The following is a 67,463-nucleotide window of genomic DNA, read 5'->3' on the forward strand; positions in this document are numbered from 1 at the left end:
GGTTGCAGCAGCGCACGGCCGTGAGCATCGGGCTGAGCACAGCTGCAGGATGCGATCTGCAGGCACCTGCTGAGCAAGCGCTGCACCAGGGCCTCGTCCCTGCCCTTGGCCGCCAGGCGCCGCGTGGGGGCGGGGCGGGGCGGGGCGGGGGGGAGTGGCAGAGGGTGCTTGGAGATGGCAATGAGCTCCTGTCGGGACATAGGTGCTGGCGGCCACACTGCCACCCTGCGGGCCAGGGAGGTGTCTGGAGGCCCCGCAGGCGCCAACTGCCGGAGAGGCGGGTGGCTCCCGTGTCCCCAGGGTGCTGCCGGGGAAGTTGCCCCACCCGGGCACCGCAGGGCACCTGCGGCATCGCAGCCAAGGGCCCATGGTGCCTCCCCGCATCATCAGTCTCATTACAGCTCGGCATCAGCACATCGAGGCCCCTTGCGCGTGGTGGGCAGCAGCCGCAGTGCCCCGCACCCGGTGGCCCTGGCTGCTTGGGGCAGGAGCTCAATAAAGCTGTGTCCCCGTGGGGACGGCACCAGCCGTGTGGGGCGCTGTCAGGGTCTGGCGGCGGCCCTGGCCCTGCCGCCCCCCCGATGTGTCTCCAGTGCAGCGCAGTGCTGCCTGGGCCCCGGGGGAGCGGAGACAGCGGCCTGAGGCGGGAGGCAATAGTGGCCTGGGGCACTGGGTGCGGCTGGGGATGCGGCTCAGGGCCCTCGGGAGCTCACGCACTGCCCCAGGAGACCAGCGGACTCTGCGCAAATGTGCCCCACGGCAGAGCCCAAAGCTCCCCTGCGCAATGGCCCCAGCTCTGGGCACTCACCAGCCGGGTCGGCAGCAGCTCCCGCTTGCGGCAGAGCTCGAACCTGGGGCCGGTGCCTGCAGCCTGCATGGCAAAGCTGGTCTCAGGGACGCTCTGCCCCAGGGAGAGCTTCAGCTGCGCATCCTGATCCCAGGGGAGAAAAACACACTTGGAGCTCTTCCAAGGCCCCAGAGCTGGGGTAGAGCAGCTGGGCGTGGGGGGCAATCTGCCTCCAAGCACAGCACAGGGACAACACTGTGCCCTGCAGGAGCCCCGCGGAACCCAGCTCAGCACCTGCGCCCCACCAAGGAAACCTCTCCCCCCGTCCTGGGAAGGAGCCTCCCACGGGGAGGGCAGCAGCTGCCCAGCTGCCAGCTGGAAAGACCCTGCAGACCCTGGCCCATGGCAGCAGGGCGAGCAGCACTGGTGCCGGCCGTGATGGGAGAGGTGCGCGTGGCAAGGCCCAGGAGAGGCCGGAGCTCTCCCGTCACAGGCGTGTCGGTGCTGCAGGCCCTGCTGCTGTGGAGCGGGCTCCGCAGGGCCTTTCCAGCTGGCAGCTGGGGCAGCTGCTCCCCTCCCCGTGGGAGGCTCCTTCCCAGGACGGGGGGGAGAGGTGTCCTTGGTGGGGCGCAGGTGCTGAGCTGGGTTCCGCGGGCCTCCTGGACGGCGCAGTGTCATCCCTACGCTGTGCTTGGAGAGGGGATTGCCCCAAGCCCAGCTGCTCTTAGCGCCCTCGGGCCTTGGAAGAGCTCCAAGCAGGCTTTTCTCCCGTGAGAGCAGGACACACAGCTGAAGCTGCCCCTGCTGCAGAGCATCACTGAGATTAGCCTTGCCATGCAGGCTGCAGGCACCGGCCCCAGGTTTGAGCTCTGCTCCGCCTTGGAGCTGGCGAGGTGCCTGGACAATCGGTGGCTGCGGCTGCTCCGGGAGCAGGGAGTGTGGGCGTCCCTGGCAGAGCCCCGGGCTCACAGCGCCGGCGTGTGTCTCCTGGTGAGGTGAGAGCCCGGGATGCGCCCTGCCCTGTGCTCGGGGAAAGGGCTGCTGAGAGCTTCCTGCGCACCTGGGAGCTCTGCTGAGCTGCAGCGCGGCGTCTGCCTGGGGGGCGGGAGAAGGTGGAAGTCACGGCCCCTGGCTCTCCCGCGGGACTGCGTGTCTTGAGCCTGCTCGTGCTCTGTGCGCAGCATGCAGCTCCGCGCAGAGCTCGTCCCGCAGCGCCTGCTGCAGAGCCTCTTCTGCTGCTCAGACTCACAGTCTGCACACCTGTGGCTCACGGCCACGGCTTGCTTTGCTGAGGTGAGGCAGCAGAGCGGTGGCTCGGAGGGGTTCCTGCGTCTCGCCCGGCGTGACTCGCGGCCAATGCTAGCGGCCACGTGGCTTGATTGCAGCTGATGAAGGACAAGCTAGTGGAGGCGAGGAAGCTGCTCCTAGAGTCCTTGGAGGAGAGATCAAACTACCCCGTCAGTACCGTGCTGAGAGAGGAGCAGAGGCAGGTGTGGGGCTGTGGTGAGGCCGCCCTCCTCGGTATGGCGTAATCAGGGTGGCAACGGGTGCATGGGGCACCGGCCAGGCCTCCTGGCGCGGGGCGCGGTCTGCTCTGGACTTGCTCCAGCAAGCCCCACCCTTGGGACCTGGGCCGAGAGCGGCAGTGAGAGGCTGGAGCATAGAGCAGCTCCTGCGCCCATTGCTTTGCAGCTGCGGAGGCATGGTGCGGCCACGGTGGCAGCGCTGCTCAGAGCTCTGGAGGACGTGGCTGGCATGGAGGTGTCTGCTGAGAGCCTGCTGGCGCTGGCGAAGATGTTGGGGCTGTGGGCCCTGACTTTGAGGCAATCTCCAGGCCCAGCCAGTCATTGTGGGGCACGGGGTGTGGAGCTGCTTGCTCTGCTGTCAGCAGGCGGGAGCCATGGTGGGCCGCTGTCCCTGTGGGGGTGGTGTCACTGCTGGGGCTGAATGGCCTGTGCGTGGTGCCCTCGCTCGCAGTCTCTGCCCGACGGCCTTCTTCGTCGCAGAAGGAAGAGGTTCTGCGCTTCTTGGCCTGTGTCAGCTGTGGCACCCTGGTCTCCTCCACCTCGGGGAGGAAGTCACTTTTCAGCAGAGAGGTGGAGGCGGCATTTCCCAGCCTGATGCTGCACCTCGAGGACCCAGCCCCAGCCGTCTGCAACGTAAGAGCCCTGCAGCATCCTGTGGCGATTCAGGATGCCACACGGCACGGGCAGAGCCGTGGTGCCGCCCTGGCCTGCGCAGGTTTCCGCTGCGTCCACAAGCCCTAGCTAGCACTGCCGTAGTGGTGAGCTTCTTCTTCGGCAGTAGCTCCAGCGGAGAGCGTTCCCCGTGACCAGGCACGGTGCTCTTTCCAGGCTTGCAAGGTCTCTGTGCACCCCGTTTCTGGGCTCCAAGAGGTTGCAGCAGCGCACGGCCGTGAGCATCGGGCTGAGCACAGCTGCAGGATGCGATCTGCAGGCACCTGCTGAGCAAGCGCTGCACCAGGGCCTCGTCCCTGCCCTTGGCCGCCAGGCGCCGCGTGGGGGCGGGGCGGGGCGGGGCGGGGCGGGGGGCAGTGGCAGAGGGTGCTTGGAGATGGCAACGAGCTCCTGTCGGGACATAGGTGCTGGCGGCCACACTGCCACCCTGCGGGCCAGGGAGGTGTCTGGAGGCCCCGCAGGCGCCAACTGCCGGAGAGGCGGGTGGCTCCCGTGTCCCCAGGGTGCTGCCGGGGAAGTTGCCCCACCCGGGCACCGCAGGGCACCTGCGGCATCGCAGCCAAAGGCCCATGGTGCCTCCCCGCATCATCAGTCTCATTACAGCTCGGCATCAGCACATCGAGGCCCCTTGCGCGTGGTGGGCAGCAGCCGCAGTGCCCCGCACCCGGTGGCCCTGGCTGCTTGGGGCAGGAGCTCAATAAAGCTGTGTCCCCGTGGGGACGGCACCAGCCGTGTGGGACGCTGTCAGGGTCTGGCGGCGGCCCTGGCCCTGCCGCCCCCCCGATGTGTCTCCAGTGCAGCGCAGTGCTGCCTGGGCCCCGGGGGAGCGGAGACAGCGGCCTGAGGCGGGAGGCAATAGTGGCCTGGGGCACTGGGTGCGGCTGGGGATGCGGCTCAGGGCCCTCGGGAGCTCGCGCACTGCCTCAGGAGACCAGCGGACTCTGCGCAAATGTGCCCCACGGCAGAGCCCAAAGCTCCCCTGCGCAATGGCCCCAGCTCTGGGCACTCACCAGCCGGGTCGGCAGCAGCTCCCGCTTGCGGCAGAGCTCGAACCTGGGGCCGGCGCCTGCAGCCTGCATGGCAAAGCTGGTCTCAGGGACGCTCTGCCCCAGGGAGAGCTTCAGCTGCGCATCCTGATCCCAGGGGAGAAAAACACACTTGGAGCTCTTCCAAGGCCCCAGAGCTGGGGTAGAGCAGCTGGGCGTGGGGGGCAATCTGCCTCCAAGCACAGCACAGGGACAACACTGTGCCCTGCAGGAGCCCCGCGGAACCCAGCTCAGCACCTGCGCCCCACCAAGGAAACCTCTCCCCCCGTCCTGGGAAGGAGCCTCCCACGGGGAGGGCAGCAGCTGCCCAGCTGCCAGCTGGAAAGACCCTGCAGACCCTGGCCCATGGCAGCAGGGCGAGCAGCACTGGTGCCGGCCGTGACGGGAGAGGTGCGCGTGGCAAGGCCCAGGAGAGGCCGGAGCTCTCCCGTCACAGGCGTGTGGGTGCTGCAGGCCCTGCTGCTGTGGAGCGGGCTCCGCAGGGCCTTTCCAGCTGGCAGCTGGGGCAGCTGCTCCCCTCCCCGTGGGAGGCTCCTTCCCAGGACGGGGGGGAGAGGTGTCCTTGGTGGGGCGCAGGTGCTGAGCTGGGTTCCGCGGGCCTCCTGGACGGCGCAGTGTCATCCCTACGCTGTGCTTGGAGAGGGGATTGCCCCAAGCCCAGCTGCTCTTAGCGCCCTCGGGCCTTGGAAGAGCTCCAAGCAGGCTTTTCTCCCGTGAGAGCAGGACACACAGCTGAAGCTGCCCCTGCTGCAGAGCATCACTGAGATTAGCCTTGCCATGCAGGCTGCAGGCACCGGCCCCAGGTTTGAGCTCTGCTCCGCCTTGGAGCTGGCGAGGTGCCTGGACAATCGGTGGCTGCGGCTGCTCCGGGAGCAGGGAGTGTGGGCGTCCCTGGCAGAGCCCCGGGCTCACAGCGCCGGCGTGTGTCTCCTGGTGAGGTGAGAGCCCGGGATGCGCCCTGCCCTGTGCTCGGGGAAAGGGCTGCTGAGAGCTTCCTGCGCACCTGGGAGCTCTGCTGAGCTGCAGCGCGGCGTCTGCCTGTGGCGCGGGAGAAGGTGGAAGTCACGGCCCCTGGCTCTCCCGCGGGACTGCGTGTCTTGAGCCTGCTTGTGCTCTGTGCGCAGCATGCAGCTCCGCGCAGAGCTCGTCCCGCAGCGCCTGCTGCAGAGCCTCTTCTGCTGCTCAGACTCACAGTCTGCACACCTGTGGCTCACGGCCACGGCTTGCTTTGCTGAGGTGAGGCAGCAGAGCTGTGGCTCGGAGGGGTTCCTGCGTCTCGCCCGGCGTGACTCGCGGCCAATGCTAGCGGCCACGTGGCTTGATTGCAGCTGATGAAGGACAAGCTAGTGGAGGCGAGGAAGCTGCTCCTAGAGTCCTTGGAGGAGAGATCAAACTACCCCGTCAGTACCGTGCTGAGAGAGGAGCAGAGGCAGGTGTGGGGCTGTGGTGAGGCCGCCCTCCTCGGTATGGCGTAATCAGGGTGGCAACGGGTGCATGGGGCACCGGCCAGGCCTCCTGGCGCGGGGCGCGGTCTGCTCTGGACTTGCTCCAGCAAGCCCCACCCTTGGGACCTGGGCCGAGAGCGGCAGTGAGAGGCTGGAGCATAGAGCAGCTCCTGCGCCCATTGCTTTGCAGCTGCGGAGGCATGGTGCGGCCACGGTGGCAGCGCTGCTCAGAGCTCTGGAGGACGTGGCTGGCATGGAGGTGTCTGCTGAGAGCCTGCTGGCGCTGGCGAAGATGTTGGGGCTGTGGGCCCTGACTTTGAGGCAATCTCCAGGCCCAGCCAGTCATTGTGGGGCACGGGGTGTGGAGCTGCTTGCTCTGCTGTCAGCAGGCGGGAGCCATGGTGGGCCGCTGTCCCTGTGGGGGTGGTGTCACTGCTGGGGCTGAATGGCCTGTGCGTGGTGCCCTCGCTCGCAGTCTCTGCCCGACGGCCTTCTTCGTCGCAGAAGGAAGAGGTTCTGCGCTTCTTGGCCTGTGTCAGCTGTGGCACCCTGGTCTCCTCCACCTCGGGGAGGAAGTCACTTTTCAGCAGAGAGGTGGAGGCGGCATTTCCCAGCCTGATGCTGCACCTCGAGGACCCAGCCCCAGCCGTCTGCAACGTAAGAGCCCTGCAGCATCCTGTGGCGATTCAGGATGCCACACGGCACGGGCAGAGCCGTGGTGCCGCCCTGGCCTGCGCAGGTTTCCGCTGCGTCCACAAGCCCTAGCTAGCACTGCCGTAGTGGTGAGCTTCTTCTTCGGCAGTAGCTCCAGCGGAGAGCATTCCCCGTGACCAGGCACGGTGCTCTTTCCAGGCTTGCAAGGTCTCTGTGCACCCCGTTTCTGGGCTCCAAGAGGTTGCAGCAGCGCACGGCCGTGAGCATCGGGCTGAGCACAGCTGCAGGATGCGATCTGCAGGCACCTGCTGAGCAAGCGCTGCACCAGGGCCTCGTCCCTGCCCTTGGCCGCCAGGCGCCGCGTGGGGGCGGGGCGGGGCGGGGCGGGGCGGGGGGCAGTGGCAGAGGGTGCTTGGAGATGGCAACGAGCTCCTGTCGGGACATAGGTGCTGGCGGCCACACTGCCACCCTGCGGGCCAGGGAGGTGTCTGGAGGCCCCGCAGGCGCCAACTGCCGGAGAGGCGGGTGGCTCCCGTGTCCCCAGGGTGCTGCCGGGGAAGTTGCCCCACCCGGGCACCGCAGGTCACCTGCGGCATCGCAGCCAAAGGCCCATGGTGCCTCCCCGCATCATCAGTCTCATTACAGCTCGGCATCAGCACATCGAGGCCCCTTGCGCGTGGTGGGCAGCAGCCGCAGTGCCCCGCACCCGGTGGCCCTGGCTGCTTGGGGCAGGAGCTCAATAAAGCTGTGTCCCCGTGGGGACGGCACCAGCCGTGTGGGACGCTGTCAGGGTCTGGCGGCGGCCCTGGCCCTGCCGCCCCCCCGATGTGTCTCCAGTGCAGCGCAGTGCTGCCTGGGCCCCGGGGGAGCGGAGACAGCGGCCTGAGGCGGGAGGCAATAGTGGCCTGGGGCACTGGGTGCGGCTGGGGATGCGGCTCAGGGCCCTCGGGAGCTCGCGCACTGCCTCAGGAGACCAGCGGACTCTGCGCAAATGTGCCCCACGGCAGAGCCCAAAGCTCCCCTGCGCAATGGCCCCAGCTCTGGGCACTCACCAGCCGGGTCGGCAGCAGCTCCCGCTTGCGGCAGAGCTCGAACCTGGGGCCGGCGCCTGCAGCCTGCATGGCAAAGCTGGTCTCAGGGACGCTCTGCCCCAGGGAGAGCTTCAGCTGCGCATCCTGATCCCAGGGGAGAAAAACACACTTGGAGCTCTTCCAAGGCCCCAGAGCTGGGGTAGAGCAGCTGGGCGTGGGGGGCAATCTGCCTCCAAGCACAGCACAGGGACAACACTGTGCCCTGCAGGAGCCCCGCGGAACCCAGCTCAGCACCTGCGCCCCACCAAGGAAACCTCTCCCCCCGTCCTGGGAAGGAGCCTCCCACGGGGAGGGCAGCAGCTGCCCAGCTGCCAGCTGGAAAGACCCTGCAGACCCTGGCCCATGGCAGCAGGGCGGGCAGCACTGGTGCCGGCCGTGACGGGAGAGGTGCGCGTGGCAAGGCCCAGGAGAGGCCGGAGCTCTCCCGTCACAGGCGTGTGGGTGCTGCAGGCCCTGCTGCTGTGGAGCGGGCTCCGCAGGGCCTTTCCAGCTGGCAGCTGGGGCAGCTGCTCCCCTCCCCGTGGGAGGCTCCTTCCCAGGACGGGGGGGAGAGGTGTCCTTGGTGGGGCGCAGGTGCTGAGCTGGGTTCCGCGGGCCTCCTGGACGGCGCAGTGTCATCCCTACGCTGTGCTTGGAGAGGGGATTGCCCCAAGCCCAGCTGCTCTTAGCGCCCTCGGGCCTTGGAAGAGCTCCAAGCAGGCTTTTCTCCCGTGAGAGCAGGACACACAGCTGAAGCTGCCCCTGCTGCAGAGCATCACTGAGATTAGCCTTGCCATGCAGGCTGCAGGCACCGGCCCCAGGTTTGAGCTCTGCTCCGCCTTGGAGCTGGCGAGGTGCCTGGACAATCGGTGGCTGCGGCTGCTCCGGGAGCAGGGAGTGTGGGCGTCCCTGGCAGAGCCCCGGGCTCACAGCGCCGGCGTGTGTCTCCTGGTGAGGTGAGAGCCCGGGATGCGCCCTGCCCTGTGCTCGGGGAAAGGGCTGCTGAGAGCTTCCTGCGCACCTGGGAGCTCTGCTGAGCTGCAGCGCGGCGTCTGCCTGGGGCGCGGGAGAAGGTGGAAGTCACGGCCCCTGGCTCTCCCGCGGGACTGCGTGTCTTGAGCCTGCTTGTGCTCTGTGCGCAGCATGCAGCTCCGCGCAGAGCTCGTCCCGCAGCGCCTGCTGCAGAGCCTCTTCTGCTGCTCAGACTCACAGTCTGCACACCTGTGGCTCACGGCCACGGCTTGCTTTGCTGAGGTGAGGCAGCAGAGCGGTGGCTCGGAGGGGTTCCTGCGTCTCGCCCGGCGTGACTCGCGGCCAATGCTAGCGGCCACGTGGCTTGATTGCAGCTGATGAAGGACAAGCTAGTGGAGGCGAGGAAGCTGCTCCTAGAGTCCTTGGAGGAGAGATCAAACTACCCCGTCAGTACCGTGCTGAGAGAGGAGCAGAGGCAGGTGTGGGGCTGTGGTGAGGCCGCCCTCCTCGGTATGGCGTAATCAGGGTGGCAACGGGTGCATGGGGCACCGGCCAGGCCTCCTGGCGCGGGGCGCGGTCTGCTCTGGACTTGCTCCAGCAAGCCCCATCCTTGGGACCTGGGCCGAGAGCGGCAGTGAGAGGCTGGAGCATAGAGCAGCTCCTGCGCCCATTGCTTTGCAGCTGCGGAGGCATGGTGCGGCCACGGTGGCAGCGCTGCTCAGAGCTCTGGAGGACGTGGCTGGCATGGAGGTGTCTGCTGAGAGCCTGCTGGCGCTGGCGAAGATGTTGGGGCTGTGGGCCCTGACTTTGAGGCAATCTCCAGGCCCAGCCAGTCATTGTGGGGCACGGGGTGTGGAGCTGCTTGCTCTGCTGTCAGCAGGCGGGAGCCATGGTGGGCCGCTGTCCCTGTGGGGGTGGTGTCACTGCTGGGGCTGAATGGCCTGTGCGTGGTGCCCTCGCTCGCAGTCTCTGCCCGACGGCCTTCTTCGTCGCAGAAGGAAGAGGTTCTGCGCTTCTTGGCCTGTGTCAGCTGTGGCACCCTGGTCTCCTCCACCTCGGGGAGGAAGTCACTTTTCAGCAGAGAGGTGGAGGCGGCATTTCCCAGCTTGATGCTGCACCTCGAGGACCCAGCCCCAGCCGTCTGCAACGTAAGAGCCCTGCAGCATCCTGTGGCGATTCAGGATGCCACACGGCACGGGCAGAGCCGTGGTGCCGCCCTGGCCTGCGCAGGTTTCCGCTGCGTCCACAAGCCCTAGCTAGCACTGCCGTAGTGGTGAGCTTCTTCTTCGGCAGTAGCTCCAGCGGAGAGCGTTCCCCGTGGCCAGGCACGGTGCTCTTTCCAGGCTTGCAAGGTCTCTGTGCACCCCGTTTCTGGGCTCCAAGAGGTTGCAGCAGCGCACGGCCGTGAGCATCGGGCTGAGCACAGCTGCAGGATGCGATCTGCAGGCACCTGCTGAGCAAGCGCTGCACCAGGGCCTCGTCCCTGCCCTTGGCCGCCAGGCGCCGCGTGGGGGCGGGGCGGGGCGGGGCGGGGGGGAGTGGCAGAGGGTGCTTGGAGATGGCAACGAGCTCCTGTCGGGACATAGGTGCTGGCGGCCACACTGCCACCCTGCGGGCCAGGGAGGTGTCTGGAGGCCCCGCAGGCGCCAACTGCCGGAGAGGCGGGTGGCTCCCGTGTCCCCAGGGTGCTGCCGGGGAAGTTGCCCCACCCGGGCACCGCAGGGCACCTGCGGCATCGCAGCCAAGGGCCCATGGTGCCTCCCCGCGTCATCAGTCTCATTACAGCTCGGCATCAGCACATCGAGGCCCCTTGCGCGTGGTGGGCAGCAGCCGCAGTGCCCCGCACCCGGTGGCCCTGGCTGCTTGGGGCAGGAGCTCAATAAAGCTGTGTCCCCGTGGGGACGGCACCAGCCGTGTGGGGCGCTGTCAGGGTCTGGCGGCGGCCCTGGCCCTGCCGCCCCCCCGATGTGTCTCCAGTGCAGCGCAGTGCTGCCTGGGCCCTGGGGGAGCGGAGACAGCGGCCTGAGGCGGGAGGCAATAGTGGCCTGGGGCACTGGGTGCGGCTGGGGATGCGGCTCAGGGCCCTCGGGAGCTCGCGCACTGCCCCAGGAGACCAGCGGACTCTGCGCAAATGTGCCCCACGGCAGAGCCCAAAGCTCCCCTGCGCAACGGCCCCAGCTCTGGGCACTCACCAGCCGGGTCGGCAGCAGCTCCCGCTTGCGGCAGAGCTCGAACCTGGGGCCGGCGCCTGCAGCCTGCATGGCAAAGCTGGTCTCAGTGACGCTCTGCCCCAGGGAGAGCTTCAGCTGCGCATCCTGATCCCAGGGGAGAAAAACACACTTGGAGCTCTTCCAAGGCCCCAGAGCTGGGGTAGAGCAGCTGGGCGTGGGGGGCAATCTGCCTCCAAGCACAGCACAGGGACAACACTGTGCCCTGCAGGAGCCCCGCGGAACCCAGCTCAGCACCTGCGCCCCACCAAGGAAACCTCTCCCCCCGTCCTGGGAAGGAGCCTCCCACGGGGAGGGCAGCAGCTGCCCAGCTGCCAGCTGGAAAGACCCTGCAGACCCTGGCCCATGGCAGCAGGGCGAGCAGCACTGGTGCCGGCCGTGACGGGAGAGGTGCGCGTGGCAAGGCCCAGGAGAGGCCGGAGCTCTCCCGTCACAGGCGTGTGGGTGCTGCAGGCCCTGCTGCTGTGGAGCGGGCTCCGCAGGGCCTTTCCAGCTGGCAGCTGGGGCAGCTGCTCCCCTCCCCGTGGGAGGCTCCTTCCCAGGACGGGGGGGAGAGGTGTCCTTGGTGGGGCGCAGGTGCTGAGCTGGGTTCCGCGGGCCTCCTGGACGGCGCAGTGTCATCCCTATGCTGTGCTTGGAGAGGGGCTTGCCCCAAGCCCAGCTGCTCTTAGCGCCCTCGGGCCTTGGAAGAGCTCCAAGCAGGCTTTTCTCCCGTGAGAGCAGGACACACAGCTGAAGCTGCCCCTGCTGCAGAGCATCACTGAGATTAGCCTTGCCATGCAGGCTGCAGGCACCGGCCCCAGGTTTGAGCTCTGCTCCGCCTTGGAGCTGGCGAGGTGCCTGGACAATCGGTGGCTGCGGCTGCTCCGGGAGCAGGGAGTGTGGGCGTCCCTGGCAGAGCCCCGGGCTCACAGCGCCGGCGTGTGTCTCCTGGTGAGGTGAGAGCCCGGGATGCGCCCTGCCCTGTGCTCGGGGAAAGGGCTGCTGAGAGCTTCCTGCGCACCTGGGAGCTCTGCTGAGCTGCAGCGCGGCGTCTGCCTGGGGCGCGGGAGAAGGTGGAAGTCACGGCCCCTGGCTCTCCCGCGGGACTGCGTGTCTTGAGCCTGCTCGTGCTCTGTGCGCAGCATGCAGCTCCGCGCAGAGCTCGTCCCGCAGCGCCTGCTGCAGAGCCTCTTCTGCTGCTCAGACTCACAGTCTGCACACCTGTGGCTCACGGCCACGGCTTGCTTTGCTGAGGTGAGGCAGCAGAGCGGTGGCTCGGAGGGGTTCCTGCGTCTCGCCCGGCGTGACTCGCGGCCAATGCTAGCGGCCACGTGGCTTGATTGCAGCTGATGAAGGACAAGCTAGTGGAGGCGAGGAAGCTGCTCCTAGAGTCCTTGGAGGAGAGATCAAACTACCCCGTCAGTACCGTGCTGAGAGAGGAGCAGAGGCAGGTGTGGGGCTGTGGTGAGGCCGCCCTCCTCGGTATGGCGTAATCAGGGTGGCAACGGGTGCATGGGGCACCGGCCAGGCCTCCTGGCGCGGGGCGCGGTCTGCTCTGGACTTGCTCCAGCAAGCCCCATCCTTGGGACCTGGGCCGAGAGCGGCAGTGAGAGGCTGGAGCATAGAGCAGCTCCTGCGCCCATTGCTTTGCAGCTGCGGAGGCATGGTGCGGCCACGGTGGCAGCGCTGCTCAGAGCTCTGGAGGACGTGGCTGGCGTGGAGGTGTCTGCTGAGAGCCTGCTGGCGCTGGCGAAGATGTTGGGGCTGTGGGCCCTGACTTTGAGGCGATCTCCAGGCCCAGCCAGTCATTGTGGGGCACGGGGTGTGGAGCTGCTTGCTCTGCTGTCAGCAGGCGGGAGCCATGGTGGGCCGCTGTCCCTGTGGGGGTGGTGTCACTGCTGGGGCTGAATGGCCTGTGCGTGGTGCCCTCGCTCGCAGTCTCTGCCCGACGGCCTTCTTCGTCGCAGAAGGAAGAGGTTCTGCGCTTCTTGGCCTGTGTCAGCTGTGGCACCCTGGTCTCCTCCACCTCGGGGAGGAAGTCACTTTTCAGCAGAGAGGTGGAGGCGGCATTTCCCAGCCTGATGCTGCACCTCGAGGACCCAGCCCCAGCCGTCTGCAACGTAAGAGCCCTGCAGCATCCTGTGGCGATTCAGGATGCCACACGGCACGGGCAGAGCCGTGGTGCCGCCCTGGCCTGCGCAGGTTTCCGCTGCGTCCACAAGCCCTAGCTAGCACTGCCGTAGTGGTGAGCTGCTTCTTCGGCAGTAGCTCCAGCGGAGAGCGTTCCCCGTGACCAGGCACGGTGCTCTTTCCAGGCTTGCAAGGTCTCTGTGCACCCCGTTTCTGGGCTCCAAGAGGTTGCAGCAGCGCACGGCCGTGAGCATCGGGCTGAGCACAGCTGCAGGATGCGATCTGCAGGCACCTGCTGAGCAAGCGCTGCACCAGGGCCTCGTCCCTGCCCTTGGCCGCCAGGCGCCACATGGGGGCGGGGCGGGGCGGGGCGGGGCGGGGGGGAGTGGCAGAGGGTGCTTGGAGATGGCAACGAGCTCCTGTCGGGACATAGGTGCTGGCGGCCACACTGCCACCCTGCGGGCCAGGGAGGTGTCTGGAGGCCCCGCAGGCGCCAACTGCCGGAGAGGCGGGTGGCTCCCGTGTCCCCAGGGTGCTGCCGGGGAAGTTGCCCCACCCGGGCACCGCAGGGCACCTGCGGCATCGCAGCCAAAGGCCCATGGTGCCTCCCCGCGTCATCAGTCTCATTACAGCTCGGCATCAGCACATCGAGGCCCCTTGCGCGTGGTGGGCAGCAGCCGCAGTGCCCCGCACCCGGTGGCCCTGGCTGCTTGGGGCAGGAGCTCAATAAAGCTGTGTCCCCGTGGGGACGGCACCAGCCGTGTGGGGCGCTGTCAGGGTCTGGCGGCGGCCCTGGCCCTGCCGCCCCCCCGATGTGTCTCCAGTGCAGCGCAGTGCTGCCTGGGCCCCGGGGGAGCGGAGACAGCGGCCTGAGGCGGGAGGCAATAGTGGCCTGGGGCACTGGGTGCGGCTGGGGATGCGGCTCAGGGCCCTCGGGAGCTCGCGCACTGCCCCAGGAGACCAGCGGACTCTGCGCAAATGTGCCCCACGGCAGAGCCCAAAGCTCCCCTGCGCAACGGCCCCAGCTCTGGGCACTCACCAGCCGGGTCGGCAGCAGCTCCCGCTTGCGGCAGAGCTCGAACCTGGGGCCGGCGCCTGCAGCCTGCATGGCAAAGCTGGTCTCAGGGACGCTCTGCCCCAGGGAGAGCTTCAGCTGCGCATCCTGATCCCAGGGGAGAAAAACACACTTGGAGCTCTTCCAAGGCCCCAGAGCTGGGGTAGAGCAGCTGGGCGTGGGGGGCAATCTGCCTCCAAGCACAGCACAGGGACAACACTGTGCCCTGCAGGAGCCCCGCGGAACCCAGCTCAGCACCTGCGCCCCACCAAGGAAACCTCTCCCCCCGTCCTGGGAAGGAGCCTCCCACGGGGAGGGCAGCAGCTGCCCAGCTGCCAGCTGGAAAGACCCTGCAGACCCTGGCCCATGGCAGCAGGGCGAGCAGCACTGGTGCCGGCCGTGACGGGAGAGGTGCGCGTGGCAAGGCCCAGGAGAGGCCGGAGCTCTCCCGTCACAGGCGTGTGGGTGCTGCAGGCCCTGCTGCTGTGGAGCGGGCTCCGCAGGGCCTTTCCAGCTGGCAGCTGGGGCAGCTGCTCCCCTCCCCGTGGGAGGCTCCTTCCCAGGACGGGGGGGAGAGGTGTCCTTGGTGGGGCGCAGGTGCTGAGCTGGGTTCCGCGGGCCTCCTGGACGGCGCAGTGTCATCCCTACGCTGTGCTTGGAGAGGGGATTGCCCCAAGCCCAACTGCTCTTAGCGCCCTCGGGCCTTGGAAGAGCTCCAAGCAGGCTTTTCTCCCGTGAGAGCAGGACACACAGCTGAAGCTGCCCCTGCTGCAGAGCATCACTGAGATTAGCCTTGCCATGCAGGCTGCAGGCACCGGCCCCAGGTTTGAGCTCTGCTCCGCCTTGGAGCTGGCGAGGTGCCTGGACAATCGGTGGCTGCGGCTGCTCCGGGAGCAGGGAGTGTGGGCGTCCCTGGCAGAGCCCCGGGCTCACAGCGCCGGCGTGTGTCTCCTGGTGAGGTGAGAGCCCGGGATGCGCCCTGCCCTGTGCTCGGGGAAAGGGCTGCTGAGAGCTTCCTGCGCACCTGGGAGCTCTGCTGAGCTGCAGCGCGGCGTCTGCCTGGGGCGCGGGAGAAGGTGGAAGTCACGGCCCCTGGCTCTCCCGCGGGACTGCGTGTCTTGAGCCTGCTCGTGCTCTGTGCGCAGCATGCAGCTCCGCGCAGAGCTCGTCCCGCAGCGCCTGCTGCAGAGCCTCTTCTGCTGCTCAGACTCACAGTCTGCACACCTGTGGCTCACGGCCACGGCTTGCTTTGCTGAGGTGAGGCAGCAGAGCGGTGGCTCGGAGGGGTTCCTGCGTCTCGCCCGGCGTGACTCGCGGCCAATGCTAGCGGCCACGTGGCTTGATTGCAGCTGATGAAGGACAAGCTAGTGGAGGCGAGGAAGCTGCTCCTAGAGTCCTTGGAGGAGAGATCAAACTACCCCGTCAGTACCGTGCTGAGAGAGGAGCAGAGGCAGGTGTGGGGCTGTGGTGAGGCCGCCCTCCTCGGTATGGCGTAATCAGGGTGGCAACGGGTGCATGGGGCACCGGCCAGGCCTCCTGGCGCGGGGCGCGGTCTGCTCTGGACTTGCTCCAGCAAGCCCCATCCTTGGGACCTGGGCCGAGAGCGGCAGTGAGAGGCTGGAGCATAGAGCAGCTCCTGCGCCCATTGCTTTGCAGCTGCGGAGGCATGGTGCGGCCACGGTGGCAGCGCTGCTCAGAGCTCTGGAGGACGTGGCTGGCATGGAGGTGTCTGCTGAGAGCCTGCTGGCGCTGGCGAAGATGTTGGGGCTGTGGGCCCTGACTTTGAGGCGATCTCCAGGCCCAGCCAGTCATTGTGGGGCACGGGGTGTGGAGCTGCTTGCTCTGCTGTCAGCAGGCGGGAGCCATGGTGGGCCGCTGTCCCTGTGGGGGTGGTGTCACTGCTGGGGCTGAATGGCCTGTGCGTGGTGCCCTCGCTCGCAGTCTCTGCCCGACGGCCTTCTTCGTCGCAGAAGGAAGAGGTTCTGCGCTTCTTGGCCTGTGTCAGCTGTGGCACCCTGGTCTCCTCCACCTCGGGGAGGAAGTCACTTTTCAGCAGAGAGGTGGAGGCGGCATTTCCCAGCCTGATGCTGCACCTCGAGGACCCAGCCCCAGCCGTCTGCAACGTAAGAGCCCTGCAGCATCCTGTGGCGATTCAGGATGCCACACGGCACGGGCAGAGCCGTGGTGCCGCCCTGGCCTGCGCAGGTTTCCGCTGCGTCCACAAGCCCTAGCTAGCACTGCCGTAGTGGTGAGCTGCTTCTTCGGCAGTAGCTCCAGCGGAGAGCGTTCCCCGTGACCAGGCACGGTGCTCTTTCCAGGCTTGCAAGGTCTCTGTGCACCCCGTTTCTGGGCTCCAAGAGGTTGCAGCAGCGCACGGCCGTGAGCATCGGGCTGAGCACAGCTGCAGGATGCGATCTGCAGGCACCTGCTGAGCAAGCGCTGCACCAGGGCCTCGTCCCTGCCCTTGGCCGCCAGGCGCCGCGTGGGGGCGGGGCGGGGCGTGGCGGGGGGGAGTGGCAGAGGGTGCTTGGAGATGGCAACGAGCTCCTGTCGGGACATAGGTGCTGGCGGCCACACTGCCACCCTGCGGGCCAGGGAGGTGTCTGGAGGCCCCGCAGGCGCCAACTGCCGGAGAGGCGGGTGGCTCCCGTGTCCCCAGGGTGCTGCCGGGGAAGTTGCCCCACCCGGGCACCGCAGGGCACCTGCGGCATCGCAGCCAAAGGCCCATGGTGCCTCCCCGCGTCATCAGTCTCATTACAGCTCGGCATCAGCACATCGAGGCCCCTTGCGCGTGGTGGGCAGCAGCCGCAGTGCCCCGCACCCGGTGGCCCTGGCTGCTTGGGGCAGGAGCTCAATAAAGCTGTGTCCCCGTGGGGACGGCACCAGCCGTGTGGGGCGCTGTCAGGGTCTGGCGGCGGCCCTGGCCCTGCCGCCCCCCCGATGTGTCTCCAGTGCAGCGCAGTGCTGCCTGGGCCCCGGGGGAGCGGAGACAGCGGCCTGAGGCGGGAGGCGATAGTGGCCTGGGGCACTGGGTGCGGCTGGGGATGCGGCTCAGGGCCCTTGGGAGCTCGCGCACTGCCCCAGGAGACCAGCGGACTCTGCGCAAATGTGCCCCACGGCAGAGCCCAAAGCTCCCCTGCGCAACGGCCCCAGCTCTGGGCACTCACCAGCCGGGTCGGCAGCAGCTCCCGCTTGCGGCAGAGCTCGAACCTGGGGCCGGCGCCTGCAGCCTGCATGGCAAAGCTGGTCTCAGGGACGCTCTGCCCCAGGGAGAGCTTCAGCTGCGCATCCTGATCCCAGGGGAGAAAAACACACTTGGAGCTCTTCCAAGGCCCCAGAGCTGGGGTAGAGCAGCTGGGCGTGGGGGGCAATCTGCCTCCAAGCACAGCACAGGGACAACACTGTGCCCTGCAGGAGCCCCGCGGAACCCAGCTCAGCACCTGCGCCCCACCAAGGAAACCTCTCCCCCCGTCCTGGGAAGGAGCCTCCCACGGGGAGGGCAGCAGCTGCCCAGCTGCCAGCTGGAAAGACCCTGCAGACCCTGGCCCATGGCAGCAGGGCGAGCAGCACTGGTGCCGGCCGTGACGGGAGAGGTGCGCGTGGCAAGGCCCAGGAGAGGCCGGAGCTCTCCCGTCACAGGCGTGTGGGTGCTGCAGGCCCTGCTGCTGTGGAGCGGGCTCCGCAGGGCCTTTCCAGCTGGCAGCTGGGGCAGCTGCTCCCCTCCCCGTGGGAGGCTCCTTCCCAGGACGGGGGGGAGAGGTGTCCTTGGTGGGGCGCAGGTGCTGAGCTGGGTTCCGCGGGCCTCCTGGACGGCGCAGTGTCATCCCTACGCTGTGCTTGGAGAGGGGATTGCCCCAAGCCCAGCTGCTCTTAGCGCCCTCGGGCCTTGGAAGAGCTCCAAGCAGGCTTTTCTCCCGTGAGAGCAGGACACACAGCTGAAGCTGCCCCTGCTGCAGAGCATCACTGAGATTAGCCTTGCCATGCAGGCTGCAGGCACCGGCCCCAGGTTTGAGCTCTGCTCCGCCTTGGAGCTGGCGAGGTGCCTGGACAATCGGTGGCTGCAGCTGCTCCGGGAGCAGGGAGTGTTGGCGTCCCTGGCAGAGCCCCGGGCTCACAGCGCCGGCGTGTGTCTCCTGGTGAGGTGAGAGCCCGGGATGCGCCCTGCCCTGTGCTCGGGGAAAGGGCTGCTGAGAGCTTCCTGCGCACCTGGGAGCTCTGCTGAGCTGCAGCGCGGCGTCTGCCTGGGGCGCGGGAGAAGGTGGAAGTCACGGCCCCTGGCTCTCCCGCGGGACTGCGTGTCTTGAGCCTGCTCGTGCTCTGTGCGCAGCATGCAGCTCCGCGCAGAGCTCGTCCCGCAGCGCCTGCTGCAGAGCCTCTTCTGCTGCTCAGACTCACAGTCTGCACACCTGTGGCTCACGGCCACGGCTTGCTTTGCTGAGGTGAGGCAGCAGAGCTGTGGCTCGGAGGGGTTCCTGCGTCTCGCCCGGCGTGACTCGCGGCCAATGCTAGCGGCCACGTGGCTTGATTGCAGCTGATGAAGGACAAGCTAGTGGAGGCGAGGAAGCTGCTCCTAGAGTCCTTGGAGGAGAGATCAAACTACCCCGTCAGTACCGTGCTGAGAGAGGAGCAGAGGCAGGTGTGGGGCTGTGGTGAGGCCGCCCTCCTCGGTATGGCGTAATCAGGGTGGCAACGGGTGCATGGGGCACCGGCCAGGCCTCCTGGCGCGGGGCGCGGTCTGCTCTGGACTTGCTCCAGCAAGCCCCATCCTTGGGACCTGGGCCGAGAGCGGCAGTGAGAGGCTGGAGCATAGAGCAGCTCCTGCGCCCATTGCTTTGCAGCTGCGGAGGCATGGTGCGGCCACGGTGGCAGCGCTGCTCAGAGCTCTGGAGGACGTGGCTGGCATGGAGGTGTCTGCTGAGAGCCTGCTGGCGCTGGCGAAGATGTTGGGGCTGTGGGCCCTGACTTTGAGGCGATCTCCAGGCCCAGCCAGTCATTGTGGGGCACGGGGTGTGGAGCTGCTTGCTCTGCTGTCAGCAGGCGGGAGCCATGGTGGGCCGCTGTCCCTGTGGGGGTGGTGTCACTGCTGGGGCTGAATGGCCTGTGCGTGGTGCCCTCGCTCGCAGTCTCTGCCCGACGGCCTTCTTCGTCGCAGAAGGAAGAGGTTCTGCGCTTCTTGGCCTGTGTCAGCTGTGGCACCCTGGTCTCCTCCACCTCGGGGAGGAAGTCACTTTTCAGCAGAGAGGTGGAGGCGGCATTTCCCAGCCTGATGCTGCACCTCGAGGACCCAGCCCCAGCCGTCTGCAACGTAAGAGCCCTGCAGCATCCTGTGGCGAGTCAGGATGCCACACGGCACGGGCAGAGCCGTGGTGCCGCCCTGGCCTGCGCAGGTTTCCGCTGCGTCCACAAGCCCTAGCTAGCACTGCCGTAGTGGTGAGCTGCTTCTTCGGCAGTAGCTCCAGCGGAGAGCGTTCCCCGTGACCAGGCACGGTGCTCTTTCCAGGCTTGCAAGGTCTCTGTGCACCCCGTTTCTGGGCTCCAAGAGGTTGCAGCAGCGCACGGCCGTGAGCATCGGGCTGAGCACAGCTGCAGGATGCGATCTGCAGGCACCTGCTGAGCAAGCGCTGCACCAGGGCCTCGTCCCTGCCCTTGGCCGCCAGGCGCCTCGTGGGGGCGGGGCGGGGCGGGGCGGGGGGGAGTGGCAGAGGGTGCTTGGAGATGGCAACGAGCTCCTGTCGGGACATAGGTGCTGGCGGCCACACTGCCACCCTGCGGGCCAGGGAGGTGTCTGGAGGCCCCGCAGGCGCCAACTGCCGGAGAGGCGGGTGGCTCCCGTGTCCCCAGGGTGCTGCCGGGGAAGTTGCCCCACCCGGGCACCGCAGGGCACCTGCGGCATCGCAGCCAAAGGCCCATGGTGCCTCCCCGCGTCATCAGTCTCATTACAGCTCGGCATCAGCACATCGAGGCCCCTTGCGCGTGGTGGGCAGCAGCCGCAGTGCCCCGCACCCGGTGGCCCTGGCTGCTTGGGGCAGGAGCTCAATAAAGCTGTGTCCCCGTGGGGACGGCACCAGCCGTGTGGGGCGCTGTCAGGGTCTGGCGGCGGCCCTGGCCCTGCCGCCCCCCCGATGTGTCTCCAGTGCAGCGCAGTGCTGCCTGGGCCCCGGGGGAGCGGAGACAGCGGCCTGAGGCGGGAGGCAATAGTGGCCTGGGGCACTGGGTGCGGCTGGGGATGCGGCTCAGGGCCCTCGGGAGCTCGCGCACTGCCCCAGGAGACCAGCGAACTCTGCGCAAATGTGCCCCACGGCAGAGCCCAAAGCTCCCCTGCGCAACGGCCCCAGCTCTGGGCACTCACCAGCCGGGTCGGCAGCAGCTCCCGCTTGCGGCAGAGCTCGAACCTGGGGCCGGCGCCTGCAGCCTGCATGGCAAAGCTGGTCTCAGGGACGCTCTGCCCCAGGGAGAGCTTCAGCTGCGCATCCTGATCCCAGGGGAGAAAAACACACTTGGAGCTCTTCCAAGGCCCCAGAGCTGGGGTAGAGCAGCTGGGCGTGGGGGGCAATCTGCCTCCAAGCACAGCACAGGGACAACACTGTGCCCTGCAGGAGCCCCGCGGAACCCAGCTCAGCACCTGCGCCCCACCAAGGAAACCTCTCCCCCCGTCCTGGGAAGGAGCCTCCCACGGGGAGGGCAGCAGCTGCCCAGCTGCCAGCTGGAAAGACCCTGCAGACCCTGGCCCATGGCAGCAGGGCGAGCAGCACTGGTGCCGGCCGTGACGGGAGAGGTGTGCGTGGCAAGGCCCAGGAGAGGCCGGAGCTCTCCCGTCACAGGCGTGTGGGTGCTGCAGGCCCTGCTGCTGTGGAGCGGGCTCCGCAGGGCCTTTCCAGCTGGCAGCTGGGGCAGCTGCTCCCCTCCCCGTGGGAGGCTCCTTCCCAGGACGGGGGGGAGAGGTGTCCTTGGTGGGGCGCAGGTGCTGAGCTGGGTTCCGCGGGCCTCCTGGACGGCACAGTGTCATCCCTATGCTGTGCTTGGAGAGGGGCTTGCCCCAAGCCCAGCTGCTCTTAGCGCCCTCGGGCCTTGGAAGAGCTCCAAGCAGGCTTTTCTCCCGTGAGAGCAGGACACACAGCTGAAGCTGCCCCTGCTGCAGAGCATCACTGAGATTAGCCTTGCCATGCAGGCTGCAGGCACCGGCCCCAGGTTTGAGCTCTGCTCCGCCTTGGAGCTGGCGAGGTGCCTGGACAATCGGTGGCGCGGCTGCTCCGGGAGCAGGGAGTGTGGGCGTCCCTGGCAGAGCCCCGGGCTCACAGCGCCGGCGTGTGTCTCCTGGTGAGGTGAGAGCCCGGGATGCGCCCTGCCCTGTGCTCGGGGAAAGGGCTGCTGAGAGCTTCCTGCGCACCTGGGAGCTCTGCTGAGCTGCAGCGCGGCGTCTGCCTGGGGCGCGGGAGAAGGTGGAAGTCACGGCCCCTGGCTCTCCCGCGGGACTGCGTGTCTTGAGCCTGCTCGTGCTCTGTGCGCAGCATGCAGCTCCGCGCAGAGCTCGTCCCGCAGCACCTGCTGCAGGGCCTCTTCTGCTGCTCAGACTCACAGTCTGCACACCTGTGGCTCACGGCCACGGCTTGCTTTGCTGAGGTGAGGCAGCAGAGCGGTGGCTCGGAGGGGTTCCTGCGTCTCGCCCGGCGTGACTCGCGGCCAATGCTAGCGGCCACGTGGCTTGATTGCAGCTGATGAAGGACAAGCTAGTGGAGGCGAGGAAGCTGCTCCTAGAGTCCTTGGAGGAGAGATCAAACTACCCCGTCAGTACCGTGCTGAGAGAGGAGCAGAGGCAGGTGTGGGGCTGTGGTGAGGCCGCCCTCCTCGGTATGGCATAATCAGGGTGGCAACGGGTGCATGGGGCACCGGCCAGGCCTCCTGGCGCGGGGCGCGGTCTGCTCTGGACTTGCTCCAGCAAGCCCCATCCTTGGGACCTGGGCCGAGAGCGGCAGTGAGAGGCTGGAGCATAGAGCAGCTCCTGCGCCCATTGCTTTGCAGCTGCGGAGGCATGGTGCGGCCACGGTGGCAGCGCTGCTCAGAGCTCTGGAGGACGTGGCTGGCATGGAGGTGTCTGCTGAGAGCCTGCTGGCGCTGGCGAAGATGTTGGGGCTGTGGGCCCTGACTTTGAGGCGATCTCCAGGCCCAGCCAGTCATTGTGGGGCACGGGGTGTGGAGCTGCTTGCTCTGCTGTCAGCAGGCGGGAGCCATGGTGGGCCGCTGTCCCTGTGGGGGTGGTGTCACTGCTGGGGCTGAATGGCCTGTGCGTGGTGCCCTCGCTCGCAGTCTCTGCCCGACGGCCTTCTTCGTCGCAGAAGGAAGAGGTTCTGCGCTTCTTGGCCTGTGTCAGCTGTGGCACCCTGGTCTCCTCCACCTCGGGGAGGAAGTCACTTTTCAGCAGAGAGGTGGAGGCGGCATTTCCCAGCCTGATGCTGCACCTCGAGGACCCAGCCCCAGCCGTCTGCAACGTAAGAGCCCTGCAGCATCCTGTGGCGATTCAGGATGCCACACGGCACGGGCAGAGCCGTGGTGCCGCCCTGGCCTGCGCAGGTTTCCGCTGCGTCCACAAGCCCTAGCTAGCACTGCCGTAGTGGTGAGCTGCTTCTTCGGCAGTAGCTCCAGCGGAGAGCGTTCCCCGTGACCAGGCACGGTGCTCTTTCCAGGCTTGCAAGGTCTCTGTGCACCCCGTTTCTGGGCTCCAAGAGGTTGCAGCAGCGCACGGCCGTGAGCATCGGGCTGAGCACAGCTGCAGGATGCGATCTGCAGGCACCTGCTGAGCAAGCGCTGCACCAGGGCCTCGTCCCTGCCCTTGGCCGCCAGGCGCCGCGTGGGGGCGGGGCGGGGCGGGGCGGGGCGGGGGGGAGTGGCAGAGGGTGCTTGGAGATGGCAACGAGCTCCTGTCGGGACATAGGTGCTGGCGGCCACACTGCCACCCTGCGGGCCAGGGAGGTGTCTGGAGGCCCCGCAGGCGCCAACTGCCGGAGAGGCGGGTGGCTCCCGTGTCCCCAGGGTGCTGCCGGGGAAGTTGCCCCACCCGGGCACCGCAGGGCACCTGCGGCATCGCAGCCAAGGGCCCATGGTGCCTCCCCGCGTCATCAGTCTCATTACAGCTCGGCATCAGCACATCGAGGCCCCTTGCGCGTGGTGGGCAGCAGCCGCAGTGCCCCGCACCCGGTGGCCCTGGCTGCTTGGGGCAGGAGCTCAATAAAGCTGTGTCCCCGTGGGGACGGCACCAGCCGTGTGGGGCGCTGTCAGGGTCTGGCGGCGGCCCTGGCCCTGCCGCCCCCCCGATGTGTCTCCAGTGCAGCGCAGTGCTGCCTGGGCCCCGGGGGAGCGGAGACAGCGGCCTGAGGCGGGAGGCGATAGTGGCCTGGGGCACTGGGTGCGGCTGGGGATGCGGCTCAGGGCCCTCGGGAGCTCGCGCACTGCCCCAGGAGACCAGCGGACTCTGTGCAAATGTGCCCCACGGCAGAGCCCAAAGCTCCCCTGCGCAACGGCCCCAGCTCTGGGCACTCACCAGCCGGGTCGGCAGCAGCTCCCGCTTGCGGCAGAGCTCGAACCTGGGGCCGGCGCCTGCAGCCTGCATGGCAAAGCTGGTCTCAGGGACGCTCTGCCCCAGGGAGAGCTTCAGCTGCGCATCCTGATCCCAGGGGAGAAAAACACACTTGGAGCTCTTCCAAGGCCCCAGAGCTGGGGTAGAGCAGCTGGGCGTGGGGGGCAATCTGCCTCCAAGCACAGCACAGGGACAACACTGTGCCCTGCAGGAGCCCCGCGGAACCCAGCTCAGCACCTGCGCCCCACCAAGGAAACCTCTCCCCCCGTCCTGGGAAGGAGCCTCCCACGGGGAGGGCAGCAGCTGCCCAGCTGCCAGCTGGAAAGACCCTGCAGACCCTGGCCCATGGCAGCAGGGCGAGCAGCACTGGTGCCAGCCGTGACGGGAGAGGTGCGCGTGGCAAGGCCCAGGAGAGGCCGGAGCTCTCCCGTCACAGGCGTGTGGGTGCTGCAGGCCCTGCTGCTGTGGAGCGGGCTCCGCAGGGCCTTTCCAGCTGGCAGCTGGGGCAGCTGCTCCCCTCCCCGTGGGAGGCTCCTTCCCAGGACGGGGGGGAGAGGTGTCCTTGGTGGGGCGCAGGTGCTGAGCTGGGTTCCGCGGGCCTCCTGGACGGCGCAGTGTCATCCCTACGCTGTGCTTGGAGAGGGGATTGCCCCAAGCCCAGCTGCTCTTAGCGCCCTCGGGCCTTGGAAGAGCTCCAAGCAGGCTTTTCTCCCGTGAGAGCAGGACACACAGCTGAAGCTGCCCCTGCTGCAGAGCATCACTGAGATTAGCCTTGCCATGCAGGCTGCAGGCACCGGCCCCAGGTTTGAGCTCTGCTCCGCCTTGGAGCTGGCGAGGTGCCTGGACAATCGGTGGCGCGGCTGCTCCGGGAGCAGGGAGTGTGGGCGTCCCTGGCAGAGCCCCGGGCTCACAGCGCCGGCGTGTGTCTCCTGGTGAGGTGAGAGCCCGGGATGCGCCCTGCCCTGTGCTCGGGGAAAGGGCTGCTGAGAGCTTCCTGCGCACCTGGGAGCTCTGCTGAGCTGCAGCGCGGCGTCTGCCTGGGGCGCGGGAGAAGGTGGAAGTCACGGCCCCTGGCTCTCCCGCGGGACTGCGTGTCTTGAGCCTGCTCGTGCTCTGTGCGCAGCATGCAGCTCCGCGCAGAGCTCGTCCCGCAGCGCCTGCTGCAGAGCCTCTTCTGCTGCTCAGACTCACAGTCTGCACACCTGTGGCTCACGGCCACGGCTTGCTTTGCTGAGGTGAGGCAGCAGAGCGGTGGCTCGGAGGGGTTCCTGCGTCTCGCCCGGCGTGACTCGCGGCCAATGCTAGCGGCCACGTGGCTTGATTGCAGCTGATGAAGGACAAGCTAGTGGAGGCGAGGAAGCTGCTCCTAGAGTCCTTGGAGGAGAGATCAAACTACCCCGTCAGTACCGTGCTGAGAGAGGAGCAGAGGCAGGTGTGGGGCTGTGGTGAGGCCGCCCTCCTCGGTATGGCGTAATCAGGGTGGCAACGGGTGCATGGGGCACCGGCCAGGCCTCCTGGCGCGGGGCGCGGTCTGCTCTGGACTTGCTCCAGCAAGCCCCATCCTTGGGACCTGGGCCGAGAGCGGCAGTGAGAGGCTGGAGCATAGAGCAGCTCCTGCGCCCATTGCTTTGCAGCTGCGGAGGCATGGTGCGGCCACGGTGGCAGCGCTGCTCAGAGCTCTGGAGGACGTGGCTGGCATGGAGGTGTCTGCTGAGAGCCTGCTGGCGCTGGCGAAGATGTTGGGGCTGTGGGCCCTGACTTTGAGGCGATCTCCAGGCCCAGCCAGTCATTGTGGGGCACGGGGTGTGGAGCTGCTTGCTCTGCTGTCAGCAGGCGGGAGCCATGGTGGGCCGCTGTCCCTGTGGGGGTGGTGTCACTGCTGGGGCTGAATGGCCTGTGCGTGGTGCCCTCGCTCGCAGTCTCTGCCCGACGGCCTTCTTCGTCGCAGAAGGAAGAGGTTCTGCGCTTCTTGGCCTGTGTCAGCTGTGGCACCCTGGTCTCCTCCACCTCGGGGAGGAAGTCACTTTTCAGCAGAGAGGTGGAGGCGGCATTTCCCAGCCTGATGCTGCACCTCGAGGACCCAGCCCCAGCCGTCTGCAACGTAAGAGCCCTGCAGCATCCTGTGGCGAGTCAGGATGCCACACGGCACGGGCAGAGCCGTGGTGCCGCCCTGGCCTGCGCAGGTTTCCGCTGCGTCCACAAGCCCTAGCTAGCACTGCCGTAGTGGTGAGCTGCTTCTTCGGCAGTAGCTCCAGCGGAGAGCGTTCCCCGTGACCAGGCACGGTGCTCTTTCCAGGCTTGCAAGGTCTCTGTGCACCCCGTTTCTGGGCTCCAAGAGGTTGCAGCAGCGCACGGCCGTGAGCATCGGGCTGAGCACAGCTGCAGGATGCGATCTGCAGGCACCTGCTGAGCAAGCGCTGCACCAGGGCCTCGTCCCTGCCCTTGGCCGCCAGGCGCCGCGTGGGGGCGGGGCGGGGCGGGGCGGGGGGGAGTGGCAGAGGGTGCTTGGAGATGGCAACGAGCTCCTGTCGGGACATAGGTGCTGGCGGCCACACTGCCACCCTGCGGGCCAGGGAGGTGTCTGGAGGCCCCGCAGGCGCCAACTGCCGGAGAGGCGGGTGGCTCCCGTGTCCCCAGGGTGCTGCCGGGGAAGTTGCCCCACCCGGGCACCGCAGGGCACCTGCGGCATCGCAGCCAAAGGCCCATGGTGCCTCCCCGCGTCATCAGTCTCATTACAGCTCGGCATCAGCACATCGAGGCCCCTTGCGCGTGGTGGGCAGCAGCCGCAGTGCCCCGCACCCGGTGGCCCTGGCTGCTTGGGGCAGGAGCTCAATAAAGCTGTGTCCCCGTGGGGACGGCACCAGCCGTGTGGGGCGCTGTCAGGGTCTGGCGGCGGCCCTGGCCCTGCCGCCCCCCCGATGTGTCTCCAGTGCAGCGCAGTGCTGCCTGGGCCCCGGGGGAGCGGAGACAGCGGCCTGAGGCGGGAGGCAATAGTGGCCTGGGGCACTGGGTGCGGCTGGGGATGCGGCTCAGGGCCCTCGGGAGCTCGCGCACTGCCCCAGGAGACCAGCGAACTCTGCGCAAATGTGCCCCACGGCAGAGCCCAAAGCTCCCCTGCGCAACGGCCCCAGCTCTGGGCACTCACCAGCCGGGTCGGCAGCAGCTCCCGCTTGCGGCAGAGCTCGAACCTGGGGCCGGCGCCTGCAGCCTGCATGGCAAAGCTGGTCTCAGGGACGCTCTGCCCCAGGGAGAGCTTCAGCTGCGCATCCTGATCCCAGGGGAGAAAAACACACTTGGAGCTCTTCCAAGGCCCCAGAGCTGGGGTAGAGCAGCTGGGCGTGGGGGGCAATCTGCCTCCAAGCACAGCACAGGGACAACACTGTGCCCTGCAGGAGCCCCGCGGAACCCAGCTCAGCACCTGCGCCCCACCAAGGAAACCTCTCCCCCCGTCCTGGGAAGGAGCCTCCCACGGGGAGGGCAGCAGCTGCCCAGCTGCCAGCTGGAAAGACCCTGCAGACCCTGGCCCATGGCAGCAGGGCGAGCAGCACTGGTGCCGGCCGTGACGGGAGAGGTGCGCGTGGCAAGGCCCAGGAGAGGCCGGAGCTCTCCCGTCACAGGCGTGTGGGTGCTGCAGGCCCTGCTGCTGTGGAGCGGGCTCCGCAGGGCCTTTCCAGCTGGCAGCTGGGGCAGCTGCTCCCCTCCCCGTGGGAGGCTCCTTCCCAGGACGGGGGGGAGAGGTGTCCTTGGTGGGGCGCAGGTGCTGAGCTGGGTTCCGCGGGCCTCCTGGACGGCGCAGTGTCATCCCTATGCTGTGCTTGGAGAGGGGCTTGCCCCAAGCCCAGCTGCTCTTAGCGCCCTCGGGCCTTGGAAGAGCTCCAAGCAGGCTTTTCTCCCGTGAGAGCAGGACACACAGCTGAAGCTGCCCCTGCTGCAGAGCATCACTGAGATTAGCCTTGCCATGCAGGCTGCAGGCACCGGCCCCAGGTTTGAGCTCTGCTCCGCCTTGGAGCTGGCGAGGTGCCTGGACAATCGGTGGCGCGGCTGCTCCGGGAGCAGGGAGTGTGGGCGTCCCTGGCAGAGCCCCGGGCTCACAGCGCCGGCGTGTGTCTCCTGGTGAGGTGAGAGCCCGGGATGCGCCCTGCCCTGTGCTCGGGGAAAGGGCTGCTGAGAGCTTCCTGCGCACCTGGGAGCTCTGCTGAGCTGCAGCGCGGCGTCTGCCTGGGGCGCGGGAGAAGGTGGAAGTCACGGCCCCTGGCTCTCCCGCGGGACTGCGTGTCTTGAGCCTGCTCGTGCTCTGTGCGCAGCATGCAGCTCCGCGCAGAGCTCGTCCCGCAGCGCCTGCTGCAGAGCCTCTTCTGCTGCTCAGACTCACAGTCTGCACACCTGTGGCTCACGGCCACGGCTTGCTTTGCTGAGGTGAGGCAGCAGAGCGGTGGCTCGGAGGGGTTCCTGCGTCTCGCCCGGCGTGACTCGCGGCCAATGCTAGCGGCCACGTGGCTTGATTGCAGCTGATGAAGGACAAGCTAGTGGAGGCGAGGAAGCTGCTCCTAGAGTCCTTGGAGGAGAGATCAAACTACCCCGTCAGTACCGTGCTGAGAGAGGAGCAGAGGCAGGTGTGGGGCTGTGGTGAGGCCGCCCTCCTCGGTATGGCGTAATCAGGGTGGCAACGGGTGCATGGGGCACCGGCCAGGCCTCCTGGCGCGGGGCGCGGTCTGCTCTGGACTTGCTCCAGCAAGCCCCATCCTTGGGACCTGGGCCGAGAGCGGCAGTGAGAGGCTGGAGCATAGAGCAGCTCCTGCGCCCATTGCTTTGCAGCTGCGGAGGCATGGTGCGGCCACGGTGGCAGCGCTGCTCAGAGCTCTGGAGGACGTGGCTGGCATGGAGGTGTCTGCTGAGAGCCTGCTGGCGCTGGCGAAGATGTTGGGGCTGTGGGCCCTGACTTTGAGGCGATCTCCAGGCCCAGCCAGTCATTGTGGGGCACGGGGTGTGGAGCTGCTTGCTCTGCTGTCAGCAGGCGGGAGCCATGGTGGGCCGCTGTCCCTGTGGGGGTGGTGTCACTGCTGGGGCTGAATGGCCTGTGCGTGGTGCCCTCGCTCGCAGTCTCTGCCCGACGGCCTTCTTCGTCGCAGAAGGAAGAGGTTCTGCGCTTCTTGGCCTGTGTCAGCTGTGGCACCCTGGTCTCCTCCACCTCGGGGAGGAAGTCACTTTTCAGCAGAGAGGTGGAGGCGGCATTTCCCAGCCTGATGCTGCACCTCGAGGACCCAGCCCCAGCCGTCTGCAACGTAAGAGCCCTGCAGCATCCTGTGGCGATTCAGGATGCCACACGGCACGGGCAGAGCCGTGGTGCCGCCCTGGCCTGCGCAGGTTTCCGCTGCGTCCACAAGCCCTAGCTAGCACTGCCGTAGTGGTGAGCTGCTTCTTCGGCAGTAGCTCCAGCGGAGAGCGTTCCCCGTGACCAGGCACGGTGCTCTTTCCAGGCTTGCAAGGTCTCTGTGCACCCCGTTTCTGGGCTCCAAGAGGTTGCAGCAGCGCACGGCCGTGAGCATCGGGCTGAGCACAGCTGCAGGATGCGATCTGCAGGCACCTGCTGAGCAAGCGCTGCACCAGGGCCTCGTCCCTGCCCTTGGCCGCCAGGCGCCGCGTGGGGGCGGGGCGGGGCGGGGCGGGGGGGAGTGGCAGAGGGTGCTTGGAGATGGCAACGAGCTCCTGTCGGGACATAGGTGCTGGCGGCCACACTGCCACCCTGCGGGCCAGGGAGGTGTCTGGAGGCCCCGCAGGCGCCAACTGCCGGAGAGGCGGGTGGCTCCCGTGTCCCCAGGGTGCTGCCGGGGAAGTTGCCCCACCCGGGCACCGCAGGGCACCTGCGGCATCGCAGCCAAGGGCCCATGGTGCCTCCCCGCGTCATCAGTCTCATTACAGCTCGGCATCAGCACATCGAGGCCCCTTGCGCGTGGTGGGCAGCAGCCGCAGTGCCCCGCACCCGGTGGCCCTGGCTGCTTGGGGCAGGAGCTCAATAAAGCTGTGTCCCCGTGGGGACGGCACCAGCCGTGTGGGGCGCTGTCAGGGTCTGGCGGCGGCCCTGGCCCTGCCGCCCCCCCGATGTGTCTCCAGTGCAGCGCAGTGCTGCCTGGGCCCCGGGGGAGCGGAGACAGCGGCCTGAGGCGGGAGGCAATAGTGGCCTGGGGCACTGGGTGCGGCTGGGGATGCGGCTCAGGGCCCTCGGGAGCTCGCGCACTGCCCCAGGAGACCAGCGAACTCTGCGCAAATGTGCCCCACGGCAGAGCCCAAAGCTCCCCTGCGCAACGGCCCCAGCTCTGGGCACTCACCAGCCGGGTCGGCAGCAGCTCCCGCTTGCGGCAGAGCTCGAACCTGGGGCCGGCGCCTGCAGCCTGCATGGCAAAGCTGGTCTCAGTGACGCTCTGCCCCAGGGAGAGCTTCAGCTGCGCATCCTGATCCCAGGGGAGAAAAACACACTTGGAGCTCTTCCAAGGCCCCAGAGCTGGGGTAGAGCAGCTGGGCGTGGGGGGCAATCTGCCTCCAAGCACAGCACAGGGACAACACTGTGCCCTGCAGGAGCCCCGCGGAACCCAGCTCAGCACCTGCGCCCCACCAAGGAAACCTCTCCCCCCGTCCTGGGAAGGAGCCTCCCACGGGGAGGGCAGCAGCTGCCCAGCTGCCAGCTGGAAAGACCCTGCAGACCCTGGCCCATGGCAGCAGGGCGAGCAGCACTGGTGCCGGCCGTGACGGGAGAGGTGCGCGTGGCAAGGCCCAGGAGAGGCCGGAGCTCTCCCGTCACAGGCGTGTGGGTGCTGCAGGCCCTGCTGCTGTGGAGCGGGCTCCGCAGGGCCTTTCCAGCTGGCAGCTGGGGCAGCTGCTCCCCTCCCCGTGGGAGGCTCCTTCCCAGGACGGGGGGGAGAGGTGTCCTTGGTGGGGCGCAGGTGCTGAGCTGGGTTCCGCGGGCCTCCTGGACGGCGCAGTGTCATCCCTATGCTGTGCTTGGAGAGGGGCTTGCCCCAAGCCCAGCTGCTCTTAGCGCCCTCGGGCCTTGGAAGAGCTCCAAGCAGGCTTTTCTCCCGTGAGAGCAGGACACACAGCTGAAGCTGCCCCTGCTGCAGAGCATCACTGAGATTAGCCTTGCCATGCAGGCTGCAGGCACCGGCCCCAGGTTTGAGCTCTGCTCCGCCTTGGAGCTGGCGAGGTGCCTGGACAATCGGTGGCGCGGCTGCTCCGGGAGCAGGGAGTGTGGGCGTCCCTGGCAGAGCCCCGGGCTCACAGCGCCGGCGTGTGTCTCCTGGTGAGGTGAGAGCCCGGGATGCGCCCTGCCCTGTGCTCGGGGAAAGGGCTGCTGAGAGCTTCCTGCGCACCTGGGAGCTCTGCTGAGCTGCAGCGCGGCGTCTGCCTGGGGCGCGGGAGAAGGTGGAAGTCACGGCCCCTGGCTCTCCCGCGGGACTGCGTGTCTTGAGCCTGCTCGTGCTCTGTGCGCAGCATGCAGCTCCGCGCAGAGCTCGTCCCGCAGCGCCTGCTGCAGAGCCTCTTCTGCTGCTCAGACTCACAGTCTGCACACCTGTGGCTCACGGCCACGGCTTGCTTTGCTGAGGTGAGGCAGCAGAGCGGTGGCTCGGAGGGGTTCCTGCGTCTCGCCCGGCGTGACTCGCGGCCAATGCTAGCGGCCACGTGGCTTGATTGCAGCTGATGAAGGACAAGCTAGTGGAGGCGAGGAAGCTGCTCCTAGAGTCCTTGGAGGAGAGATCAAACTACCCCGTCAGTACCGTGCTGAGAGAGGAGCAGAGGCAGGTGTGGGGCTGTGGTGAGGCCGCCCTCCTCGGTATGGCGTAATCAGGGTGGCAACGGGTGCATGGGGCACCGGCCAGGCCTCCTGGCGCGGGGCGCGGTCTGCTCTGGACTTGCTCCAGCAAGCCCCATCCTTGGGACCTGGGCCGAGAGCGGCAGTGAGAGGCTGGAGCATAGAGCAGCTCCTGCGCCCATTGCTTTGCAGCTGCGGAGGCATGGTGCGGCCACGGTGGCAGCGCTGCTCAGAGCTCTGGAGGACGTGGCTGGCATGGAGGTGTCTGCTGAGAGCCTGCTGGCGCTGGCGAAGATGTTGGGGCTGTGGGCCCTGACTTTGAGGCGATCTCCAGGCCCAGCCAGTCATTGTGGGGCACGGGGTGTGGAGCTGCTTGCTCTGCTGTCAGCAGGCGGGAGCCATGGTGGGCTGCTGTCCCTGTGGGGGTGGTGTCACTGCTGGAGCTGAATGGCCTGTGCGTAGTGCCCTCGCTCGCAGTCTCTGCCCGACGGCCTTCTTCGTCGCAGAAGGAAGAGGTTCTGCGCTTCTTGGCCTGTGTCAGCTGTGGCACCCTGGTCTCCTCCACCTCGGGGAGGAAGTCACTTTTCAGCAGAGAGGTGGAGGCGGCATTTCCCAGCCTGATGCTGCACCTCGAGGACCCAGCCCCAGCCGTCTGCAACGTAAGAGCCCTGCAGCATCCTGTGGCGATTCAGGATGCCACACGGCACGGGCAGAGCCGTGGTGCCGCCCTGGCCTGCGCAGGTTTCCGCTGCGTCCACAAGCCCTAGCTAGCACTGCCGTAGTGGTGAGCTGCTTCTTCGGCAGTAGCTCCAGCGGAGAGCGTTCCCCGTGACCAGGCACGGTGCTCTTTCCAGGCTTGCAAGGTCTCTGTGCACCCCGTTTCTGGGCTCCAAGAGGTTGCAGCAGCGCACGGCCGTGAGCATCGGGCTGAGCACAGCTGCAGGATGCGATCTGCAGGCACCTGCTGAGCAAGCGCTGCACCAGGGCCTCGTCCCTGCCCTTGGCCGCCAGGCGCCGCGTGGGGGCGGGGCGGGGCGGGGGGGTGGCAGAGGGGTGCTTGGAGATGGCAACGAGCTCCTGTCGGGACATAGGTGCTGGCGGCCACACTGCCACCCTGCGGGCCAGGGAGGTGTCTGGAGGCCCCGCAGGCGCCAACTGCCGGAGAGGCGGGTGGCTCCCGTGTCCCCAGGGTGCTGCCGGGGAAGTTGCCCCACCCGGGCACCGCAGGGCACCTGCGGCATCGCAGCCAAAGGCCCATGGTGCCTCCCCGCATCATCAGTCTCATTACAGCTCGGCATCAGCACATCGAGGCCCCTTGCGCGTGGTGGGCAGCAGCCGCAGTGCCCCGCACCCGGTGGCCCTGGCTGCTTGGGGCAGGAGCTCAATAAAGCTGTGTCCCCGTGGGGACGGCACCAGCCGTGTGGGGTGCTGTCAGGGTCTGGCGGCGGCCCTGGCCCTGCCGCCCCCCCGCCCCCCCGATGTGTCTCCAGTGCAGCGCAGTGCTGCCTGGGCCCCGGGGGAGCGGAGACAGCAGCCTGAGGCGGGAGGCAATAGTGGCCTGGGGCACTGGGTGCGGCTGGGGATGCGGCTCAGGGCCCTCGGGAGCTCGCGCACTGCCCCAGGAGACCAGCGGACTCTGCGCAAATGTGCCCCACGGCAGAGCCCAAAGCTCCCCTGCGCAATGGCCCCAGCTCTGGGCACTCACCAGCCGGGTCGGCAGCAGCTCCCGCTTGCGGCAGAGCTCGAACCTGGGGCCGGCGCCTGCAGCCTGCATGGCAAAGCTGGTCTCAGTGACGCTCTGCCCCAGGGAGAGCTTCAGCTGCGCATCCTGATCCCAGGGGAGAAAAACACACTTGGAGCTCTTCCAAGGCCCCAGAGCTGGGGTAGAGCAGCTGGGCGTGGGGGGCAATCTGCCTCCAAGCACAGCACAGGGACAACACTGTGCCCTGCAGGAGCCCCGCGGAACCCAGCTCAGCACCTGCGCCCCACCAAGGAAACCTCTCCCCCCGTCCTGGGAAGGAGCCTCCCACGGGGAGGGCAGCAGCTGCCCAGCTGCCAGCTGGAAAGACCCTGCAGACCCTGGCCCATGGCAGCAGGGCGAGCAGCACTGGTGCCGGCCGTGACGGGAGAGGTGCGCGTGGCAAGGCCCAGGAGAGGCCGGAGCTCTCCCGTCACAGGCGTGTGGGTGCTGCAGGCCCTGCTGCTGTGGAGCGGGCTCCGCAGGGCCTTTCCAGCTGGCAGCTGGGGCAGCTGCTCCCCTCCCCGTGGGAGGCTCCTTCCCAGGACGGGGGGGAGAGGTGTCCTTGGTGGGGCGCAGGTGCTGAGCTGGGTTCCGCGGGCCTCCTGGACGGCGCAGTGTCATCCCTATGCTGTGCTTGGAGAGGGGATTGCCCCAAGCCCAGCTGCTCTTAGCGCCCTCGGGCCTTGGAAGAGCTCCAAGCAGGCTTTTCTCCCGTGAGAGCAGGACACACAGCTGAAGCTGCCCCTGCTGCAGAGCATCACTGAGATTAGCCTTGCCATGCAGGCTGCAGGCACCGGCCCCAGGTTTGAGCTCTGCTCCGCCTTGGAGCTGGCGAGGTGCCTGGACAATCGGTGGCGCGGCTGCTCCGGGAGCAGGGAGTGTGGGCGTCCCTGGCAGAGCCCCGGGCTCACAGCGCCGGCGTGTGTCTCCTGGTGAGGTGAGAGCCCGGGATGCGCCCTGCCCTGTGCTCGGGGAAAGGGCTGCTGAGAGCTTCCTGCGCACCTGGGAGCTCTGCTGAGCTGCAGCGCGGCGTCTGCCTGGGGCGCGGGAGAAGGTGGAAGTCACGGCCCCTGGCTCTCCCGCGGGACTGCGTGTCTTGAGCCTGCTCGTGCTCTGTGCGCAGCATGCAGCTCCACGCAGAGCTCGTCCCGCAGCGCCTGCTGCAGAGCCTCTTCTGCTGCTCAGACTCACAGTCTGCACACCTGTGGCTCACGGCCACGGCTTGCTTTGCTGAGGTGAGGCAGCAGAGCGGTGGCTCGGAGGGGTTCCTGCGTCTCGCCCGGCGTGACTCGCGGCCAATGCTAGCGGCCACGTGGCTTGATTGCAGCTGATGAAGGACAAGCTAGTGGAGGCGAGGAAGCTGCTCCTAGAGTCCTTGGAGGAGAGATCAAACTACCCCGTCAGTACCGTGCTGAGAGAGGAGCAGAGGCAGGTGTGGGGCTGTGGTGAGGCCGCCCTCCTCGGTATGGCGTAATCAGGGTGGCAACGGGTGCATGGGGCACCGGCCAGGCCTCCTGGCGTGGGGCGCGGTCTGCTCTGGACTTGCTCCAGCAAGCCCCATCCTTGGGACCTGGGCCGAGAGCGGCAGTGAGAGGCTGGAGCATAGAGCAGCTCCTGCGCCCATTGCTTTGCAGCTGCGGAGGCATGGTGCGGCCACGGTGGCAGCGCTGCTCAGAGCTCTGGAGGACGTGGCTGGCATGGAGGTGTCTGCTGAGAGCCTGCTGGCGCTGGCGAAGATGTTGGGGCTGTGGGCCCTGACTTTGAGGCGATCTCCAGGCCCAGCCAGTCATTGTGGGGCACGGGGTGTGGAGCTGCTTGCTCTGCTGTCAGCAGGCGGGAGCCATGGTGGGCCGCTGTCCCTGTGGGGGTGGTGTCACTGCTGGGGCTGAATGGCCTGTGCGTGGTGCCCTCGCTCGCAGTCTCTGCCCGACGGCCTTCTTCGTCGCAGAAGGAAGAGGTTCTGCGCTTCTTGGCCTGTGTCAGCTGTGGCACCCTGGTCTCCTCCACCTCGGGGAGGAAGTCACTTTTCAGCAGAGAGGTGGAGGCGGCATTTCCCAGCCTGATGCTGCACCTCGAGGACCCAGCCCCAGCCGTCTGCAACGTAAGAGCCCTGCAGCATCCTGTGGCGATTCAGGATGCCACACGGCACGGGCAGAGCCGTGGTGCCGCCCTGGCCTGCGCAGGTTTCCGCTGCGTCCACAAGCCCTAGCTAGCACTGCCGTAGTGGTGAGCTGCTTCTTCGGCAGTAGCTCCAGCGGAGAGCGTTCCCCGTGACCAGGCACGGTGCTCTTTCCAGGCTTGCAAGGTCTCTGTGCACCCCGTTTCTGGGCTCCAAGAGGTTGCAGCAGCGCACGGCCGTGAGCATCGGGCTGAGCACAGCTGCAGGATGCGATCTGCAGGCACCTGCTGAGCAAGCGCTGCACCAGGGCCTCGTCCCTGCCCTTGGCCGCCAGGCGCCGCGTGGGGGCGGGGCGGGGCGGGGCGGGGGGGAGTGGCAGAGGGTGCTTGGAGATGGCAACGAGCTCCTGTCGGGACATAGGTGCTGGCGGCCACACTGCCACCCTGCGGGCCAGGGAGGTGTCTGGAGGCCCCGCAGGCGCCAACTGCCGGAGAGGCGGGTGGCTCCCGTGTCCCCAGGGTGCTGCCGGGGAAGTTGCCCCACCCGGGCACCGCAGGGCACCTGCGGCATCGCAGCCAAGGGCCCATGGTGCCTCCCCGCGTCATCAGTCTCATTACAGCTCGGCATCAGCACATCGAGGCCCCTTGCGCGTGGTGGGCAGCAGCCGCAGTGCCCCGCACCCGGTGGCCCTGGCTGCTTGGGGCAGGAGCTCAATAAAGCTGTGTCCCCGTGGGGACGGCACCAGCCGTGTGGGGTGCTGTCAGGGTCTGGCGGCGGCCCTGGCCCTGCCGCCCCCCCGCCCCCCAGATGTGTCTCCAGTGCAGCGCAGTGCTGCCTGGGCCCCGGGGGAGCGGAGACAGCAGCCTGAGGCGGGAGGCAATAGTGGCCTGGGGCACTGGGTGCGGCTGGGGATGCGGCTCAGGGCCCTCGGGAGCTCGCGCACTGCCCCAGGAGACCAGCGGACTCTGCGCAAATGTGCCCCACGGCAGAGCCCAAAGCTCCCCTGCGCAATGGCCCCAGCTCTGGGCACTCACCAGCCGGGTCGGCAGCAGCTCCCGCTTGCGGCAGAGCTCGAACCTGGGGCCGGCGCCTGCAGCCTGCATGGCAAAGCTGGTCTCAGTGACGCTCTGCCCCAGGGAGAGCTTCAGCTGCGCATCCTGATCCCAGGGGAGAAAAACACACTTGGAGCTCTTCCAAGGCCCCAGAGCTGGGGTAGAGCAGCTGGGCGTGGGGGGCAATCTGCCTCCAAGCACAGCACAGGGACAACACTGTGCCCTGCAGGAGCCCCGCGGAACCCAGCTCAGCACCTGCGCCCCACCAAGGAAACCTCTCCCCCCGTCCTGGGAAGGAGCCTCCCACGGGGAGGGCAGCAGCTGCCCAGCTGCCAGCTGGAAAGACCCTGCAGACCCTGGCCCATGGCAGCAGGGCGAGCAGCACTGGTGCCGGCCGTGACGGGAGAGGTGCGCGTGGCAAGGCCCAGGAGAGGCCGGAGCTCTCCCGTCACAGGCGTGTGGGTGCTGCAGGCCCTGCTGCTGTGGAGCGGGCTCCGCAGGGCCTTTCCAGCTGGCAGCTGGGGCAGCTGCTCCCCTCCCCGTGGGAGGCTCCTTCCCAGGACGGGGGGGAGAGGTGTCCTTGGTGGGGCGCAGGTGCTGAGCTGGGTTCCGCGGGCCTCCTGGACGGCGCAGTGTCATCCCTATGCTGTGCTTGGAGAGGGGATTGCCCCAAGCCCAGCTGCTCTTAGCGCCCTCGGGCCTTGGAAGAGCTCCAAGCAGGCTTTTCTCCCGTGAGAGCAGGACACACAGCTGAAGCTGCCCCTGCTGCAGAGCATCACTGAGATTAGCCTTGCCATGCAGGCTGCAGGCACCGGCCCCAGGTTTGAGCTCTGCTCCGCCTTGGAGCTGGCGAGGTGCCTGGACAATCGGTGGCGCGGCTGCTCCGGGAGCAGGGAGTGTGGGCGTCCCTGGCAGAGCCCCGGGCTCACAGCGCCGGCGTGTGTCTCCTGGTGAGGTGAGAGCCCGGGATGCGCCCTGCCCTGTGCTCGGGGAAAGGGCTGCTGAGAGCTTCCTGCGCACCTGGGAGCTCTGCTGAGCTGCAGCGCGGCGTCTGCCTGGGGCGCGGGAGAAGGTGGAAGTCACGGCCCCTGGCTCTCCCGCGGGACTGCGTGTCTTGAGCCTGCTCGTGCTCTGTGCGCAGCATGCAGCTCCACGCAGAGCTCGTCCCGCAGCGCCTGCTGCAGAGCCTCTTCTGCTGCTCAGACTCACAGTCTGCACACCTGTGGCTCACGGCCACGGCTTGCTTTGCTGAGGTGAGGCAGCAGAGCGGTGGCTCGGAGGGGTTCCTGCGTCTCGCCCGGCGTGACTCGCGGCCAATGCTAGCGGCCACGTGGCTTGATTGCAGCTGATGAAGGACAAGCTAGTGGAGGCGAGGAAGCTGCTCCTAGAGTCCTTGGAGGAGAGATCAAACTACCCCGTCAGTACCGTGCTGAGAGAGGAGCAGAGGCAGGTGTGGGGCTGTGGTGAGGCCGCCCTCCTCGGTATGGCGTAATCAGGGTGGCAACGGGTGCATGGGGCACCGGCCAGGCCTCCTGGCGCGGGGCGCGGTCTGCTCTGGACTTGCTCCAGCAAGCCCCATCCTTGGGACCTGGGCCGAGAGCGGCAGTGAGAGGCTGGAGCATAGAGCAGCTCCTGCGCCCATTGCTTTGCAGCTGCGGAGGCATGGTGCGGCCACGGTGGCAGCGCTGCTCAGAGCTCTGGAGGACGTGGCTGGCATGGAGGTGTCTGCTGAGAGCCTGCTGGCGCTGGCGAAGATGTTGGGGCTGTGGGCCCTGACTTTGAGGCGATCTCCAGGCCCAGCCAGTCATTGTGGGGCACGGGGTGTGGAGCTGCTTGCTCTGCTGTCAGCAGGCGGGAGCCATGGTGGGCCGCTGTCCCTGTGGGGGTGGTGTCACTGCTGGGGCTGAATGGCCTGTGCGTGGTGCCCTCGCTCGCAGTCTCTGCCCGACGGCCTTCTTCGTCGCAGAAGGAAGAGGTTCTGCGCTTCTTGGCCTGTGTCAGCTGTGGCACCCTGGTCTCCTCCACCTCGGGGAGGAAGTCACTTTTCAGCAGAGAGGTGGAGGCGGCATTTCCCAGCCTGATGCTGCACCTCGAGGACCCAGCCCCAGCCATCTGCAACGTAAGAGCCCTGCAGCATCCTGTGGCGAGTCAGGATGCCACACGGCACGGGCAGAGCCGTGGTGCCGCCCTGGCCTGCGCAGGTTTCCGCTGCGTCCACAAGCCCTAGCTAGCACTGCCGTAGTGGTGAGCTGCTTCTTCGGCAGTAGCTCCAGCGGAGAGCGTTCCCCGTGACCAGGCACGGTGCTCTTTCCAGGCTTGCAAGGTCTCTGTGCACCCCGTTTCTGGGCTCCAAGAGGTTGCAGCAGCGCACGGCCGTGAGCATCGGGCTGAGCACAGCTGCAGGATGCGATCTGCAGGCACCTGCTGAGCAAGCGCTGCACCAGGGCCTCGTCCCTGCCCTTGGCCGCCAGGCGCCGCGTGGGGGCGGGGCGGGGCGGGGCGGGGGGCAGTGGCAGAGGGTGCTTGGAGATGGCAACGAGCTCCTGTCGGGACATAGGTGCTGGCGGCCACACTGCCACCCTGCGGGCCAGGGAGGTGTCTGGAGGCCCCGCAGGCGCCAACTGCCGGAGAGGCGGGTGGCTCCCGTGTCCCCAGGGTGCTGCCGGGGAAGTTGCCCCACCCGGGCACCGCAGGGCACCTGCGGCATCGCAGCCAAGGGCCCATGGTGCCTCCCCGCGTCATCAGTCTCATTACAGCTCGGCATCAGCACATCGAGGCCCCTTGCGCGTGGTGGGCAGCAGCCGCAGTGCCCCGCACCCGGTGGCCCTGGCTGCTTGGGGCAGGAGCTCAATAAAGCTGTGTCCCCGTGGGGACGGCACCAGCCGTGTGGGGCGCTGTCAGGGTCTGGCGGCGGCCCTGGCCCTGCCGCCCCCCCGATGTGTCTCCAGTGCAGCGCAGTGCTGCCTGGGCCCCGGGGGAGCGGAGACAGCGGCCTGAGGCGGGAGGCAATAGTGGCCTGGGGCACTGGGTGCGGCTGGGGATGCGGCTCAGGGCCCTCGGGAGCTCGCGCACTGCCCCAGGAGACCAGCGAACTCTGCGCAAATGTGCCCCACGGCAGAGCCCAAAGCTCCCCTGCGCAACGGCCCCAGCTCTGGGCACTCACCAGCCGGGTCGGCAGCAGCTCCCGCTTGCGGCAGAGCTCGAACCTGGGGCCGGCGCCTGCAGCCTGCATGGCAAAGCTGGTCTCAGTGACGCTCTGCCCCAGGGAGAGCTTCAGCTGCGCATCCTGATCCCAGGGGAGAAAAACACACTTGGAGCTCTTCCAAGGCCCCAGAGCTGGGGTAGAGCAGCTGGGCGTGGGGGGCAATCTGCCTCCAAGCACAGCACAGGGACAACACTGTGCCCTGCAGGAGCCCCGCGGAACCCAGCTCAGCACCTGCGCCCCACCAAGGAAACCTCTCCCCCCGTCCTGGGAAGGAGCCTCCCACGGGGAGGGCAGCAGCTGCCCAGCTGCCAGCTGGAAAGACCCTGCAGACCCTGGCCCATGGCAGCAGGGCGAGCAGCACTGGTGCCGGCCGTGACGGGAGAGGTGCGCGTGGCAAGGCCCAGGAGAGGCCGGAGCTCTCCCGTCACAGGCGTGTGGGTGCTGCAGGCCCTGCTGCTGTGGAGCGGGCTCCGCAGGGCCTTTCCAGCTGGCAGCTGGGGCAGCTGCTCCCCTCCCCGTGGGAGGCTCCTTCCCAGGACGGGGGGGAGAGGTGTCCTTGGTGGGGCGCAGGTGCTGAGCTGGGTTCCGCGGGCCTCCTGGACGGCGCAGTGTCATCCCTATGCTGTGCTTGGAGAGGGGATTGCCCCAAGCCCAGCTGCTCTTAGCGCCCTCGGGCCTTGGAAGAGCTCCAAGCAGGCTTTTCTCCCGTGAGAGCAGGACACACAGCTGAAGCTGCCCCTGCTGCAGAGCATCACTGAGATTAGCCTTGCCATGCAGGCTGCAGGCACCGGCCCCAGGTTTGAGCTCTGCTCCGCCTTGGAGCTGGCGAGGTGCCTGGACAATCGGTGGCGCGGCTGCTCCGGGAGCAGGGAGTGTGGGCGTCCCTGGCAGAGCCCCGGGCTCACAGCGCCGGCGTGTGTCTCCTGGTGAGGTGAGAGCCCGGGATGCGCCCTGCCCTGTGCTCGGGGAAAGGGCTGCTGAGAGCTTCCTGCGCACCTGGGAGCTCTGCTGAGCTGCAGCGCGGCGTCTGCCTGGGGCGCGGGAGAAGGTGGAAGTCACGGCCCCTGGCTCTCCCGCGGGACTGCGTGTCTTGAGCCTGCTCGTGCTCTGTGCGCAGCATGCAGCTCCGCGCAGAGCTCGTCCCGCAGCGCCTGCTGCAGAGCCTCTTCTGCTGCTCAGACTCACAGTCTGCACACCTGTGGCTCACGGCCACGGCTTGCTTTGCTGAGGTGAGGCAGCAGAGCGGTGGCTCGGAGGGGTTCCTGCGTCTCGCCCGGCGTGACTCGCGGCCAATGCTAGCGGCCACGTGGCTTGATTGCAGCTGATGAAGGACAAGCTAGTGGAGGCGAGGAAGCTGCTCCTAGAGTCCTTGGAGGAGAGATCAAACTACCCCGTCAGTACCGTGCTGAGAGAGGAGCAGAGGCAGGTGTGGGGCTGTGGTGAGGCCGCCCTCCTCGGTATGGCGTAATCAGGGTGGCAACGGGTGCATGGGGCACCGACCAGGCCTCCTGGCGCGGGGCGCGGTCTGCTCTGGACTTGCTCCAGCAAGCCCCATCCTTGGGACCTGGGCCGAGAGCGGCAGTGAGAGGCTGGAGCATAGAGCAGCTCCTGCGCCCATTGCTTTGCAGCTGCGGAGGCATGGTGCGGCCACGGTGGCAGCGCTGCTCAGAGCTCTGGAGGACGTGGCTGGCATGGAGGTGTCTGCTGAGAGCCTGCTGGCGCTGGCGAAGATGTTGGGGCTGTGGGCCCTGACTTTGAGGCGATCTCCAGGCCCAGCCAGTCATTGTGGGGCACGGGGTGTGGAGCTGCTTGCTCTGCTGTCAGCAGGCGGGAGCCATGGTGGGCTGCTGTCCCTGTGGGGTGGTGTCACTGCTGGAGCTGAATGGCCTGTGCGTGGTGCCCTCGCTCGCAGTCTCTGCCCGACGGCCTTCTTCGTCGCAGAAGGAAGAGGTTCTGCGCTTCTTGGCCTGTGTCAGCTGTGGCACCCTGGTCTCCTCCACCTCGGGGAGGAAGTCACTTTTCAGCAGAGAGGTGGAGGCGGCATTTCCCAGCCTGATGCTGCACCTCGAGGACCCAGCCCCAGCCGTCTGCAACGTAAGAGCCCTGCAGCATCCTGTGGCGAGTCAGGATGCCACACGGCACGGGCAGAGCCGTGGTGCCGCCCTGGCCTGCGCAGGTTTCCGCTGCGTCCACAAGCCCTAGCTAGCACTGCCGTAGTGGTGAGCTGCTTCTTCGGCAGTAGCTCCAGCGGAGAGCGTTCCCCGTGACCAGGCACGGTGCTCTTTCCAGGCTTGCAAGGTCTCTGTGCACCCCGTTTCTGGGCTCCAAGAGGTTGCAGCAGCGCACGGCCGTGAGCATCGGGCTGAGCACAGCTGCAGGATGCGATCTGCAGGCACCTGCTGAGCAAGCGCTGCACCAGGGCCTCGTCCCTGCCCTTGGCCGCCAGGCACCGCGTGGGGGCGGGGCGGGGCGGGGGGGTGGCAGAGGGGTGCTTGGAGATGGCAACGAGCTCCTGTCGGGACATAGGTGCTGGCGGCCACACTGCCACCCTGCGGGCCAGGGAGGTGTCTGGAGGCCCCGCAGGCGCCAACTGCCGGAGAGGCGGGTGGCTCCCGTGTCCCCAGGGTGCTGCCGGGGAAGTTGCCCCACCCGGGCACCGCAGGGCACCTGCGGCATCGCAGCCAAAGGCCCATGGTGCCTCCCCGCATCATCAGTCTCATTACAGCTCGGCATCAGCACATCGAGGCCCCTTGCGCGTGGTGGGCAGCAGCCGCAGTGCCCCGCACCCGGTGGCCCTGGCTGCTTGGGGCAGGAGCTCAATAAAGCTGTGTCCCCGTGGGGACGGCACCAGCCGTGTGGGGTGCTGTCAGGGTCTGGCGGCGGCCCTGGCCCTGCCGCCCCCCCGCCCCCCAGATGTGTCTCCAGTGCAGCGCAGTGCTGCCTGGGCCCCGGGGGAGCGGAGACAGCAGCCTGAGGCGGGAGGCAATAGTGGCCTGGGGCACTGGGTGCGGCTGGGGATGCGGCTCAGGGCCCTCGGGAGCTCGCGCACTGCCCCAGGAGACCAGCGGACTCTGCGCAAATGTGCCCCACGGCAGAGCCCAAAGCTCCCCTGCGCAACGGCCCCAGCTCTGGGCACTCACCAGCCGGGTCGGCAGCAGCTCCCGCTTGCGGCAGAGCTCGAACCTGGGGCCGGCGCCTGCAGCCTGCATGGCAAAGCTGGTCTCAGGGACGCTCTGCCCCAGGGAGAGCTTCAGCTGCGCATCCTGATCCCAGGGGAGAAAAACACACTTGGAGCTCTTCCAAGGCCCCAGAGCTGGGGTAGAGCAGCTGGGCGTGGGGGGCAATCTGCCTCCAAGCACAGCACAGGGACAACACTGTGCCCTGCAGGAGCCCCGCGGAACCCAGCTCAGCACCTGCGCCCCACCAAGGAAACCTCTCCCCCCGTCCTGGGAAGGAGCCTCCCACGGGGAGGGCAGCAGCTGCCCAGCTGCCAGCTGGAAAGACCCTGCAGACCCTGGCCCATGGCAGCAGGGCGAGCAGCACTGGTGCCGGCCGTGACGGGAGAGGTGCGCGTGGCAAGGCCCAGGAGAGGCCGGAGCTCTCCCGTCACAGGCGTGTGGGTGCTGCAGGCCCTGCTGCTGTGGAGCGGGCTCCGCAGGGCCTTTCCAGCTGGCAGCTGGGGCAGCTGCTCCCCTCCCCGTGGGAGGCTCCTTCCCAGGACGGGGGGGAGAGGTGTCCTTGGTGGGGCGCAGGTGCTGAGCTGGGTTCCGCGGGCCTCCTGGACGGCGCAGTGTCATCCCTATGCTGTGCTTGGAGAGGGGCTTGCCCCAAGCCCAGCTGCTCTTAGCGCCCTCGGGCCTTGGAAGAGCTCCAAGCAGGCTTTTCTCCCGTGAGAGCAGGACACACAGCTGAAGCTGCCCCTGCTGCAGAGCATCACTGAGATTAGCCTTGCCATGCAGGCTGCAGGCACCGGCCCCAGGTTTGAGCTCTGCTCCGCCTTGGAGCTGGCGAGGTGCCTGGACAATCGGTGGCTGCGGCTGCTCCGGGAGCAGGGAGTGTGGGCGTCCCTGGCAGAGCCCCGGGCTCACAGCGCCGGCGTGTGTCTCCTGGTGAGGTGAGAGCCCGGGATGCGCCCTGCCCTGTGCTCGGGGAAAGGGCTGCTGAGAGCTTCCTGCGCACCTGGGAGCTCTGCTGAGCTGCAGCGCGGCGTCTGCCTGGGGCGCGGGAGAAGGTGGAAGTCACGGCCCCTGGCTCTCCCGCGGGACTGCGTGTCTTGAGCCTGCTCGTGCTCTGTGCGCAGCATGCAGCTCCGCGCAGAGCTCGTCCCGCAGCGCCTGCTGCAGAGCCTCTTCTGCTGCTCAGACTCACAGTCTGCACACCTGTGGCTCACGGCCACGGCTTGCTTTGCTGAGGTGAGGCAGCAGAGCTGTGGCTCGGAGGGGTTCCTGCGTCTCGCCCGGCGTGACTCGCGGCCAATGCTAGCGGCCACGTGGCTTGATTGCAGCTGATGAAGGACAAGCTAGTGGAGGCGAGGAAGCTGCTCCTAGAGTCCTTGGAGGAGAGATCAAACTACCCCGTCAGTACCGTGCTGAGAGAGGAGCAGAGGCAGGTGCGGGGCCGTGGTGAGGCCGCCCTCCTCGGTATGGCGTAATCAGGGTGGCAACGGGTGCATGGGGCACCGGCCAGGCCTCCTGGCGTGGGGCGCGGTCTGCTCTGGACTTGCTCCAGCAAGCCCCATCCTTGGGACCTGGGCCGAGAGCGGCAGTGAGAGGCTGGAGCATAGAGCAGCTCCTGCGCCCATTGCTTTGCAGCTGCGGAGGCATGGTGCGGCCACGGTGGCAGCGCTGCTCAGAGCTCTGGAGGACGTGGCTGGCATGGAGGTGTCTGCTGAGAGCCTGCTGGCGCTGGCGAAGATGTTGGGGCTGTGGGCCCTGACTTTGAGGCGATCTCCAGGCCCAGCCAGTCATTGTGGGGCACGGGGTGTGGAGCTGCTTGCTCTGCTGTCAGCAGGCGGGAGCCATGGTGGGCCGCTGTCCCTGTGGGGGTGGTGTCACTGCTGGGGCTGAATGGCCTGTGCGTGGTGCCCTCGCTCGCAGTCTCTGCCCGACGGCCTTCTTCGTCGCAGAAGGAAGAGGTTCTGCGCTTCTTGGCCTGTGTCAGCTGTGGCACCCTGGTCTCCTCCACCTCGGGGAGGAAGTCACTTTTCAGCAGAGAGGTGGAGGCGGCATTTCCCAGCCTGATGCTGCACCTCGAGGACCCAGCCCCAGCCGTCTGCAACGTAAGAGCCCTGCAGCATCCTGTGGCGATTCAGGATGCCACACGGCACGGGCAGAGCCGTGGTGCCGCCCTGGCCTGCGCAGGTTTCCGCTGCGTCCACAAGCCCTAGCTAGCACTGCCGTAGTGGTGAGCTGCTTCTTCGGCAGTAGCTCCAGCGGAGAGCGTTCCCCGTGACCAGGCACGGTGCTCTTTCCAGGCTTGCAAGGTCTCTGTGCACCCCGTTTCTGGGCTCCAAGAGGTTGCAGCAGCGCACGGCCGTGAGCATCGGGCTGAGCACAGCTGCAGGATGCGATCTGCAGGCACCTGCTGAGCAAGCGCTGCACCAGGGCCTCGTCCCTGCCCTTGGCCGCCAGGCGCCGCGTGGGGGCGGGGCGGGGCGGGGGGGTGGCAGAGGGGTGCTTGGAGATGGCAACGAGCTCCTGTCGGGACATAGGTGCTGGCGGCCACACTGCCACCCTGCGGGCCAGGGAGGTGTCTGGAGGCCCCGCAGGCGCCAACTGCCGGAGAGGCGGGTGGCTCCCGTGTCCCCAGGGTGCTGCCGGGGAAGTTGCCCCACCCGGGCACTGCAGGGCACCTGCGGCATCGCAGCCAAAGGCCCATGGTGCCTCCCCGCGTCATCAGTCTCATTACAGCTCGGCATCAGCACATCGAGGCCCCTTGCGCGTGGTGGGCAGCAGCCGCAGTGCCCCGCACCCGGTGGCCCTGGCTGCTTGGGGCAGGAGCTCAATAAAGCTGTGTCCCCGTGGGGACGGCACCAGCCGTGTGGGGCGCTGTCAGGGTCTGGCGGCGGCCCTGGCCCTGCCGCCCCCCCGATGTGTCTCCAGTGCAGCGCAGTGCTGCCTGGGCCCCGGGGGAGCGGAGACAGCGGCCTGAGGCGGGAGGCGATAGTGGCCTGGGGCACTGGGTGCGGCTGGGGATGCGGCTCAGGGCCCTCGGGAGCTCGCGCACTGCCCCAGGAGACCAGCGGACTCTGCGCAAATGTGCCCCACGGCAGAGCCCAAAGCTCCCCTGCGCAACGGCCCCAGCTCTGGGCACTCACCAGCCGGGTCGGCAGCAGCTCCCGCTTGCGGCAGAGCTCGAACCTGGGGCCGGCGCCTGCAGCCTGCATGGCAAAGCTGGTCTCAGGGACGCTCTGCCCCAGGGAGAGCTTCAGCTGCGCATCCTGATCCCAGGGGAGAAAAACACACTTGGAGCTCTTCCAAGGCCCCAGAGCTGGGGTAGAGCAGCTGGGCGTGGGGGGCAATCTGCCTCCAAGCACAGCACAGGGACAACACTGTGCCCTGCAGGAGCCCCGCGGAACCCAGCTCAGCACCTGCGCCCCACCAAGGAAACCTCTCCCCCCGTCCTGGGAAGGAGCCTCCCACGGGGAGGGCAGCAGCTGCCCAGCTGCCAGCTGGAAAGACCCTGCAGACCCTGGCCCATGGCAGCAGGGCGAGCAGCACTGGTGCCGGCCGTGACGGGAGAGGTGCGCGTGGCAAGGCCCAGGAGAGGCCGGAGCTCTCCCGTCACAGGCGTGTGGGTGCTGCAGGCCCTGCTGCTGTGGAGCGGGCTCCGCAGGGCCTTTCCAGCTGGCAGCTGGGGCAGCTGCTCCCCTCCCCGTGGGAGGCTCCTTCCCAGGACGGGGGGGAGAGGTGTCCTTGGTGGGGCGCAGGTGCTGAGCTGGGTTCCGCGGGCCTCCTGGACGGCGCAGTGTCATCCCTATGCTGTGCTTGGAGAGGGGATTGCCCCAAGCCCAGCTGCTCTTAGCGCCCTCGGGCCTTGGAAGAGCTCCAAGCAGGCTTTTCTCCCGTGAGAGCAGGACACACAGCTGAAGCTGCCCCTGCTGCAGAGCATCACTGAGATTAGCCTTGCCATGCAGGCTGCAGGCACCGGCCCCAGGTTTGAGCTCTGCTCCGCCTTGGAGCTGGCGAGGTGCCTGGACAATCGGTGGCTGCGGCTGCTCCGGGAGCAGGGAGTGTGGGCGTCCCTGGCAGAGCCCCGGGCTCACAGCGCCGGCGTGTGTCTCCTGGTGAGGTGAGAGCCCGGGATGCGCCCTGCCCTGTGCTCGGGGAAAGGGCTGCTGAGAGCTTCCTGCGCACCTGGGAGCTCTGCTGAGCTGCAGCGCGGCGTCTGCCTGGGGCGCGGGAGAAGGTGGAAGTCACGGCCCCTGGCTCTCCCGCGGGACTGCGTGTCTTGAGCCTGCTCGTGCTCTGTGCGCAGCATGCAGCTCCGCGCAGAGCTCGTCCCGCAGCGCCTGCTGCAGAGCCTCTTCTGCTGCTCAGACTCACAGTCTGCACACCTGTGGCTCACGGCCACGGCTTGCTTTGCTGAGGTGAGGCAGCAGAGCTGTGGCTCGGAGGGGTTCCTGCGTCTCGCCCGGCGTGACTCGCGGCCAATGCTAGCGGCCACGTGGCTTGATTGCAGCTGATGAAGGACAAGCTAGTGGAGGCGAGGAAGCTGCTCCTAGAGTCCTTGGAGGAGAGATCAAACTACCCCGTCAGTACCGTGCTGAGAGAGGAGCAGAGGCAGGTGCGGGGCCGTGGTGAGGCCGCCCTCCTCGGTATGGCGTAATCAGGGTGGCAACGGGTGCATGGGGCACCGGCCAGGCCTCCTGGCGTGGGGCGCGGTCTGCTCTGGACTTGCTCCAGCAAGCCCCATCCTTGGGACCTGGGCCGAGAGCGGCAGTGAGAGGCTGGAGCATAGAGCAGCTCCTGCGCCCATTGCTTTGCAGCTGCGGAGGCATGGTGCGGCCACGGTGGCAGCGCTGCTCAGAGCTCTGGAGGACGTGGCTGGCATGGAGGTGTCTGCTGAGAGCCTGCTGGCGCTGGCGAAGATGTTGGGGCTGTGGGCCCTGACTTTGAGGCGATCTCCAGGCCCAGCCAGTCATTGTGGGGCACGGGGTGTGGAGCTGCTTGCTCTGCTGTCAGCAGGCGGGAGCCATGGTGGGCCGCTGTCCCTGTGGGGGTGGTGTCACTGCTGGGGCTGAATGGCCTGTGCGTGGTGCCCTCGCTCGCAGTCTCTGCCCGACGGCCTTCTTCGTCGCAGAAGGAAGAGGTTCTGCGCTTCTTGGCCTGTGTCAGCTGTGGCACCCTGGTCTCCTCCACCTCGGGGAGGAAGTCACTTTTCAGCAGAGAGGTGGAGGCGGCATTTCCCAGCCTGATGCTGCACCTCGAGGACCCAGCCCCAGCCGTCTGCAACGTAAGAGCCCTGCAGCATCCTGTGGCGATTCAGGATGCCACACGGCACGGGCAGAGCCGTGGTGCCGCCCTGGCCTGCGCAGGTTTCCGCTGCGTCCACAAGCCCTAGCTAGCACTGCCGTAGTGGTGAGCTGCTTCTTCGGCAGTAGCTCCAGCGGAGAGCGTTCCCCGTGACCAGGCACGGTGCTCTTTCCAGGCTTGCAAGGTCTCTGTGCACCCCGTTTCTGGGCTCCAAGAGGTTGCAGCAGCGCACGGCCGTGAGCATCGGGCTGAGCACAGCTGCAGGATGCGATCTGCAGGCACCTGCTGAGCAAGCGCTGCACCAGGGCCTCGTCCCTGCCCTTGGCCGCCAGGCGCCGCATGGGGGCGGGGCGGGGCGGGGCGGGGGGCAGTGGCAGAGGGTGCTTGGAGATGGCAACGAGCTCCTGTCGGGACATAGGTGCTGGCGGCCACACTGCCACCCTGCGGGCCAGGGAGGTGTCTGGAGGCCCCGCAGGCGCCAACTGCCGGAGAGGCGGGTGGCTCCCGTGTCCCCAGGGTGCTGCCGGGGAAGTTGCCCCACCCGGGCACCGCAGGGCACCTGCGGCATCGCAGCCAAAGGCCCATGGTGCCTCCCCGCGTCATCAGTCTCATTACAGCTCGGCATCAGCACATCGAGGCCCCTTGTGCGTGGTGGGCAGCAGCCGCAGTGCCCCGCACCCGGTGGCCCTGGCTGCTTGGGGCAGGAGCTCAATAAAGCTGTGTCCCCGTGGGGACGGCACCAGCCGTGTGGGGCGCTGTCAGGGTCTGGCGGCGGCCCTGGCCCTGCCGCCCCCCCGCCCCCCAGATGTGTCTCCAGTGCAGCGCAGTGCTGCCTGGGCCCCGGGGGAGCGGAGACAGCGGCCTGAGGCGGGAGGCAATAGTGGCCTGGGGCACTGGGTGCGGCTGGGGATGCGGCTCAGGGCCCTCGGGAGCTCACGCACTGCCCCAGGAGACCAGCGGACTCTGCGCAAATGTGCCCCACGGCAGAGCCCAAAGCTCCCCTGCGCAACGGCCCCAGCTCTGGGCACTCACCAGCCGGGTCGGCAGCAGCTCCCGCTTGCGGCAGAGCTCGAACCTGGGGCCGGCGCCTGCAGCCTGCATGGCAAAGCTGGTCTCAGTGACGCTCTGCCCCAGGGAGAGCTTCAGCTGCGCATCCTGATCCCAGGGGAGAAAAACACACTTGGAGCTCTTCCAAGGCCCCAGAGCTGGGGTAGAGCAGCTGGGCGTGGGGGGCAATCTGCCTCCAAGCACAGCACAGGGACAACACTGTGCCCTGCAGGAGCCCCGCGGAACCCAGCTCAGCACCTGCGCCCCACCAAGGAAACCTCTCCCCCCGTCCTGGGAAGGAGCCTCCCACGGGGAGGGCAGCAGCTGCCCAGCTGCCAGCTGGAAAGACCCTGCAGACCCTGGCCCATGGCAGCAGGGCGAGCAGCACTGGTGCCGGCCGTGACGGGAGAGGTGCGCGTGGCAAGGCCCAGGAGAGGCCGGAGCTCTCCCGTCACAGGCGTGTGGGTGCTGCAGGCCCTGCTGCTGTGGAGCGGGCTCCGCAGGGCCTTTCCAGCTGGCAGCTGGGGCAGCTGCTCCCCTCCCCGTGGGAGGCTCCTTCCCAGGACAGGGGGGAGAGGTGTCCTTGGTGGGGCGCAGGTGCTGAGCTGGGTTCCGCGGGCCTCCTGGACGGCGCAGTGTCATCCCTACGCTGTGCTTGGAGAGGGGATTGCCCCAAGCCCAGCTGCTCTTAGCGCCCTCGGGCCTTGGAAGAGCTCCAAGCAGGCTTTTCTCCCGTGAGAGCAGGACACACAGCTGAAGCTGCCCCTGCTGCAGAGCATCACTGAGATTAGCCTTGCCATGCAGGCTGCAGGCACCGGCCCCAGGTTTGAGCTCTGCTCCGCCTTGGAGCTGGCGAGGTGCCTGGACAATCGGTGGCTGCGGCTGCTCCGGGAGCAGGGAGTGTGGGCGTCCCTGGCAGAGCCCCGGGCTCACAGCGCCGGCGTGTGTCTCCTGGTGAGGTGAGAGCCCGGGATGCGCCCTGCCCTGTGCTCGGGGAAAGGGCTGCTGAGAGCTTCCTGCGCACCTGGGAGCTCTGCTGAGCTGCAGCGCGGCGTCTGCCTGGGGCGCGGGAGAAGGTGGAAGTCACGGCCCCTGGCTCTCCCGCGGGACTGCGTGTCTTGAGCCTGCTCGTGCTCTGTGCGCAGCATGCAGCTCCGCGCAGAGCTCGTCCCGCAGCGCCTGCTGCAGAGCCTCTTCTGCTGCTCAGACTCACAGTCTGCACACCTGTGGCTCACAGCCACGGCTTGCTTTGCTGAGGTGAGGCAGCAGAGCTGTGGCTCGGAGGGGTTCCTGCGTCTCGCCCGGCGTGACTCGCGGCCAATGCTAGCGGCCACGTGGCTTGATTGCAGCTGATGAAGGACAAGCTAGTGGAGGCGAGGAAGCTGCTCCTAGAGTCCTTGGAGGAGAGATCAAACTACCCCGTCAGTACCGTGCTGAGAGAGGAGCAGAGGCAGGTGCGGGCCGTGGTGAGGCCGCCCTCCTCGGTATGGCGTAATCAGGGTGGCAACGGGTGCATGGGGCACCGACCAGGCCTCCTGGCGCGGGGCGCGGTCTGCTCTGGACTTGCTCCAGCAAGCCCCATCCTTGGGACCTGGGCCGAGAGCGGCAGTGAGAGGCTGGAGCATAGAGCAGCTCCTGCGCCCATTGCTTTGCAGCTGCGGAGGCATGGTGCGGCCACGGTGGCAGCGCTGCTCAGAGCTCTGGAGGACGTGGCTGGCATGGAGGTGTCTGCTGAGAGCCTGCTGGCGCTGGCGAAGATGTTGGGGCTGTGGGCCCTGACTTTGAGGCGATCTCCAGGCCCAGCCAGTCATTGTGGGGCACGGGGTGTGGAGCTGCTTGCTCTGCTGTCAGCAGGCGGGAGCCATGGTGGGCCGCTGTCCCTGTGGGGGTGGTGTCACTGCTGGGGCTGAATGGCCTGTGCGTGGTGCCCTCGCTCGCAGTCTCTGCCCGACGGCCTTCTTCGTCGCAGAAGGAAGAGGTTCTGCGCTTCTTGGCCTGTGTCAGCTGTGGCACCCTGGTCTCCTCCACCTCGGGGAGGAAGTCACTTTTCAGCAGAGAGGTGGAGGCGGCATTTCCCAGCCTGATGCTGCACCTCGAGGACCCAGCCCCAGCCGTCTGCAACGTAAGAGCCCTGCAGCATCCTGTGGCGATTCAGGATGCCACACGGCACGGGCAGAGCCGTGGTGCCGCCCTGGCCTGCGCAGGTTTCCGCTGCGTCCACAAGCCCTAGCTAGCACTGCCGTAGTGGTGAGCTGCTTCTTCGGCAGTAGCTCCAGCGGAGAGCGTTCCCCGTGACCAGGCACGGTGCTCTTTCCAGGCTTGCAAGGTCTCTGTGCACCCCGTTTCTGGGCTCCAAGAGGTTGCAGCAGCACACGGCCGTGAGCATCGGGCTGAGCACAGCTGCAGGATGCGATCTGCAGGCACCTGCTGAGCAAGCGCTGCACCAGGGCCTCGTCCCTGCCCTTGGCCGCCAGGCGCCGCGTGGGGGCGGGGCGGGGGGGAGTGGCAGAGGGTGCTTGGAGATGGCAACGAGCTCCTGTCGGGACATAGGTGCTGGCGGCCACACTGCCACCCTGCGGGCCAGGGAGGTGTCTGGAGGCCCCGCAGGCGCCAACTGCCGGAGAGGCGGGTGGCTCCCGTGTCCCCAGGGTGCTGCCGGGGAAGTTGCCCCACCCGGGCACCGCAGGGCACCTGCGGCATCGCAGCCAAAGGCCCATGGTGCCTCCCCGCATCATCAGTCTCATTACAGCTTGGCATCAGCACATCGAGGCCCCTTGCGCGTGGTGGGCAGCAGCCGCAGTGCCCCGCACCCGGTGGCCCTGGCTGCTTGGGGCAGGAGCTCAATAAAGCTGTGTCCCCGTGGGGACGGCACCAGCCGTGTGGGGCGCTGTCAGGGTCTGGCGGCGGCCCTGGCCCTGCCGCCCCCCCGATGTGTCTCCAGTGCAGCGCAGTGCTGCCTGGGCCCCGGGGGAGCGGAGACAGCGGCCTGAGGCGGGAGGCAATAGTGGCCTGGGGCACTGGGTGCGGCTGGGGATGCGGCTCAGGGCCCTCGGGAGCTCGCGCACTGCCCCAGGAGACCAGCGGACTCTGCGCAAATGTGCCCCACGGCAGAGCCCAAAGCTCCCCTGCGCAACGGCCCCAGCTCTGGGCACTCACCAGCCGGGTCGGCAGCAGCTCCCGCTTGCGGCAGACCTCGAACCTGGGGCCGGCGCCTGCAGCCTGCATGGCAAAGCTGGTCTCAGTGACGCTCTGCCCCAGGGAGAGCTTCAGCTGCGCATCCTGATCCCAGGGGAGAAAAACACACTTGGAGCTCTTCCAAGGCCCCAGAGCTGGGGTAGAGCAGCTGGGCGTGGGGGGCAATCTGCCTCCAAGCACAGCACAGGGACAACACTGTGCCCTGCAGGAGCCCCGCGGAACCCAGCTCAGCACCTGCGCCCCACCAAGGAAACCTCTCCCCCCGTCCTGGGAAGGAGCCTCCCACGGGGAGGGCAGCAGCTGCCCAGCTGCCAGCTGGAAAGACCCTGCAGACCCTGGCCCATGGCAGCAGGGCGAGCAGCACTGGTGCCGGCCGTGACGGGAGAGGTGTGCGTGGCAAGGCCCAGGAGAGGCCGGAGCTCTCCCGTCACAGGCGTGTGGGTGCTGCAGGCCCTGCTGCTGTGGAGCGGGCTCCGCAGGGCCTTTCCAGCTGGCAGCTGGGGCAGCTGCTCCCCTCCCCGTGGGAGGCTCCTTCCCAGGACGGGGGGAGAGGTGTCCTTGGTGGGGCGCAGGTGCTGAGCTGGGTTCCGCGGGCCTCCTGGACGGCGCAGTGTCATCCCTATGCTGTGCTTGGAGAGGGGATTGCCCCAAGCCCAGCTGCTCTTAGCGCCCTCGGGCCTTGGAAGAGCTCCAAGCAGGCTTTTCTCCCGTGAGAGCAGGACACACAGCTGAAGCTGCCCCTGCTGCAGAGCATCACTGAGATTAGCCTTGCCATGCAGGCTGCAGGCACCGGCCCCAGGTTTGAGCTCTGCTCCGCCTTGGAGCTGGCGAGGTGCCTGGACAATCGGTGGCTGCGGCTGCTCCGGGAGCAGGGAGTGTGGGCGTCCCTGGCAGAGCCCCGGGCTCACAGCGCCGGCGTGTGTCTCCTGGTGAGGTGAGAGCCCGGGATGGGCCCTGCCCTGTGCTCGGGGAAAGGGCTGCTGAGAGCTTCCTGCGCACCTGGGAGCTCTGCTGAGCTGCAGCGCGGCGTCTGCCTGGGGCGCGGGAGAAGGTGGAAGTCACGGCCCCTGGCTCTCCCGCGGGACTGCGTGTCTTGAGCCTGCTCGTGCTCTGTGCGCAGCATGCAGCTCCGCGCAGAGCTCGTCCCGCAGCGCCTGCTGCAGAGCCTCTTCTGCTGCTCAGACTCACAGTCTGCACACCTGTGGCTCACAGCCACGGCTTGCTTTGCTGAGGTGAGGCAGCAGAGCGGTGGCTCGGAGGGGTTCCTGCGTCTCGCCCGGCGTGACTCGCGGCCAATGCTAGCGGCCACGTGGCTTGATTGCAGCTGATGAAGGACAAGCTAGTGGAGGCGAGGAAGGTGCTCCTAGAGTCCTTGGAGGAGAGATCAAACTACCCCGTCAGTACCGTGCTGAGAGAGGAGCAGAGGCAGGTGCGGGGCCGTGGTGAGGCCGCCCTCCTTGGTATGGCGTAATCAGGGTGGCAACGGGTGCATGGGGCACCGGCCAGGCCTCCTGGCGTGGGGCGCGGTCTGCTCTGGACTTGCTCCAGCAAGCCCCATCCTTGGGACCTGGGCCGAGAGCGGCAGTGAGAGGCTGGAGCATAGAGCAGCTCCTGCGCCCATTGCTTTGCAGCTGCGGAGGCATGGTGCGGCCACGGTGGCAGCGCTGCTCAGAGCTCTGGAGGACGTGGCTGGCGTGGAGGTGTCTGCTGAGAGCCTGCTGGCGCTGGCGAAGATGTTGGGGCTGTGGGCCCTGACTTTGAGGCGATCTCCAGGCCCAGCCAGTCATTGTGGGGCACGGGGTGTGGAGCTGCTTGCTCTGCTGTCAGCAGGCGGGAGCCATGGTGGGCCGCTGTCCCTGTGGGGGTGGTGTCACTGCTGGGGCTGAATGGCCTGTGCGTGGTGCCCTCGCTCGCAGTCTCTGCCCGACGGCCTTCTTCGTCGCAGAAGGAAGAGGTTCTGCGCTTCTTGGCCTGTGTCAGCTGTGGCACCCTGGTCTCCTCCACCTCGGGGAGGAAGTCACTTTTCAGCAGAGAGGTGGAGGCGGCATTTCCCAGCCTGATGCTGCACCTCGAGGACCCAGCCCCAGCTGTCTGCAACGTAAGAGCCCTGCAGCATCCTGTGGCGATTCAGGATGCCACACGGCACGGGCAGAGCCGTGGTGCCGCCCTGGCCTGCGCAGGTTTCCGCTGCGTCCACAAGCCCTAGCTAGCACTGCCGTAGTGGTGAGCTGCTTCTTCGGCAGTAGCTCCAGCGGAGAGCGTTCCCCGTGACCAGGCACGGTGCTCTTTCCAGGCTTGCAAGGTCTCTGTGCACCCCGTTTCTGGGCTCCAAGAGGTTGCAGCAGCGCACGGCCGTGAGCATCGGGCTGAGCACAGCTGCAGGATGCGATCTGCAGGCACCTGCTGAGCAAGCGCTGCACCAGGGCCTCGTCCCTGCCCTTGGCCGCCAGGCGCCGCGTGGGGGCGGGGCGGGGCGGGGCGGGGGGGAGTGGCAGAGGGTGCTTGGAGATGGCAACGAGCTCCTGTCGGGACATAGGTGCTGGCGGCCACACTGCCACCCTGCGGGCCAGGGAGGTGTCTGGAGGCCCCGCAGGCGCCAACTGCCGGAGAGGCGGGTGGCTCCCGTGTCCCCAGGGTGCTGCCGGGGAAGTTGCCCCACCCGGGCACCGCAGGGCACCTGCGGCATCGCAGCCAAAGGCCCATGGTGCCTCCCCGCATCATCAGTCTCATTACAGCTCGGCATCAGCACATCGAGGCCCCTTGCGCGTGGTGGGCAGCAGCCGCAGTGCCCCGCACCCGGTGGCCCTGGCTGCTTGGGGCAGGAGCTCAATAAAGCTGTGTCCCCGTGGGGACGGCACCAGCCGTGTGGGGCGCTATCAGGGTCTGGCGGCGGCCCTGGCCCTGCCGCCCCCCCGATGTGTCTCCAGTGCAGCGCAGTGCTGCCTGGGCCCCGGGGGAGCGGAGACAGCGGCCTGAGGCGGGAGGCGATAGTGGCCTGGGGCACTGGGTGCGGCTGGGGATGCGGCTCAGGGCCCTCGGGAGCTCACGCACTGCCCCAGGAGACCAGCGGACTCTGCGCAAATGTGCCCCACGGCAGAGCCCAAAGCTCCCCTGCGCAACGGCCCCAGCTCTGGGCACTCACCAGCCGGGTCGGCAGCAGCTCCCGCTTGCGGCAGAGCTCGAACCTGGGGCCGGCGCCTGCAGCCTGCATGGCAAAGCTGGTCTCAGGGACGCTCTGCCCCAGGGAGAGCTTCAGCTGCGCATCCTGATCCCAGGGGAGAAAAACACACTTGGAGCTCTTCCAAGGCCCCAGAGCTGGGGTAGAGCAGCTGGGCGTGGGGGGCAATCTGCCTCCAAGCACAGCACAGGGACAACACTGTGCCCTGCAGGAGCCCCGCGGAACCCAGCTCAGCACCTGCGCCCCACCAAGGAAACCTCTCCCCCCGTCCTGGGAAGGAGCCTCCCACGGGGAGGGCAGCAGCTGCCCAGCTGCCAGCTGGAAAGACCCTGCAGACCCTGGCCCATGGCAGCAGGGCGAGCAGCACTGGTGCCGGCCGTGACGGGAGAGGTGCGCGTGGCAAGGCCCAGGAGAGGCCGGAGCTCTCCCGTCACAGGCGTGTGGGTGCTGCAGGCCCTGCTGCTGTGGAGCGGGCTCCGCAGGGCCTTTCCAGCTGGCAGCTGGGGCAGCTGCTCCCCTCCCCGTGGGAGGCTCCTTCCCAGGACGGGGGGGAGAGGTGTCCTTGGTGGGGCGCAGGTGCTGAGCTGGGTTCCGCGGGCCTCCTGGACGGCGCAGTGTCATCCCTATGCTGTGCTTGGAGAGGGGATTGCCCCAAGCCCAGCTGCTCTTAGCGCCCTCGGGCCTTGGAAGAGCTCCAAGCAGGCTTTTCTCCCGTGAGAGCAGGACACACAGCTGAAGCTGCCCCTGCTGCAGAGCATCACTGAGATTAGCCTTGCCATGCAGGCTGCAGGCACCGGCCCCAGGTTTGAGCTCTGCTCCGCCTTGGAGCTGGCGAGGTGCCTGGACAATCGGTGGCTGCGGCTGCTCCGGGAGCAGGGAGTGTGGGCGTCCCTGGCAGAGCCCCGGGCTCACAGCGCCGGCGTGTGTCTCCTGGTGAGGTGAGAGCCCGGGATGCGCCCTGCCCTGTGCTCGGGGAAAGGGCTGCTGAGAGCTTCCTGCGCACCTGGGAGCTCTGCTGAGCTGCAGCGCGGCGTCTGCCTGGGGCGCGGGAGAAGGTGGAAGTCACGGCCCCTGGCTCTCCCGCGGGACTGCGTGTCTTGAGCCTGCTCGTGCTCTGTGCGCAGCATGCAGCTCCGCGCAGAGCTCGTCCCGCAGCGCCTGCTGCAGAGCCTCTTCTGCTGCTCAGACTCACAGTCTGCACACCTGTGGCTCACAGCCACGGCTTGCTTTGCTGAGGTGAGGCAGCAGAGCGGTGGCTCGGAGGGGTTCCTGCGTCTCGCCCGGCGTGACTCGCGGCCAATGCTAGCGGCCACGTGGCTTGATTGCAGCTGATGAAGGACAAGCTAGTGGAGGCGAGGAAGCTGCTCCTAGAGTCCTTGGAGGAGAGATCAAACTACCCCGTCAGTACCGTGCTGAGAGAGGAGCAGAGGCAGGTGTGGGGCCGTGGTGAGGCCGCCCTCCTCGGTATGGCGTAATCAGGGTGGCAACGGGTGCATGGGGCACCGGCCAGGCCTCCTGGCGCGGGGCGCGGTCTGCTCTGGACTTGCTCCAGCAAGCCCCATCCTTGGGACCTGGGCCGAGAGCGGCAGTGAGAGGCTGGAGCATAGAGCAGCTCCTGCGCCCATTGCTTTGCAGCTGCGGAGGCATGGTGTGGCCACGGTGGCAGCGCTGCTCAGAGCTCTGGAGGACGTGGCTGGCATGGAGGTGTCTGCTGAGAGCCTGCTGGCGCTGGCGAAGATGTTGGGGCTGTGGGCCCTGACTTTGAGGCGATCTCCAGGCCCAGCCAGTCATTGTGGGGCACGGGGTGTGGAGCTGCTTGCTCTGCTGTCAGCAGGCGGGAGCCATGGTGGGCCGCTGTCCCTGTGGGGGTGGTGTCACTGCTGGGGCTGAATGGCCTGTGCGTGGTGCCCTCGCTCGCAGTCTCTGCCCGACGGCCTTCTTCGTCGCAGAAGGAAGAGGTTCTGCGCTTCTTGGCCTGTGTCAGCTGTGGCACCCTGGTCTCCTCCACCTCGGGGAGGAAGTCACTTTTCAGCAGAGAGGTGGAGGCGGCATTTCCCAGCCTGATGCTGCACCTCGAGGACCCAGCCCCAGCCGTCTGCAACGTAAGAGCCCTGCAGCATCCTGTGGCGATTCAGGATGCCACACGGCACGGGCAGAGCCGTGGTGCCGCCCTGGCCTGCGCAGGTTTCCGCTGCGTCCACAAGCCCTAGCTAGCACTGCCGTAGTGGTGAGCTGCTTCTTCGGCAGTAGCTCCAGCGGAGAGCGTTCCCCGTGACCAGGCACGGTGCTCTTTCCAGGCTTGCAAGGTCTCTGTGCACCCCGTTTCTGGGCTCCAAGAGGTTGCAGCAGCGCACGGCCGTGAGCATCGGGCTGAGCACAGCTGCAGGATGCGATCTGCAGGCACCTGCTGAGCAAGCGCTGCACCAGGGCCTCGTCCCTGCCCTTGGCCGCCAGGCGCCGCGTGGGGGCGGGGCGGGGCGGGGGGGTGGCAGAGGGGTGCTTGGAGATGGCAACGAGCTCCTGTCGGGACATAGGTGCTGGCGGCCACACTGCCACCCTGCGGGCCAGGGAGGTGTCTGGAGGCCCCGCAGGCGCCAACTGCCGGAGAGGCGGGTGGCTCCCGTGTCCCCAGGGTGCTGCCGGGGAAGTTGCCCCACCCGGGCACCGCAGGGCACCTGCGGCATCGCAGCCAAAGGCCCATGGTGCCTCCCCGCGTCATCAGTCTCATTACAGCTCGGCATCAGCACATCGAGGCCCCTTGCGCGTGGTGGGCAGCAGCCGCAGTGCCCCGCACCCGGTGGCCCTGGCTGCTTGGGGCAGGAGCTCAATAAAGCTGTGTCCCCGTGGGGACGGCACCAGCCGTGTGGGGCGCTGTCAGGGTCTGGCGGCGGCCCTGGCCCTGCCGCCCCCCCGATGTGTCTCCAGTGCAGCGCAGTGCTGCCTGGGCCCCGGGGGAGCGGAGACAGCGGCCTGAGGCGGGAGGCGATAGTGGCCTGGGGCACTGGGTGCGGCTGGGGATGCGGCTCAGGGCCCTCGGGAGCTCGCGCACTGCCCCAGGAGACCAGCGGACTCTGCGCAAATGTGCCCCACGGCAGAGCCCAAAGCTCCCCTGCGCAACGGCCCCAGCTCTGGGCACTCACCAGCCGGGTCGGCAGCAGCTCCCGCTTGCGGCAGAGCTCGAACCTGGGGCCGGCGCCTGCAGCCTGCATGGCAAAGCTGGTCTCAGGGACGCTCTGCCCCAGGGAGAGCTTCAGCTGCGCATCCTGATCCCAGGGGAGAAAAACACACTTGGAGCTCTTCCAAGGCCCCAGAGCTGGGGTAGAGCAGCTGGGCGTGGGGGGCAATCTGCCTCCAAGCACAGCACAGGGACAACACTGTGCCCTGCAGGAGCCCCGCGGAACCCAGCTCAGCACCTGCGCCCCACCAAGGAAACCTCTCCCCCCGTCCTGGGAAGGAGCCTCCCACGGGGAGGGCAGCAGCTGCCCAGCTGCCAGCTGGAAAGACCCTGCAGACCCTGGCCCATGGCAGCAGGGCGAGCAGCACTGGTGCCGGCCGTGACGGGAGAGGTGCGCGTGGCAAGGCCCAGGAGAGGCCGGAGCTCTCCCGTCACAGGCGTGTGGGTGCTGCAGGCCCTGCTGCTGTGGAGCGGGCTCCGCAGGGCCTTTCCAGCTGGCAGCTGGGGCAGCTGCTCCCCTCCCCGTGGGAGGCTCCTTCCCAGGACGGGGGGGAGAGGTGTCCTTGGTGGGGCGCAGGTGCTGAGCTGGGTTCCGCGGGCCTCCTGGACGGCGCAGTGTCATCCCTACGCTGTGCTTGGAGAGGGGATTGCCCCAAGCCCAGCTGCTCTTAGCGCCCTCGGGCCTTGGAAGAGCTCCAAGCAGGCTTTTCTCCCGTGAGAGCAGGACACACAGCTGAAGCTGCCCCTGCTGCAGAGCATCACTGAGATTAGCCTTGCCATGCAGGCTGCAGGCACCGGCCCCAGGTTTGAGCTCTGCTCCGCCTTGGAGCTGGCGAGGTGCCTGGACAATCGGTGGCTGCGGCTGCTCCGGGAGCAGGGAGTGTGGGCGTCCCTGGCAGAGCCCCGGGCTCACAGCGCCGGCGTGTGTCTCCTGGTGAGGTGAGAGCCCGGGATGCGCCCTGCCCTGTGCTCGGGGAAAGGGCTGCTGAGAGCTTCCTGCGCACCTGGGAGCTCTGCTGAGCTGCAGCGCGGCGTCTGCCTGGGGCGCGGGAGAAGGTGGAAGTCACGGCCCCTGGCTCTCCCGCGGGACTGCGTGTCTTGAGCCTGCTCGTGCTCTGTGCGCAGCATGCAGCTCCGCGCAGAGCTCGTCCCGCAGCGCCTGCTGCAGAGCCTCTTCTGCTGCTCAGACTCACAGTCTGCACACCTGTGGCTCACGGCCACGGCTTGCTTTGCTGAGGTGAGGCAGCAGAGCGGTGGCTCGGAGGGGTTCCTGCGTCTCGCCCGGCGTGACTCGCGGCCAATGCTAGCGGCCACGTGGCTTGATTGCAGCTGATGAAGGACAAGCTAGTGGAGGCGAGGAAGCTGCTCCTAGAGTCCTTGGAGGAGAGATCAAACTACCCCGTCAGTACCGTGCTGAGAGAGGAGCAGAGGCAGGTGTGGGGCTGTGGTGAGGCCGCCCTCCTCGGTATGGCGTAATCAGGGTGGCAACGGGTGCATGGGGCACCGGCCAGGCCTCCTGGCGCGGGGCGCGGTCTGCTCTGGACTTGCTCCAGCAAGCCCCATCCTTGGGACCTGGGCCGAGAGCGGCAGTGAGAGGCTGGAGCATAGAGCAGCTCCTGCGCCCATTGCTTTGCAGCTGCGGAGGCATGGTGCGGCCACGGTGGCAGCGCTGCTCAGAGCTCTGGAGGACGTGGCTGGCATGGAGGTGTCTGCTGAGAGCCTGCTGGCGCTGGCGAAGATGTTGGGGCTGTGGGCCCTGACTTTGAGGCGATCTCCAGGCCCAGCCAGTCATTGTGGGGCACGGGGTGTGGAGCTGCTTGCTCTGCTGTCAGCAGGCGGGAGCCATGGTGGGCCGCTGTCCCTGTGGGGGTGGTGTCACTGCTGGGGCTGAATGGCCTGTGCGTGGTGCCCTCGCTCGCAGTCTCTGCCCGACGGCCTTCTTCGTCGCAGAAGGAAGAGGTTCTGCGCTTCTTGGCCTGTGTCAGCTGTGGCACCCTGGTCTCCTCCACCTCGGGGAGGAAGTCACTTTTCAGCAGAGAGGTGGAGGCGGCATTTCCCAGCCTGATGCTGCACCTCGAGGACCCAGCCCCAGCCGTCTGCAACGTAAGAGCCCTGCAGCATCCTGTGGCGATTCAGGATGCCACACGGCACGGGCAGAGCCGTGGTGCCGCCCTGGCCTGCGCAGGTTTCCGCTGCGTCCACAAGCCCTAGCTAGCACTGCCGTAGTGGTGAGCTGCTTCTTCGGCAGTAGCTCCAGCGGAGAGCATTCCCCGTGACCAGGCACGGTGCTCTTTCCAGGCTTGCAAGGTCTCTGTGCACCCCGTTTCTGGGCTCCAAGAGGTTGCAGCAGCGCACGGCCGTGAGCATCGGGCTGAGCACAGCTGCAGGATGCGATCTGCAGGCACCTGCTGAGCAAGCGCTGCACCAGGGCCTCGTCCCTGCCCTTGGCCGCCAGGCGCCGCGTGGGGGCGGGGCGGGGCGGGGCGGGGGGGAGTGGCAGAGGGTGCTTGGAGATGGCAACGAGCTCCTGTCGGGACATAGGTGCTGGCGGCCACACTGCCACCCTGCGGGCCAGGGAGGTGTCTGGAGGCCCCGCAGGCGCCAACTGCCGGAGAGGCGGGTGGCTCCCGTGTCCCCAGGGTGCTGCCGGGGAAGTTGCCCCACCCGGGCACCGCAGGGCACCTGCGGCATCGCAGCCAAGGGCCCATGGTGCCTCCCCGCGTCATCAGTCTCATTACAGCTCGGCATCAGCACATCGAGGCCCCTTGCGCGTGGTGGGCAGCAGCCGCAGTGCCCCGCACCCGGTGGCCCTGGCTGCTTGGGGCAGGAGCTCAATAAAGCTGTGTCCCCGTGGGGACGGCACCAGCCGTGTGGGGTGCTGTCAGGGTCTGGCGGCGGCCCTGGCCCTGCCGCCCCCCCGCCCCCCCGATGTGTCTCCAGTGCAGCGCAGTGCTGCCTGGGCCCCGGGGGAGCGGAGACAGCAGCCTGAGGCGGGAGGCAATAGTGGCCTGGGGCACTGGGTGCGGCTGGGGATGCGGCTCAGGGCCCTCGGGAGCTCGCGCACTGCCCCAGGAGACCAGCGGACTCTGCGCAAATGTGCCCCACGGCAGAGCCCAAAGCTCCCCTGCGCAATGGCCCCAGCTCTGGGCACTCACCAGCCGGGTCGGCAGCAGCTCCCGCTTGCGGCAGAGCTCGAACCTGGGGCCGGCGCCTGCAGCCTGCATGGCAAAGCTGGTCTCAGTGACGCTCTGCCCCAGGGAGAGCTTCAGCTGCGCATCCTGATCCCAGGGGAGAAAAACACACTTGGAGCTCTTCCAAGGCCCCAGAGCTGGGGTAGAGCAGCTGGGCGTGGGGGGCAATCTGCCTCCAAGCACAGCACAGGGACAACACTGTGCCCTGCAGGAGCCCCGCGGAACCCAGCTCAGCACCTGCGCCCCACCAAGGAAACCTCTCCCCCCGTCCTGGGAAGGAGCCTCCCACGGGGAGGGCAGCAGCTGCCCAGCTGCCAGCTGGAAAGACCCTGCAGACCCTGGCCCATGGCAGCAGGGCGAGCAGCACTGGTGCCGGCCGTGACGGGAGAGGTGCGCGTGGCAAGGCCCAGGAGAGGCCGGAGCTCTCCCGTCACAGGCGTGTGGGTGCTGCAGGCCCTGCTGCTGTGGAGCGGGCTCCGCAGGGCCTTTCCAGCTGGCAGCTGGGGCAGCTGCTCCCCTCCCCGTGGGAGGCTCCTTCCCAGGACGGGGGGGAGAGGTGTCCTTGGTGGGGCGCAGGTGCTGAGCTGGGTTCCGCGGGCCTCCTGGACGGCGCAGTGTCATCCCTATGCTGTGCTTGGAGAGGGGATTGCCCCAAGCCCAGCTGCTCTTAGCGCCCTCGGGCCTTGGAAGAGCTCCAAGCAGGCTTTTCTCCCGTGAGAGCAGGACACACAGCTGAAGCTGCCCCTGCTGCAGAGCATCACTGAGATTAGCCTTGCCATGCAGGCTGCAGGCACCGGCCCCAGGTTTGAGCTCTGCTCCGCCTTGGAGCTGGCGAGGTGCCTGGACAATCGGTGGCGCGGCTGCTCCGGGAGCAGGGAGTGTGGGCGTCCCTGGCAGAGCCCCGGGCTCACAGCGCCGGCGTGTGTCTCCTGGTGAGGTGAGAGCCCGGGATGCGCCCTGCCCTGTGCTCGGGGAAAGGGCTGCTGAGAGCTTCCTGCGCACCTGGGAGCTCTGCTGAGCTGCAGCGCGGCGTCTGCCTGGGGCGCGGGAGAAGGTGGAAGTCACGGCCCCTGGCTCTCCCGCGGGACTGCGTGTCTTGAGCCTGCTCGTGCTCTGTGCGCAGCATGCAGCTCCACGCAGAGCTCGTCCCGCAGCGCCTGCTGCAGAGCCTCTTCTGCTGCTCAGACTCACAGTCTGCACACCTGTGGCTCACGGCCACGGCTTGCTTTGCTGAGGTGAGGCAGCAGAGCGGTGGCTCGGAGGGGTTCCTGCGTCTCGCCCGGCGTGACTCGCGGCCAATGCTAGCGGCCACGTGGCTTGATTGCAGCTGATGAAGGACAAGCTAGTGGAGGCGAGGAAGCTGCTCCTAGAGTCCTTGGAGGAGAGATCAAACTACCCCGTCAGTACCGTGCTGAGAGAGGAGCAGAGGCAGGTGTGGGGCTGTGGTGAGGCCGCCCTCCTCGGTATGGCGTAATCAGGGTGGCAACGGGTGCATGGGGCACCGGCCAGGCCTCCTGGCGTGGGGCGCGGTCTGCTCTGGACTTGCTCCAGCAAGCCCCATCCTTGGGACCTGGGCCGAGAGCGGCAGTGAGAGGCTGGAGCATAGAGCAGCTCCTGCGCCCATTGCTTTGCAGCTGCGGAGGCATGGTGCGGCCACGGTGGCAGCGCTGCTCAGAGCTCTGGAGGACGTGGCTGGCATGGAGGTGTCTGCTGAGAGCCTGCTGGCGCTGGCGAAGATGTTGGGGCTGTGGGCCCTGACTTTGAGGCGATCTCCAGGCCCAGCCAGTCATTGTGGGGCACGGGGTGTGGAGCTGCTTGCTCTGCTGTCAGCAGGCGGGAGCCATGGTGGGCCGCTGTCCCTGTGGGGGTGGTGTCACTGCTGGGGCTGAATGGCCTGTGCGTGGTGCCCTCGCTCGCAGTCTCTGCCCGACGGCCTTCTTCGTCGCAGAAGGAAGAGGTTCTGCGCTTCTTGGCCTGTGTCAGCTGTGGCACCCTGGTCTCCTCCACCTCGGGGAGGAAGTCACTTTTCAGCAGAGAGGTGGAGGCGGCATTTCCCAGCCTGATGCTGCACCTCGAGGACCCAGCCCCAGCCGTCTGCAACGTAAGAGCCCTGCAGCATCCTGTGGCGATTCAGGATGCCACACGGCACGGGCAGAGCCGTGGTGCCGCCCTGGCCTGCGCAGGTTTCCGCTGCGTCCACAAGCCCTAGCTAGCACTGCCGTAGTGGTGAGCTGCTTCTTCGGCAGTAGCTCCAGCGGAGAGCGTTCCCCGTGACCAGGCACGGTGCTCTTTCCAGGCTTGCAAGGTCTCTGTGCACCCCGTTTCTGGGCTCCAAGAGGTTGCAGCAGCGCACGGCCGTGAGCATCGGGCTGAGCACAGCTGCAGGATGCGATCTGCAGGCACCTGCTGAGCAAGCGCTGCACCAGGGCCTCGTCCCTGCCCTTGGCCGCCAGGCGCCGCGTGGGGGCGGGGCGGGGCGGGGCGGGGGGGAGTGGCAGAGGGTGCTTGGAGATGGCAACGAGCTCCTGTCGGGACATAGGTGCTGGCGGCCACACTGCCACCCTGCGGGCCAGGGAGGTGTCTGGAGGCCCCGCAGGCGCCAACTGCCGGAGAGGCGGGTGGCTCCCGTGTCCCCAGGGTGCTGCCGGGGAAGTTGCCCCACCCGGGCACCGCAGGGCACCTGCGGCATCGCAGCCAAGGGCCCATGGTGCCTCCCCGCGTCATCAGTCTCATTACAGCTCGGCATCAGCACATCGAGGCCCCTTGCGCGTGGTGGGCAGCAGCCGCAGTGCCCCGCACCCGGTGGCCCTGGCTGCTTGGGGCAGGAGCTCAATAAAGCTGTGTCCCCGTGGGGACGGCACCAGCCGTGTGGGGCGCTGTCAGGGTCTGGCGGCGGCCCTGGCCCTGCCGCCCCCCCGATGTGTCTCCAGTGCAGCGCAGTGCTGCCTGGGCCCCGGGGGAGCGGAGACAGCGGCCTGAGGCGGGAGGCAATAGTGGCCTGGGGCACTGGGTGCGGCTGGGGATGCGGCTCAGGGCCCTCGGGAGCTCGCGCACTGCCCCAGGAGACCAGCGAACTCTGCGCAAATGTGCCCCACGGCAGAGCCCAAAGCTCCCCTGCGCAACGGCCCCAGCTCTGGGCACTCACCAGCCGGGTCGGCAGCAGCTCCCGCTTGCGGCAGAGCTCGAACCTGGGGCCGGCGCCTGCAGCCTGCATGGCAAAGCTGGTCTCAGTGACGCTCTGCCCCAGGGAGAGCTTCAGCTGCGCATCCTGATCCCAGGGGAGAAAAACACACTTGGAGCTCTTCCAAGGCCCCAGAGCTGGGGTAGAGCAGCTGGGCGTGGGGGGCAATCTGCCTCCAAGCACAGCACAGGGACAACACTGTGCCCTGCAGGAGCCCCGCGGAACCCAGCTCAGCACCTGCGCCCCACCAAGGAAACCTCTCCCCCCGTCCTGGGAAGGAGCCTCCCACGGGGAGGGCAGCAGCTGCCCAGCTGCCAGCTGGAAAGACCCTGCAGACCCTGGCCCATGGCAGCAGGGCGAGCAGCACTGGTGCCGGCCGTGACGGGAGAGGTGCGCGTGGCAAGGCCCAGGAGAGGCCGGAGCTCTCCCGTCACAGGCGTGTGGGTGCTGCAGGCCCTGCTGCTGTGGAGCGGGCTCCGCAGGGCCTTTCCAGCTGGCAGCTGGGGCAGCTGCTCCCCTCCCCGTGGGAGGCTCCTTCCCAGGACGGGGGGGAGAGGTGTCCTTGGTGGGGCGCAGGTGCTGAGCTGGGTTCCGCGGGCCTCCTGGACGGCGCAGTGTCATCCCTATGCTGTGCTTGGAGAGGGGATTGCCCCAAGCCCAGCTGCTCTTAGCGCCCTCGGGCCTTGGAAGAGCTCCAAGCAGGCTTTTCTCCCGTGAGAGCAGGACACACAGCTGAAGCTGCCCCTGCTGCAGAGCATCACTGAGATTAGCCTTGCCATGCAGGCTGCAGGCACCGGCCCCAGGTTTGAGCTCTGCTCCGCCTTGGAGCTGGCGAGGTGCCTGGACAATCGGTGGCGCGGCTGCTCCGGGAGCAGGGAGTGTGGGCGTCCCTGGCAGAGCCCCGGGCTCACAGCGCCGGCGTGTGTCTCCTGGTGAGGTGAGAGCCCGGGATGCGCCCTGCCCTGTGCTCGGGGAAAGGGCTGCTGAGAGCTTCCTGCGCACCTGGGAGCTCTGCTGAGCTGCAGCGCGGCGTCTGCCTGGGGCGCGGGAGAAGGTGGAAGTCACGGCCCCTGGCTCTCCCGCGGGACTGCGTGTCTTGAGCCTGCTCGTGCTCTGTGCGCAGCATGCAGCTCCGCGCAGAGCTCGTCCCGCAGCGCCTGCTGCAGAGCCTCTTCTGCTGCTCAGACTCACAGTCTGCACACCTGTGGCTCACGGCCACGGCTTGCTTTGCTGAGGTGAGGCAGCAGAGCGGTGGCTCGGAGGGGTTCCTGCGTCTCGCCCGGCGTGACTCGCGGCCAATGCTAGCGGCCACGTGGCTTGATTGCAGCTGATGAAGGACAAGCTAGTGGAGGCGAGGAAGCTGCTCCTAGAGTCCTTGGAGGAGAGATCAAACTACCCCGTCAGTACCGTGCTGAGAGAGGAGCAGAGGCAGGTGTGGGGCTGTGGTGAGGCCGCCCTCCTCGGTATGGCGTAATCAGGGTGGCAACGGGTGCATGGGGCACCGACCAGGCCTCCTGGCGCGGGGCGCGGTCTGCTCTGGACTTGCTCCAGCAAGCCCCATCCTTGGGACCTGGGCCGAGAGCGGCAGTGAGAGGCTGGAGCATAGAGCAGCTCCTGCGCCCATTGCTTTGCAGCTGCGGAGGCATGGTGCGGCCACGGTGGCAGCGCTGCTCAGAGCTCTGGAGGACGTGGCTGGCATGGAGGTGTCTGCTGAGAGCCTGCTGGCGCTGGCGAAGATGTTGGGGCTGTGGGCCCTGACTTTGAGGCGATCTCCAGGCCCAGCCAGTCATTGTGGGGCACGGGGTGTGGAGCTGCTTGCTCTGCTGTCAGCAGGCGGGAGCCATGGTGGGCTGCTGTCCCTGTGGGGTGGTGTCACTGCTGGAGCTGAATGGCCTGTGCGTGGTGCCCTCGCTCGCAGTCTCTGCCCGACGGCCTTCTTCGTCGCAGAAGGAAGAGGTTCTGCGCTTCTTGGCCTGTGTCAGCTGTGGCACCCTGGTCTCCTCCACCTCGGGGAGGAAGTCACTTTTCAGCAGAGAGGTGGAGGCGGCATTTCCCAGCCTGATGCTGCACCTCGAGGACCCAGCCCCAGCCGTCTGCAACGTAAGAGCCCTGCAGCATCCTGTGGCGAGTCAGGATGCCACACGGCACGGGCAGAGCCGTGGTGCCGCCCTGGCCTGCGCAGGTTTCCGCTGCGTCCACAAGCCCTAGCTAGCACTGCCGTAGTGGTGAGCTGCTTCTTCGGCAGTAGCTCCAGCGGAGAGCGTTCCCCGTGACCAGGCACGGTGCTCTTTCCAGGCTTGCAAGGTCTCTGTGCACCCCGTTTCTGGGCTCCAAGAGGTTGCAGCAGCGCACGGCCGTGAGCATCGGGCTGAGCACAGCTGCAGGATGCGATCTGCAGGCACCTGCTGAGCAAGCGCTGCACCAGGGCCTCGTCCCTGCCCTTGGCCGCCAGGCGCCGCGTGGGGGCGGGGCGGGGCGGGGGGGTGGCAGAGGGGTGCTTGGAGATGGCAACGAGCTCCTGTCGGGACATAGGTGCTGGCGGCCACACTGCCACCCTGCGGGCCAGGGAGGTGTCTGGAGGCCCCGCAGGCGCCAACTGCCGGAGAGGCGGGTGGCTCCCGTGTCCCCAGGGTGCTGCCGGGGAAGTTGCCCCACCCGGGCACCGCAGGGCACCTGCGGCATCGCAGCCAAAGGCCCATGGTGCCTCCCCGCATCATCAGTCTCATTACAGCTCGGCATCAGCACATCGAGGCCCCTTGCGCGTGGTGGGCAGCAGCCGCAGTGCCCCGCACCCGGTGGCCCTGGCTGCTTGGGGCAGGAGCTCAATAAAGCTGTGTCCCCGTGGGGACGGCACCAGCCGTGTGGGGTGCTGTCAGGGTCTGGCGGCGGCCCTGGCCCTGCCGCCCCCCCGCCCCCCAGATGTGTCTCCAGTGCAGCGCAGTGCTGCCTGGGCCCCGGGGGAGC

The sequence above is a fragment of the Dromaius novaehollandiae genome, chromosome 4, assembly GCF_036370855.1.
Source record: "Dromaius novaehollandiae isolate bDroNov1 chromosome 4, bDroNov1.hap1, whole genome shotgun sequence".
Lineage (NCBI taxonomy): Eukaryota > Metazoa > Chordata > Aves > Casuariiformes > Dromaiidae > Dromaius > Dromaius novaehollandiae.